This window comes from Tribolium castaneum, chromosome 6 (genome assembly GCF_031307605.1).
Source record: "Tribolium castaneum strain GA2 chromosome 6, icTriCast1.1, whole genome shotgun sequence".
Classification (NCBI taxonomy): domain Eukaryota; kingdom Metazoa; phylum Arthropoda; class Insecta; order Coleoptera; family Tenebrionidae; genus Tribolium; species Tribolium castaneum.
In genome coordinates, this window is record NC_087399.1 from 3,523,648 (window position 1) to 3,595,736 (window position 72,089).

The window sequence follows — 72,089 nt, forward strand, 5'->3', positions numbered from 1 at the left end:
TTCTTTCTAAGCGGTTATCTCGCTTGTTTTTCATCATAGAAAATTAAAAAAAAACTGCTGGTATAGAACGAGCGATATTTTCAGTTTACGTTAAAAAATAAAACATAATTAAGCTTAATTTATGTATTAAGTCAAATAAGAATAAATCATTATTAGTTCTGTGTACAAAATAACATATTACGAGGTATTAGAACCACTCTTATTATTTTAAAATATTTTTGCTTATGACTATTTTTTATAAAACTTCCTACGAAAATTATTACTAAAGACTGAATTTTCTCACAGTTATTGTTATTACTAAAATCAGATGCAAAAACTGAGACAATAAGCAAACTCACCATTTTCTTTTTGCAAAGCTAAATAAAATAACTATTTTATTCGGAAACTATGATTTGTAAAGCTCATGACTTTCAATTTTTTAACAAACAATGAAGCCACTTAAAAAAATGGTCGCTCAGAAGACTGTTACAACTTTCCAAAATATAGTTTTTCGGAAATATTTCAAAACTGACAGTTAAAAATTTTATTTTTTTTATGAAAAAAGCTTAAGAACTTTTAAATAATATAGTATCGTTAAATAATAGAGCATGATTGTTGTTTCCTTACCTTTAATAAGTGAGGCATGTAGATTGGTTTGCGTGGGCACATTCGTCCTGGCCCTGAAGTAATCCGGCCACGTATAGCTCATGTATGCCGCATCCAGCCATCCCGGATTCAACAAAAAGGGGTTGAATCCAGCGGGCATTCCGGGCAAGCCGTACCCATACTGGTAATCTGTAAAAAATCGTAAATTTTCGGTTAGTAAACATCGCTTTTGCAATCAACACGCGGGGGGTGTTTACACAACGGTTTTATTCTTGGCTTTATTCCTCTACTAAATTTACCCGAATCTGTAGCATATGCCCTATAAAACTGATTTAAATGTTTGAATTCGATTGCGATAAACATAAAAAGTTTTACGTTGTTGACTATACTTAATATGCCGACAAACCAAGAAAGTCGTTACTCGTTTTATTTGTTTACTTGAGCCATATGTTGATGGAAGGTTTTACGCGCTTATGGCTGTTTATTAAACACTGAATGTTTGTCACGGTTTCGTACTTACTTGACTTGGTCCGGGGCTCCCGGGGCCCGTCCACGGTCACCTTGATGGCCTTGTTGTAGGTGGCGATCTGGTAGTAGGGCTCCGAGCTGATGGTGATGGTGAGGGTGAAGCTCTTCCCGCGACCGCTTCGCCCCACGAACCGCAAATCGTTGAACTTGGCCACTTGGTTCTTCATCACCGCCGTGCAGTTCCGCAGCTCGGCGCAGTAGTTCTCGTCGTTGCCCGCCTTCAGGGTGACCGTGGTGCCGTCGCGGACCTCGTCGAGGGCCACCACCTTGAAGGCGATGGGCAGGCTCTTGTTGCTCCTCCAGTGCGAGGGCAGCACGCTGCAGAGCACGGCCGGGCTGCCCGTCTGCACCAGCTCGCCGTGGTACTCCTGGAGGGTCTCTTGCAGGCTGGCGTACATGTCCATGATCGACGGCTGCTGGGCGTTGATGGGCAAATGCATGGGTGCACGACACTCACGAACCACACACTCTATTTTTAAAAACGCTGCTGCACTTTTGGTCGCCGGTGTTGGACTGAATTTGAAACTTTTTCGTTTGTTCGGCCGATATTAGCACCCCCGCTCCTGCTGCTGAAGGAGGGTAGTTTTTATGGAGCATAAATAGGTACGGTGAATGAAAGAGAGCGATGTGATTTGTCGCCTTATAATGGGCGATAGAAAGGGACAGATGTGACCCTTGCTGGGGTCCGACTTTTATAAAACGGGAGACAGAGACGGATTCACGCCGATTTACACCAAAGGCAAAGGACAGACGACGTCTTGTTGACTGGAAGAAAGAGAAAAAATATGGGGGTTGCGTGCACGAAAGTGAGAGGTGCTACAGTTTTGCATTTGACAGAGATCAAAGTATCGCTTACATTTGTTGAAGTGAGACGTACAATTTGATACATTGAGTGAGCATAATGCAGGACCGGGCTCGCGCCCACCGCAACGTCCACACCACGGCAAACACTCCAAGTTTAACAAATTATTAAAGAAAAGACATAAGTTATGTATAAACTATAGAACATCTCCTAATACTAGAAAATATATAAAAAATATATTAAAACAAAAAATACAGCGTGTTTACATACAAAAATCGCAGAACACTGGTTTAAAAAAATACACAATTAAATATTTAATTTTTGGAAACCCTTGCAATAGTTGACAAACTAATCATTATCTCATTATTACTCATAAATTGCTGTTTTTCACAAACAATTTTGATGTGTTCTATCAAGAGACGGAATAAATGTGTGTCTAATCTGTCTAACTCAATAGTTAACTAACCAAAAACGAGGCTATTTTTTAAAGGGGTGAACAAACTCGAGAAGACTATTCAATTTGTCAAAGTTTGTAATCAAGTTAGTGTTGGAATATGCATTGTTGATTGCATTTTACAGGCGCAGGCCTCGTAAAATTACGTAAAACACCCTGTATATACATTTTCGAAAAATGTACATAGTGAGTATATAAAATTAAAAATCGCATATCTACAATGTTCCACTAATTTTTATATTCTAATATGAACGCCGTAAATTTAATCCCCAATTAAATGCGTGATTGGCTGATCACGTGAGCAAATCTAGCCAATCAGATGCTCTCACTCCCGAAATTAGTATTTTTTATTTTATTTTATTTTTCCAAATTATAAATTTGGTTGTAATTTTTTGTGTTATTCCGGGCCTGGGCGGCAAATGAGGTGATGAAGAAAGCTAGTTGGGTTTTGTTGAGGTGTAACCGGGATAGAGTGCGAGAGACGGGCGATGCGCTTCTGTTTGTGCGAGAGGGAGACAGTTTCGGTTAGGTGACGTTGGTAGGAGTGAGACGCTATATAGCCAATCCCAGACGTGGTTTTTGAGGCCTAGCCGTGGTTAGTCCCTCCCCTGACATGCCACACACCAAGCCACCCCCTCATCCCCACTCCACTCATCTACTTTCAGCTGTTTTCAGACGCAAGCGACTAGATTCCAGACGACGTTGTGAGCGTATTGTTTGGCGTTTGCTCGCAGGATAAGACGCCAAATGTGCCGATTTCTCCACTGATGCGAATTTGTTTTTTTGGTAGGGTTTATGGGAGGGGGGTTAATCGATAGGGAGCGGATTTATTTGAATAAAGCGGGGGGTGAGTGTTTTTTATGGGGAAGATTTCGGAGTAAAACACCCTTAATACACGCTTACTAATAAACGACATGCTGCAATCCGAACCGGCGGGGCATAAATCAATGCCTCATCTAAAGCAACGCTTGCACATGACGGGGGTTAATGTTTTACACGCGTGTTATTGCGCTTCATATTGAATTTTTGCGATTCTTCGAGGGAGCTGTTTAAGGAACGGGGAACACTGAGGTGCGAAATGGGCAAAAATAAATTAGGGGAAAGTGAGAAGACAATAAAAGCTATTTTCAGAATGGTTTGTTTTTACCTTGGATTTCACGTTTATGATGTGTAATTAATTCGACTGAAGCATAAAAATTTAAACACTTAATTAAGCGGGAAACGGCCTTTGAAAAATATAAAATAGCTAAATTAAAACGGCCATTAACGAGAAAAGTGTGCAAAACTACTGAACTGAAAATAGAGTTCCACAAAAAAATACTTTATTTACATATTCTTCTTTATTTTTTATAACTAATAAAAATCAATAAAAAATCGTGGTCTGGCGTTATGAAGAGTCGTGAAGTTTTTATGAAAAAATTGAAATTTCATCTGTTGCTAGACTGGCGTGTATTTTTACAATTTTTTTAGTTGGCGTGGTGTTGGGAAGTGTTCAACTGTTCACTTCCGGATTTGCCTCGCCCTCGTTTCGCGTCTCTCCAATTTGGAAAAAGCCTTGTTTTTCATTGTCCCACCGCCCCTTGTTCCGTTAATTACTCGCCATCATCTTACCTCCGACATTAGTAAAATTGCAGCGCTTTTTCCGGTTGCACCGGAAAAAAACCCTGTCACACGCAAAAACTCCGTCGGAATATTTCATGCGTCTCCGGAAGGAGATCTGTTAAGTTGGTGGAGCCTCCGCCTCCGGAGAGATCGCAAGCTCTGTCAGATAATTAATTCATGTTTCTACCCAAGTTGGAGAGGCTTTCGATCATCCAAACTAAACAACTAATTCGCAAGATGAGAAGGGGGTGGTTATAGTAGTTTATCCCCTTTCTGTTCTCCGATCTGTTGCTTCTGGAATATTACGGATTGTCTTGGGCTGGATTAGCCGGGTTTTTTATGGGAATAACGTATCGAATAAACTCTCGGTGTACCAAAATGAATCAATTCCCGCTTGAGGATCGCAATCTCGTGATCAATGGGGGACGACACAGCCGTGATACCTCCGCAGCCGCATTGTTACACTAAACTGGTGCCTTATCTTCGCATTTATCAACGAACATCCTTGAGGATGCTCTCAGACGGAGCAGCGGCACCAAATCGGTCGGCACACAAATAACGGCCTCCTGAATCGAACAACGAAACTGAGATTTTCTCTGACGTTTCATCAATTATTAGTTGATTAATTTATGTCTGAGGGAAATTCCAATCGTTAAAATTTTTCGTAAAAAACAGTTTTATGATGGTTTAAAAGAGTGCTATAAAATGGTTCTTAAAACATTTTTGAATAATATTTTTATCTTAACAACACCTACAGCTAGTTTTTTACTTAAAACCAAAAAAGGGCACCAATTGTCAAGTGTACTCTCTGAGAACTTTATGAAACAGATTAGTTTTATTAAAATAGTTGTAAAATGGTTTTAAAACAAGCTCAGAATCTTATAAAACCTGATAGAGCATCGGGATTAAAAAGGGAGTTATGAGAGGTGTAATAAAGATAAAAATATAGATAATTTAGTTTTAAAATTTGTATCTTTGTTTCAATATTCTGTTATAAGAAATATAAGAAATATAAGAAATATAAGAAATATAAGAAATATAAGAAATATAAGAAATATAAGAAATATAAGAAATATAAAAAATATAAGAAATATAAGAAATATAAGAAATATAAAAAATATAAGAAATATAAAAAATATAAGAAATATAAGAAATATAAGAAATATAAGCAATATAAGCAATATAAGCAATATAAGAAATATAAAAAATATAAAAAATATAAAAATATAAGAAAAATGTTTAAACGATGGCCAGTTTTCTAGGATTTTTTATCACCAAGTTAAACAGCAGTATAAATATGGCTACTTTGACGTATATTTTTTGACATATTGAATGTTTAAAAGTATATCTGCTATTTACAATTATATTTATAAGAATATTAGCTCTCAATAAATGTCAATATATTTTAGGTAAGTATAACTGACTTTTATAAAAACCCTATAAAACAGCAGACTATGACAAAGCACTTTAACTTAATAAAAACTATAAGTATTTAAATAAATAAAAAATAAAAAAGTAGGTGAGTTAGTTTAATTTTTAACTAAAGGTGAGTATTTGCTGAGATAATTAAATACCTTAGAGTAATCGTTTAAATACAACTAGCTCTAATTATTTTTGTAAAAAATATATATTTTCATGCAACAAATACAACTACATAAGAGTACTATAAAACTCGTTACGACTATCGTAAGAATTTATAGTTCTTATACAATGTGTGTTAGAATGATGCTCATCTAGTCGTCTGTGAATTTCTCATGTAAGATCAGAAAATGCCGCTTTATACAACTAATGACAGGCATTTAGACATCAAATATTATCATTCACCATTTATTAAGTCTTCAATTCGGATCTTGGGAAGTAGTAATTATTTGCCCACCACTTGGGTACGCCACTGTGTCGGTCGCTTACATAATCTTCTCTCATGTTTTAAAAAAGTTTTAATTACACATTAAAAAATAGTTAATTATCGTTTATGTGCTTTAATTATTCCATAATTTTCCGCGCCTAATTTATTCATAAACTAAACCGCCTTAATAAGTATGAATTTTAACAACGTATCTCATTAATTAAATAAAACGAGATAGAACTTTTGGTTGCCACTGCTAGGAAACAATCGCGTCTTTATCTATGCCACTTGATCTCGGGGTAATGCTGCATAGTTCTTTATACATACTGAACGGTTCGGATCGATGTGTACCATACTTGCCTGTATTTTCCTTCGAGCTATATGACAAATAGGTATGAGATAATTACTCAAGAAGAACCCCAAGGTCGGCAGAGTAATAAATGACTACACCTGTTGAGGAAAATGTTGGAATGTTAAAATTGACGTCAACAAGGTTAAATAAAGTCACGGATGTTACGGAAGAGTTTATTCAAGTTGCTAGTAGGGCACCACAATAAACAAATTAAACCAGGACAGAGTTCAAACCAGATAGCGATTTACATAATATTGTTTATTTTGTTTGTGTTTTAATTAAGGCGCACGCCACTGTCTTCCCTCCACCACAACACGCATCTTCGTTTAGTTCTTAAAAATCGTCCGAATGGTTCGCATCATGTCACTGCTCAAGCCCTCGATCCTCCTCCTTTGTGTCCTTCCTCTAGTAATAAGCAAAGGACTCCACGAGGAGTTCTCCTGGACTCGGATCAACTACGTCTGGCCTGGACAGGACTCCTCCTCCTCCTCCCCTATCGACATCCCTAAACCCGACCCCATCGCATTCCCTGGAAGCACCAACAACAACCAAAGGCACACCACCAGGAGACCTGGACGCACCACTCGCCGAACAACCCAAAGACCTGACACCAATCCTGACTATGTTTACGGTGAGTTTTCGATAATTTTTTCAAGTTATCAGTCGAGGTCATTGCAGAAAACAATATCCCGATGGGTGCTAATCTTTGGAGAGATAAGTTGTTTGTGACGGTGCCTCGGAGGCGGGTTGGGGTGCCATCAACTGTCAACTTCGTCTGGGCGAACAGTAGCCAAAGGCACAATGTACCATTGATCCCTTATCCCGACTGGACCACCAATACTTTGCGGGATTCGCGGGATTCCCGGGATGATGGTTATCGGTTCGTTTCGGTTTATCGGGTGGCTGTGGATTCGTGCGACCGCTTATGGTTTGTCGATACTGGACTTATTGAAACTCCAGGTGATTGATTTTTTGCGTTGGTAACAATTTGGTAATTAAGCTTGAAGGCAACCCGCAACAAATCCAACCAACTGCCTTGGTCCTCATGGATTTGAAAACCGACAAAATCCTCCAGTACTACCAGTTCCCGGCAAACCTCCTCCGGAACACGTCAAACCTGGCCAGTTTGACCATTGATATCACTAACAATAACTGTCGGGACGCTTTTGCCTACATCCCAGATGTTGGGGGTTACGGTTTAGTTGTTTACAGTTTGAGGCAAAATAAGGCTTGGAGGGTGAACCATAATTATTTCTATCTCGAGAACACTGTTGGGGAATTTTCGATCGGAGGACATGAGTTTCAATGGAATGATGGGATTTTCAGTATTGCCATCACCGATGTTAAATCTGATGGGTTCAGAGATGCTTATTTTCATTCTATGGCTGGGGTTAATTTGTATAAAGTTTCGACCAGGATTTTGAAAAATGAGGATTTGGCCACGAGGTCGTACCACGGCAGCGATTTTAAGGTAGGTGTTGGTACTACAGTGGAGTCCCGTTATAACGAACTCCGAAATGCTCAAAATCGGTTCGTTAAATCCGAAGTTGCTATGAGCGGTATTTTTTATAAAACAAAATAAATACGTTTCTACAAAAATGTCCGTTGTGAAGAGGTGTCCGTTGTTCGGAGGTGTCCATTAACAAAAGTTTTACTGTATCTATTTTAAAAAAACATGATTTTTTTGGAAAACAGTAATATGTATACTGTGTGAATTTTATACAGGGTGTTCAAAAACCGGCGCACCAACTCAATGGTATGTATAGAGAAATGCATACTTATAAAGTTAAAAATAGGAAAAAGATCTATCTGTTAAAAAAATTTTAAATAAATTGAATAAAAAAATAAATTAAATGAATTTTAAATAAATGATATGTGGTTTCTTAGGAAATAATACCCAGTGTTGGCATATTTAAAAATTTAGATTTTTTTATTAATTTTTATTTTTTTTAATTCAAAAAAAAACTGGTAGGGACTAATAGTAAATTTAAAAATAATAATTTATTATTGTTTTAGAAAACGATTTCTTAGTGTGAAACATAAAACCAGTAAAAAATAATAAAAACTGAAGAAGTTAAGAAAGTAAGTTTATAGCTCCTGATTTTTTTAAATATGATTTTCGGAATTTTTTTCAAGATTTTTTCTGTAATCTACACTTGCTTATCTTTTGAGCACTCTGTAGTTGTGCAAATATTGTAAAAGGTAATAATAGAGCTTAAAACTCATTATCTGAGTATTCACAGTTTCTGAGATATAGAATTTTCGTCGGCGAATAAATTTGGGACCAAGAAAAGTTTTTTTAGTTCTTTAAAATCTATAACATTGAGTTAAAATTAACAAAAACAGCCACAGAAAAACAAGTCCTCCGATCAAAAAAAAATTACCGACATTTTTTTGGCAAAGGTTGAATTTCATTTGCTCAAATGTCACCGCTTTTAGTAAACTTTGAAAAAAGTTATCAAAAGACGCAAACCTAGTTGATATTGCGGTTTTTGACAAATTTTTGGACACTTCATATTTCAAAACCCAGTAAGACTAGTAAAAGATCAGGTAAAGCAAAGTTGATTTATTTTAACTTTCCCTAAGTTCTACTACAGTAAAACCTCTTAGCAACGAACACCGATAAGAAATCTTTAATTGTCCGGTGTAGAGAGGTGTCCACTAATGGGAGTTTGAAAATTTTAATACAGGTTGTGGTTGTGGTGTCCGTTATTCAGAGCTGTCCGTTAAGGAAAGTTTTCCTGTATTACAAAATTTTTGCACAACTATCAAATTCACTTTAATTATGTTCAAAAATTCACGTATTTGTGTGTTTAAATGTTTATGGAAAAATTTTCGGTGCTTGAAAAATAGTACGTTATTGTCGGTTTGTTATAACCGGAGTTCACTGTATTTTGGCAGACGAGTTAATTGTTTTTTCAGATTGTTGGAAACAAAGGTGAGCTTTCTCAAACTTCCTCGTCTGATTTGCACCAAGGCAAAGGAGTGTTGTTTCTGGGTTTGGTGAATCAGAACGCCTTGGGTTGCTGGAACATCCACAAGCCCCTGAGTGATATTTCCGTGGTGCAGAGAAGTGACGAGAAGATGATCTACCCAAGTGATGTGAAAATAGTGGACGATAAGATCGTCGTATTGACCAACACCATGCCGGTGTTTCTCTACGGAAGGCTTGATTACGACAGGACGAACTTCCGAGTGTGGGTGGAGACGGTGGAGACGGCCATCCGAGGCACAAAATGCGAGTCTTCAAGAGGCGGATCGCACTATTAATGCATGCTGTTTTTTACTGTAGTTCCAGTCTATTGTATCATTGTCTTTGTGATAATAAAGCTTCTTTTGTCCCATAAATCGCGAATTCATTGGTGTAGTTTAGTGAACGATATCCGATCACCATAAAACTGTCTCTATCTTATTCGATTCCGGTAAAACCTCAGTAAAACAGTGCACCGTCTGCGAAATCTGCTCGTATATCGCGCGCCAATCTTGATCCTGGCTTTTGGCTTACCAGAAATCGCGCCCGGAATGGATTCCGGATCTTTCAATCCGGTCAAAATACCTTGACCGGAGGCGACATCACGTGCTTCAAACAATGAAACACGACCGGACCGAGTGCAAATATTGACAGGTCCGGTAATGAACGGATCCGGTGGCCGGCTCTTAGTGCCTGGCTGTCAAACGTCGTAATCAAACATCGTGATTTTGTGTTATGCAAACGAGCACAGCGAAGGGAAAAAACGGGAAAAGGGAGGAAGGATAATAATAAATGAACGAGTCCTCGACAGACATCACTCTCTCAGACCATTACCTAAACGGAAGTGCGCCTTTATGTGTGGGTGTTCGTGCTAACCTGCGCTTCCGGCTGCGCCCATGTGCGCTCACTATCATTAACATCGTATCACTCATGCCCACGATTTTTACCTAATTTATTTAAGCGCAATTATTAGCTCGTTACGGCGGGGCGAGCGCGCAGATAAACGACTACAATGCGAGCCGGTCTACAGCGAAAAAGTGGCTGATTGACGGGCCAAGGGGGCAACTGGGACCCTGATTGACCCACAACTTAAACACGCTAAAATCGAAAAATGTGGGAACAAAATTGTCAAACATATTTTTTGAATAACTTAAAATTACTATGGCCTATATTTTAGGCAATTTTATTATTATTATTATTATTATTATTATTATTATTATTATTATTATTATTATTATTATTATTATTATTATTATTATTATTATTATTATTATTATTATTATTATTATTATTATTATTATTATTATTATTATTATTATTATTATTATTATTTTAAATAATCAGTAGTTTTCACGTTTTCAGTGTGTCACTTCATTTTAAGAAGTTCTTAAGATTTTCCAATTTTTGGCTGAAACTATTTTATTAAAACTTTTTTAAAGAAATCCAAACTTATAAACTTTTATTTTTATAAATTTTTTATAAAATAATAAATAAAAATTATTTATTATACCCATAGTATAAGCTCCATTAAGTGATTACCCTACTATATCCAGGTAAATAAACGACAAAAAAATTGCACACACTATCTTAAAGAGTAAACAACTTGGATCTTGATTAAGATTTTAAGAGCCGGTTTATAAAAGTTTCATTAAATTTTAATTCGTTGTTAAAAGTTAACAACGCAAATGAAATTTAATTCGAGATTAATAAATGTCATACTTAATTCAAAGGAGTTTAATTCTGGATTAAATCTTAATTTCGCTTTCTGTAAACCGGCCCTTAAAGTCAGTTTACAGAAGCGCCTTTAACTTAATTCGCATTTAAGTGATTAACTGATCACGTGACCAAACTGAACTAATTTGATTGGTGTTTTTGCGTAATTAACTTTTAACAACATTTAATAAAGCTTTCTATAAACTGGTCCTTAAAGTTTGAGCGTAAGTTGCAAAAACTAACGACCGGTTAGCATTAATTGAATTCGCAATTAAATGTGTGATTAACTGATCAAGTGGCCAAATTAAACAAACGTGATTTAAAAAAGAAGTATAATAAATGTTTTTACTTACCTAAATAATCGCATATTTTATATATTGAGCTGTAATTTTTTGTTTTAAGTTTTATATATTATTTGGGTTTTATCAAAAAGTATAAGTAGATTAAAATTGTGTAAATATTTTTTGTTAAAACTTTTTTGTGGCGAGTCAGTTTTATAAATGTTTCAAAATCTTTTTTATAAGAAAACAGTTAGTCGTTTAAAATTTTTTGTACAGTCAGGAAAGTATCAGTCCTTTTTGTTGTAGATTTCGCCATTGAAAAAATAGAATCTGCCATCAATAGAAGTGTACAGAGAGAGCGATAGACATTTATACTGTAGTACCATAATGTAATATTATATATTATATATTATATATTATATATTATATATTATATATTATATATTATATATTATATATTATATATTATATATTATATATTATATATTATATATACAATTTGTAATAATACCATAATAAAAAAATATAAAGCTATAATTGGTTTCCTTCATATTGTGCTTATTTTGAAGAAATAAAAGAAAGAAAAGAAATTAAAACGTTGCAATTACAGATTTGCTAAGACGTCATAGAAACAGTCACAAAGTAGTTATATTAACGTAAATAAACTTTCTCATTTTGGTAATATAAGTAGTCGTTATTTACGTTGTAATTGAAAGTAACCAAAACCAAAAAAATGCGGTTTTATCTTCTAAAATTAGTAAAAAATACAATACAAGCTCCTTGAGTGAACATTCCTTGTAGCTTATTTTTATGCTCAATATTTTGGTTTGAGTTTTTTTTCTATTTGATCACTTTTTTTCGTTTGTGTGTTAAGAACAAATTTTGCAATTAGGGTTAATAATAATGCTTTTTTTATTTTTATTTCCAATTTAATAAAGACATATTGGAATTGGAGTGTTTTAAGAGAAAAATAACAATAATAATAAAAATATAAAATAAAAATAAACAATATAAAAATATAAAAAAAACAATATAAAACAAAATAAAACAATATAAAAATATAAAATAAAAAAAACAATAAAAATAAAAATAATAATAAAAAAATAATATAACATTATGTTATAAAATAAATAAAGATGTAAGCTTTTGCCCGATGGAAATCCGTGTGGAAAATTAATAAACATGAGGGTCGAAATATCAAACAAATATGAAAAAAAAAATGAAAAAGTGCATTGGAAGGAGATCACATAAGTTTAAAAAAAATAAAACCAAAAACCCTAAGTGGACCCAAACCCTTATAGCGTGTGACAAAATTTGAACTTGAAGAGAAAAAAATCGGGATCTCATTAAGCACCTCCTATTTCTGTGAAAAATTGACTGCCAAGTCAATACGAGAGCCATCTCGTACATTCTTAAAAAAAAGTTAAACAGTCAAAGTGAATAAATATTTCTGTATAATTTTTTGAGCTTTTTTGTGGACGCCTCGTGTAAAAATGGGGCCAGTGGTTGCTTTACAGCCCCAAATAAATGCAAATCTGGGTGCCACTTTCCAACCGCATCTCCAATAAATCGTCGGATTTTTCCTGGGCACCCTTTTGTGGTGGAATTATATTGTTTTATAATGTAATAAAGTTATATTGGTACCGGTCAGTGTTGAAAACGGCTCTGGGTTTATTTTCGGCACAACTCAAACGATCCTAACAATACACAGCCATTCACCGCACTTTCGCCTCTACGTACCCCCAAATACAGGCCCGATTGTTAACAATTGACACAATAGTTACCTACTACCAAAACTAAAGGGCTTGCGGCATTTTCTTTTATGAACATTCCGCTACTGTGGACCGCCGTCTCTCCCCGAGAATGGGCTTCGTTCAATCGCCAGCGCTTTAAAATAGTCACAGTCTCGCCCCGGCAGGGACCAAACCCAAATAAAAATCCGATTCAATAACATAAAGTAAGCAAACATTCCTATTTGAAACTGGAGTAGCGGAAGACTTGTTTCAATATTTACTCTGACTTGATTTATTCTTTAAGTATCAACCGGTTTTGTGTTTCCATTAAAAATGGAAAATGCGCGAGATTGAGCTTCGATCCGGAGGCGCGAAAGGGTGGTGATGACTCTTCAGGACCGTATTAGTTTTATTCGCGTCAAGTGGGCACACGATGTTTACACTTCTGCACATGGCCGACCAATTCAAATCCGAAATATAATAACAGCCCTCGAGTTTTCACGCTTGGCTGTTCGGACATAAGCAAAACGGTTGAGTTTCGATGTTTCCTGCATTCTTTTCAAGTCGAGTGATGTCCTCAGATGTTTAATCTATTGTCGCTTTTTTAACGTAAGCCAAAAGTTGGGATCGCCGATTTCGACCATTGTGTCCGGATTTTGTGATCTTGCTGTTTGTTTAGGGTTATTGGTGCAAGGACGAGAGGCACATTGAATGGATTTATGGTGCCTTTTATCCCAAGGATGCTCCAAAATAATTGGAATAATAGCTGGATAAGACGAGATGTTTGCGTTTTTCGAGACGAAATGAGTCGTGAATCGGGACTGTTTGTTCTGGTACCCGAAGAATAGTGGAGAAGTAGGCTGATATTTACGCGAGGATTTTGCTTTCATGCAGCTGATCAAGCCTAAAATTGACTACGCACGCTTAAATAATAATAATAATAATAACAACCAGTCTTTATTTGAATTCACAATTACAAGACAAATAAATTTACAAAAAAAACTGAAGAAGAATAATAGAAAATAAAGCAAGAAGTAAAAAACAAAAACCAAAGGAATTTTGAAAAAACCTAGAGATCAGAAAAATGTGCTTCACCAAGAGATTTTCTTTAAGCAAATGACAAGATTTGTGTTATTTTATCGTATTGTAAGAGAGAGATTTTTCAAATGTTGCGCAAAGCGCAAATGTTGCGAAATTTTACGCAAAGAAACTTGATGGCAACTGTTTCTTAAAAGTAATAGTTCAAGGAGATAGGGTGTTTATAAATAAACAGTTATACAGGGTGAGTCAATAGTGGGTTATTTCGACACGTCTTCAGATGCAACCAAAAATACTAACTGCACATACCATCTGAACAGTTAGTTTCATTTTTAAAAACATTAATTGAGTGAATATTAGTTTTTTATCTTTTAAATGATAATAGTCCATAATGAAATTTACCAAAACTGTCAGAGAATGCCCAGAATAATGTAATTGTGGATTAATTTTTTTTTTTGTTAACGATTACCGATCTAGTCACCTGGTGTCAGAATTATTGGTTGCATATTAAAATAATTTGGAAGTAACTTACTATTGACTCACCCTGTATATTTGGTCTACAGGCAGCAACCAAGTTTCTTAAGTTATAAATAAAACAAACACACGAATTTTGTATTTTTTGAAATTGATATTTAGAACAATAGTATAAACATTAATAATACAGGGTGAGTCAATAGTGGATTATTTCTGTTTTTTTTTTAATATACAGCTAGTAATACTAAAATAATACTGATTTCAGATGACCAGATCGGTAATCGTAAAAAAATCAAAATTAATCTACGATTACATTGTTCTAAGTATTGTCAAATCTGTCTTGACAGTTTGACTAAAAATTTTATTATGGACTATTATTAAAATGTTTTTTAATCAATGTTTTTAAAAATCAAACGAAGTATCCAATTGGTAAGTGCAAATAGTATTTTTTATTTTGGTTGCGTCTTAGGACATGTCAGAAATAACCCACTATTGACTCACTCTGTAGATAATGAGACCATAGTTAATAAGGTTGAAAAACACGAATAATCCGCAAAGTTATTTTCCAAGTTCAAAATATTGTATAAAAAAATATAACATTGTATGATCTTTTTACAATCACGTTAAAATATTCTCTGAATCGTATAATATAATTCCAAGATTTTTGACGTTATTGGAGGCATCTATTTGTATTTTTAAAATTAATTTTCAATTTTATTTTTGTGTTTCGTGTGGAAATACAAATTGACAAACATTTGCTCAAGCCAATACTTTTAGAAAATAAACAAAAATATTTAAATTTTGATTAATAAAATTGCAAGCACGTCCACATCATTGTGAGATAAATGATAATGTAACTGCCTATCATCTAAAAAGGCAAAAATATTTACGTAATTTACGGATTCCAACACTTTTGCGCTGTAAATTAAAAATAGAAGCGGTCCCAAAATTGAGCCCTGTGGAACACCGGATGTAATATTCCAGTAAGCTCAACAGTAATCATCAAGAATAATTACCAGGGCTGTAATAGTACTATAATTTTTTCAATGCCCTGATTGTTTATTAGAAACTATAAGCTCTTTTTTTACCAAATTATTTTTTTTTAAAGTATAAATTACATTAGCTATTATTTTTTCGAAATGCATAAATAATTTATAATAAGTGATTTTGAGACACCAGAATTAATAACAACTCCTGGGCTATTAAAAAAAATTAAATCGCGTCGACCTGACTTTTTTCATTAATTTATTAGTTTTTTTCGATGGCGTTCTGCGGCCGTGGAGTCGTTTAATTATCCATCTGAATGTTAGTTTGGGTAAAATCGGTGGTTAGCCAGCCGCCAAATGGCTTATTCTCGTCAGTTTAATGGTCCGAATAACGAAACGCCGCGCTTGTAAATAATAATTAGTAATTTTTGGGCTTTCCGTCTCCGGTTGTAGCCCGTTGACCCATTTCCAGGATCCTGGCATTAATTTAAGAGACACGTCCGCCCAATGGACATATGGTAAAGGGTTGTAAACGTCCGAAATCATTTATTACCATTTAATTGGGTTTAATTGGGCTCAACGTTCGCCTTTTTCCCCATCTGTTCCATCCGCTTTAAAAAGCAGTGATCTTTTTCGGAAATTCGCGCACATTTCTAATCGAACTTTCTAAATCTATCAGCCGAAAGACTGCAGAAAGGGCGAATATGTCAGTTCAGGTTTACCAATCGCCATCCATATTCCCCTAGGTGTCAGGGCACACCACTCCGGCCGCTTCTCATTAAAACACTGTCCAAGCTGCAATTAGTTTCACGGACTACAAATTGCGTTATTCGTCTTTGCCATTCCGCAGTTTAAATCGTTTTACGTCGACGGCCGCTGATCGATTCTTTGCAGTCTTATGTGCGATGCGATGGGGTTTTTGAGCCCGTGCCGGTGGGCGTCGCGACGCATTTTGCATCCGGAAGGGCGCTGCGGTGGGTAACTGGCCAGCGTGCCCTCATTAGCGTGCAAAACTCCGGGCTGTACAGCTACGCTCATGCGTTTCCGGACGCATTCTCTATCAAAAGTCCGGGAGCTTTTTGCGAAAAAAATTCTTAAGGTGTGGGAAAGCTCCAATGTCCAGCTGGAAATGAGCATGTCGCGCGTCAATTTTTCCTTTGACACGGTCGTCGTTTTTTGGGGTTGGTGGTCGTTATCGATGTTTTTAGTGGAATTGCATGTCCGGTTAATAATGGATGGCGCGTTTTAAAGCGTTGGATATTTTAGAGAACTTTAGTGTGATTTTGTGTTATTTTGGTTTTATTTACCGAGCTAACTCTGCTTAATATTCATGCGGTTTACTGTAATTTGTGTTGACGGTCTCTTGTCATCCGTGATATTCGTCCGCATGGGCCTGCCTTAACTATCGGCCCGTTCCATTAATTATTAAAACTAATTTACATTTCTGTTATGAGCGCCAGAAATAAATAAATAAATCGGCAATCGATCACGGGAGCAACTTGCCATTAAAATTGCACATTACATGTCTAACAATCATTTTCGTGTTTCTCACTTGGTAGCCCTTCGTTGGTATTGTTCATTCATTGTTGGAATCTTCTGCTTCGGTGGGTCTGTTGTGCACTTGGAGAGACGCACCCTTAGTGAGAACTGAAGGAACAGGGGCCACCGTGGAATATTTACATCTACATTTCATCACATTAACATTCATTACTGAAGATGTCAGTCAAACCGAGATATTATTCTATAACTGTCTCGTTGAATTCGTGCACGCTTGGCGGCACTTTCGCGAGATGAAACACCTTGTGCGACTTGCTCAGTGCTACATAAGAAGAACCAAAAAATCAGTTTTTAATTATAATGTTATTCAGAATAAATAAAATTAGACCACAACTATATTAATTACATTATGGAAAATATTCTGTTTTTTTAGGAGCTGATTAAAAAATAAGTCGTTTTGTTACTATGGTTTTTTGCTAAACGACATTAAAGACATTCGCAAATTAGATTACCTATTTTACGTTTTAATAAAAATTGAAAATATTTGTTTTATCCGGCTCGAGGAACCATATTAAGAGTCAGGAAGCACTAACTTGTCTACGGTTTGGTCAATACTCTGCGTAAGAAGGATTAAACAGTGGATTTTTTTATATTTTTTTATAATTATTGCTTCGAAAGTAAGAAATCGTGACGTCACAACCGCCTTTCATTAGAGAACTCTCTTATAATTCAATATTTTCTCAGTTTCCCAAAAATTAATATAATTACAAAAAAATTAGAATAATAAATTTAAACAAATTTATAAAAAAGAAAATTATGTAAAAAAGACAGAAAATGTATTGACAATAATTACAACTAAATCGCTTTATTTTTTTGTTTTTGCTTTAATTTATAAGAGGCGATTGTTTTTTTGCTTATTTTAAAAAATTACAACAAAAATAATATAATAATTATTAATTTCGCAAAATATAGGGCGTTTCATTTACAAAATATATAAATTTGCACTGCAACAATTTTTGAGTAATTTTGTATAATTATAATTAAATTAAATTTAAGTTTATTCACCATTCTAAAAAATTTTGGTAGCCCCCCCAAAATTAATTTTTGGATCCGCTTTTAAGTACTACTCATGCTCTTAAAAAAATTAGAAAAAATATAAATCTATGCAAATGAATGCAATTCTTAAATTAATATCTAGTAGACTATGTTATTATGCGTAAAATTAAACGATTATTTTTCCGAACAAAATTAGAAATAATTCAGCTAAGCCATACAAACAAACTTTTATTTCGAATAACGTATACAATGTGTTTTTAAATGATTCTCATCTAGTAGTCTATGAATTTCCCATGTCATATCAGAAATGCCGCTTTATAGAATTAATGACAGGCATTTAGACACCGAATTAACTCTTCAATTCCGAAATAAACTTTGACAATAAAAGTGTTTTCTTACACAGTGTAACAATTTAGTTGCATTTTTACGAAATTTTTAAAATTAATTAATTGACAATTTGTAATTTTCACAACTGACAGTTTTGACATTTATTGACAGAGAAATCAGGTAAGCAAAGCGGCACAAATTTTTTTACATGTAAACTAGTTTCAAAGTTAACTAGATGAGAATCATTTTAAAACACATTGTACTATTTTATACGCAAACGTAATTATTCAGATAAATTAATAAAAAACCAAAGTGATTTTCTAAATTTAAATACATTGCTACTGTTTTTGCTACAATTCCAAAGAAATGGAAACCTATGATCTGACCTGACTTGACTTGACCTCTTTGACGCACTTCAAATTTTGGTATAAAAGACACATAATGTCAGATATTTATAATATTTTTTCTTGCAAAGTGTGAGATACGTTGGTAAAAATTGGTAAAAGTAACAGTACTATATATTTTTTATATATATTCTATATGTACTTATATTCTGTGACGACAGCGTAAACATTTATCTGTGACATTCAGTTATAAGTTTATAACAGTTGTCGCTCTTGTGACGTTTGTAGATAAAACTCATTTTTTATTTGTACATTTGTTTACAAAAATTGTAACTAAACATGAGCTACTTTTCAAAGTTTTTCAGTCAAGTTCAAAGAAAAAAAATGACAAAAGGGAGAAATAAATTAATATACAGGGTGACTCACATAATTTACAACGCAATACATGGGTATTCTAATATAGACTATTTTTTTATTAATTATAATTTATTATTATTATTATTATTTATTTTTTATTATTTTAGTAGTAGACATAGAACGCAAAACTTATAAAGCACCGTCGGTGGGAAATTTTGTCCCTTTCAGCCGTTGAATAAATCGCGTTTAAAACTGAAAAAACTGTGCATGATGCGCCATCTGTGCAACGGCAGCGCAACAAGGCACACATGCCATGCATGCTTTCAGGTTCACGTATCGACTGAATTTTTCCGGAGGCGTCTTTTCAGCGGCGCGCTGAAACCTCCACAATGATCGAATTAAATCAATGCTCTCGTACAAAGCACGTGTCGTCATTATTGTCGCATGGACATCTGTCCAAGGGACAAACTAGTTTGCACAGCCTACTTCGCGTTGAATAATATACCGGAACGTGACACATACGTGTTAATTTTTAACACGTGCCTTCTATTTGGACAAGAACGGGCCTATCCGGCCCTGGAACTGTTATCATCGACCATCTGCCGATGCCCGAAATCAAACAAAATAAATAAATTCCGGGTCAAGTATAAATCACGCCCACGCTGACCATTAATCATCGTTTTATGTTGGCCACCCTGCGTTGATTATTTTGTAACGGGAGCATGCCGAGTTCCGTTTACACTTTGCACGGAACTTCCGGTATTTCGATGGGTGGTCGAGGGCGATACTTCTAAGGTGATGCGCTTCCGACTCGGCGTGGAACAGATGGCGGGGTTGTGATAGTTTGGTTTTCGATTTGATGATTAGTGGGGTTGGTACGGCTGGAAAATTAGCCGACTTTTGATAAATTGCGACGAGTCTCATGGGCCATTTATTTTAGTTGTGAAATGTGTCATTTTTAGCTTAAGTTTGCTTTGCCGCCTGTTGAACCCGTGACAAATTGGGTTTTAACGAATTGCTGTGTTTTGCTTTATTGACCCCTTGTGGAGGATCTTCACGCTCGTGTGAGGGTTTCACAAACGTTTAACCATTTTTTAATTTTTTTCAAAATTATTTCATGAAAAAAAATATTTACAATATAAAAAACCTACAGACTTCTTAATTTCATTTTAAGGTGACGATGAGTGGATTTTTTTGAAAAAACTCCATAAACCTTTTTTTTCTTATGTATCAACTGAAAAAACCGTTTACAATTTTTTGAGTTTTTAAAATTAAAAAAATACCTACTTGTATCAAAAATCAAATAAATATCTTGAAACTACTCGTAGAGCCTTTATATTCAACTCACGATTTTACTCTAAAACAATGTACATTAAATATTTTTTTCTTTTTGTTTAAGGCCGATTTCATAAAGAAATTTAACTCTTTATTTATTTAAATTGAATTTCTATTTTATAATCATTTTAATTGTGTATTTAACAATTAATTCTCGATCTAAATTATATAAAAAATTTGCAAATCAACATGAACGAACGAAACTTGACTGAAAGTAGCAGTTCGTGTTTTGAGAGTGAAGATAAAGTGTGATTGTTGCAAAGACGAAAAAAAATGCAAATTGAGATAAAATTATTTCGACAAAATCGAAATGTGGACGTATTGACAAATTGCATAAAATTGGGAACATTATCGGCCATTTCATCGAAGACGGAAACCAGTTTGGTGGGAAGAGCCCGTCGGTTTACCGTCTCATTTGTTCCAGCAATGACTATTTGACCAATAAAAATGTAGGAATTACCTCCAACTTGTTTATCTACCGCACAAAAAATTGCAAGGTGTTTGTCATTGGATATTGATGAACGAACGCACACCCGACTGTAAGACAGTCCAATCACAAGGCGCTTGAAAAGACGGCAAAAAATTGGTGTTTGATTATTTTAAATGTCGGCTGATTTTTGCCAAATTAACTGGAATTTCGCTATTAGTAACCGTCTTGAAAATTCACAATTTTATTAAAAGTCGTAGATTGATCTAGTTATGGAATTAAATCGTGATCATTAAATTTATGAATTAGAAAAGCACTTGACCAGCAATTGGTCGTGTCTTTTTTTAAAGAGTCAATTTTTTTCTGCATGTTGTGATCACTTTATCAGTTTGTTTCACTCCATCTTCTCCCAAAAAAAATTTTTTTTCTCTTTTCGAATACAGTTTCAACGTAAACTTATTTTACTTAATATTTTGCAAAAATTTTCACGGCTACCCAATTGAACCAAAGTAAATAATTTTGGCTTTGTTATAATTTTTTACAACTAAAATTTAATAATTTAAAACAATAAGTATTACACGATTCTTCAACGACGTTTTTTATTTTATTTTATTTTTATTATTTCATTTTAATTTTTTATTGAATCGTCTAGTACACTCGAAGTTCATAGGACTTTTTCGAAATGGTTTGCCAACAATAAGCTCCAAAAATTCTTAAAGAAAAAGGAAAAAATACACGCTAGTTTTATTTTATTTAGGGCTAAGTACTCTTCCTAATAAGTATAAAACGCAAACACTATGTAAAATAATAATCTTTAAGTAGGTAGAAAAATTATAAAGGCTATGTGATAACTGGTAACAATAAGCACCAAGTACTAAAGATAATTTATACTGAAGAAAAAATAATGCATCAATGTATCGCTAAAATAAAAATATGGATACAGTTAAATATAATAAAAAATATTCATCAAAACTTATTGAAATTTGGTATATTTTTCGCGGTGTAAGACATGCGCACCTCACTTTAATCGAAACTAAAAAAATCAAAATAATATAATTTTAAAATTGTATAAGGCTAACAGTCTTGGAAATGTTGTCTTTAGTTATTGTTAGCTCTTTGCCGTTTGAACATTGTCTAAAAAATAAATAAAAGTTAACAATAACCGTTAAAATAACATTTATTTTAACTAAAAAAAGCTTATGCTACAAAAGATGTTTTAGCTTTCTGTCTGTTTAGCTTTTATGACCAAACAACATGAGAATTTTTGGCTAATATACTACAAGTGAGAGATCGCTAATAAATGAGTATTTTCGAAGCTCATTTAGTTTGACTTTTCCAGAAATCCAGAATTCAATTTTTCAACTGTTATATCATAATATCACCGAATTTAAAAAAAAAAATACTTTTTTATAAATTATTTTTACATTTCGTGTCATTAAAAAAATCAAGTTAGCCTTGCATGATTATTATTATTATTGTTATTATTATTATCCATACTTTTTACATTTCACTTCTTCCTACTAAATATTACGCCACTGAGTTTTCCCTTTCAGTGTATTAAAAAAAATATATCAAGAGATGGATTTTAATCAAATCTTCGTCAAAAATTGTGTTTTAGCTCATCAAATATTTAACTTAGCAAGTGAGTGTTAAATACCTACGTAGGTATAGTAGGTATAGTATTACAGTGAAACCTCCTTTAATGGACAGCTCCTAACAACGGACATCTCTTCACAACGGACACTTTTGTAGGAACGTAACAAAACCTATATTAAAATTTCTACCATCGGTGTCCGTTGCGAAGAGGTTTTACTGTATTATGTTTTTTCAGCAAATCTTATTGGAAAATGTATTACCACTTAGCATTCAGATTATTTTACTTACCATTTACAATATTTTGCTTAGATATACTATTGATTAAACACTTTTTTCTTTATGCTATACCAACGTTTTAAAATAAACATTTACGCCAAAAATGTCGTTTTATTTTGATTTATACCCTCGATCAAATATTTGCCCAGTTCCCCAAGAAGCCCAAACTTTGGCAAAGTTATGGACAATAAAGTGTCAAGCCAACAAAGACGCTAAACGACCTAATCTCGTGACATTTCCCCGTTGACATCCACCCCCGCCGTGCACAATTTCCCACCTATTTATTCGTCTGTCTTTGTAAATTTCCGCGTCACGCGTCTCGCGAAATAAAAATTCTTAATCGTCGGCCAACATCTGCGATTTCGGAAACGCTCCGCATTATCCGTTCTTTAGTCGGAGCCCGGTCAGGCCAAATCCGATCTTAAATCAAGTCTGAATAAGACTTTAAAGCTGCATTTTTGTGCAGCGTGTCCACCCTAGCGGTTGTTAGTTTAATTACTAGGGTAAAACGGGAGATGCTCTCGCCGCAATTTCAAACGAGCGGACAAGACCCAACTCGGCGATTAAATTTTCGGAAGAAATCGCTGATTTATGCGAATTAAACAGTTCGTTTGTGTGCTTAAACGACACGACTCGCCAAAATTAAATATTTATCGAGGGGCATCTCGCGGAACCCATTCTGGACGGGTTAATTTACCTAACAGCAAATTATAAAATCTCTGCCTAAATTATGTTTGTAATAAAATCCCGGCGGTGTTTTCGCAACGTCGCAATGAGGGTTCGGACGTAAAGTAAAGGGTGGATTTAACCGGCCACTGTCCAAGGGGTGAATATATGAAGCAAGGGTTGAAAAGTACACTGTTAGCGAAAACGGAGCTTGTTAGAGGAATGTCTGTGAGGAACACTGTTGGAAATTTCGCAGGAATTGCCCACCAGACCGCCCCCAGGACCAATTTTTGCGCTTAGAAGTTGCGATTTCTCGTCCGAAATCGTGACAGGACTGAGTGGAGATGGCCAGTCGGAGATAATACTTTGCATTGTAACGAAGGGGTTGGAGAAAGCGAGGGTTGGTTGGGGTCAGCACGATCGGGGTCTTAGAATTAATATACGACGTGGGCCGCGGAATGTCGTACATCTACAGTAATTGCACATACGTCATTCGTGTTATTTGCATAGGGGTCGTCCGGAACTTCGGAAACACTTTAATATTGCAAGGGTTATGTGGATTTTGCAGATTTGATTTGTTGCCAAGGGGCGGTTAACACGAACTTTTACAAATAATCTACGTTTCGGGATAATTAAACTTGGCTTGATTTGACACTCAATTTTCACTGTCAGAATTAAGAGCAAGTTTACTGGAGCGACCTGCGAGGAGAACTAACTTTGATACGAGATTAATTCGTGCAAATATCGGGTTGGAGAACTAACCCAATTTTGGGTTTCTTTTCACATCTTAAACGGTGTAATAATGCAAACGTTGGAAATATCTGGCATAAATTATGATGATTAGTCGACACTTTTTTATGAAGCGGGAGGTAAACCCTACTTTAATTGACTTTAAACTTCACAATAACGCCAAAATGAGTTTGTCCAATATTATGCTGTAGCAATTATTGTACTAAAAGCAGACACTTTTCTCACAATTTACATCGAGTTTTACATTAATTGTTGTTGTTAAAAAAGATAGGGAAAAATGAAACAATAATAAAAAAATATAATTTTTTATTAAAAAAAATTTCGAAAGGTTGAACAAAGTTTAACATTTAAATAAAAAATTGGAAAACAAAATAATTGAAAAATATTTTTTCAATAAATTCAGCGTCAAAATTTGTTTTTTTTTTTCATGGACCTTGGATAAAATACGTTGCACTAAAGATAATCCGTATCACATGAGTAGACTGTTCCTCTTGTTTATTCGAAAAACACCCACTTTTCTGTTACTGAAGTTTTGAAAATCACATTTTATTTTTTTTTAATTTTTTTTTACCAATAACCTGAATAAAATTTTTTTTATATTTATTAATTTTATCGCAGTTTCTGGCTAGAAAGTCAAAATACTGACTGATATTCAGGCGCTCAAAAAGTAGCGCATCAACTCACTGGTTGGTTAAATAAAAAAATTAAATAAATGTTTTCAAAAATTTGAAAGTACAAACTTATTTTGTTAAGTTTTTATTCCATATTATTATTTCAGTGTTTTCATGTTTTACACTTTTATTATTATTATTACTTTTCTTGTTTTTGCTTAAATTTACTATAAGCACACTTATCAGACTCTACCAATTTTTTTGACATAAAAAAATAAAATTTATAGTTGTGATAAGAGGATGTATTATTTCCTAGAAGACCGTAACAAAGTATCAGAGATGAAAATAAATGAAGAGATGAAATAAATTAGAACATTTTTTTTTGCTGGTGAAACGTATGTTCTCTAAGCAATTGTAATTAAATACCTGAGAAATTGCACCTTGATAAAAACTTTTCTTCGTTTATACATTTAGAATTTCTATTTATTGTTCGTTGTTGTCTTCATTTTTTCAAAATATAAAAGTAGAAATTTTAGCATTATTTTAGCAGAGAGCAAATTGTTTTATTGAACAACCGTCTTCACCTTTAGAAATTAATCTTTTTTTTTGAGTTTTGCTTATTTCATTTAAATAAATTAATTTAAAACTTCATATCAAAGTCCGTTTTACTCAACTAAATTTTATCGAGAATCTGCTACAAGACTTGTTTTTTTTTGTTCGCAACTGTAGATTTTTTTATCTACTAATGTTATCATTGAATTTGTCTTCTACAGACCATAAATTTTCGTGATCATATGGTAGGTATTATGTGACATTTAGCATTCTTAATTCGTAGGTATAATGGCGAGCAAAAAATTTCGAACACTTTTGTCATTTCATTGTCTAAAAGAATAGAGAATTACACACGTTTATATGGAAAGAAGTCAAAAGTACTCGAAATTTTTTGCTCGCCACAGAACTTAAAATTTCTTTGTCAAAAACATTTTTTTAATCTTATTAAATTAGTCCGTTTAGCCTTTATATCATAAAAAAATATTTTTATAAAAAACACTGAAGTTAAACCAAATGCAATATTTAATTAAAAAATTGAAAATTTTTAACGCTACTGTGTAAGAAAAAAAAATTCTTATTTTTTCAGTAATTTAATAAATCAGCTTCAAAATTGTAATTTGAAAGCTTTTTTGTGACAATCTATCACGCAACCAACACTTTGATAGACTTATGATAACAAATTATACTAAAGGCAATCACTATCATTTATAAGTTTCAACTGTCCCCCAATTTAAATTTTGCCAATATTTTCTTCTTTTCAAATAGTTAAGGTTAAAAGAAGAAGAAACAGACTACACTGTTACTGAAGTTTTAGAAATTAAATTCAGCTGTTGGGCACATTTTATTTTTATAAATTTATTTTTTACCAATAACTTGAATAAAAGATTTTTTTATATTATTTTTATCTCAGTTGGTGCGGAGTTTTCTGACAGGCTGATATACACCAGGCGCTCAACTCTCTACTCACTGGTTGAAAAGCAAAAAAAAAGTTTAAAATCATATTTAAAAAAATCTGGAACTACAAACTTATTTTGTTAAATTTGTCAAATCACATGTTTTAATAAATAAATTATTATTTTTAAATTTAGTGTCATCATTTTAAAAGTTTTTTAAATAACTATAGATGTGTGTTAGTGGGCCGATTTTGAGCGCCATGTGGAAACAATACGCAGTCTTCCACAGAGGATAAACTGCCATCATGTGGTATATATATATACTTAATTTGTTTCTACTCAAATTTTTTGAAAAGTTTTGGTTTTATTTTACAATTTAGCAATACCTCAACAAAAAAATAAAATAAAATGCGTAAACCACCCTTCCGCATTTTCAAAAGATTTCAATATTAAATGAGCGCTTGGTCATATTATGACGTAGATTATATGTATGCATTTTATTTGAAATTATTCATTTATAAATTTAAATTGATTCTGTTATTGTGTTTATTCCCGTTGCATTAAATAAACAATAAATTCCCGAGCAATAATTGCAACCACAGTGTAAAAATGCAGGCGTGGTGGAATGTAAACCATTTCTAGCGCAAAACCGGCCACGTGCCCATTAGCAGCCCTTAATTTTTTCCTCTTCCCTCATCTTTGGCACACCGTCATTATCACCGTTCCACACACAGCCCGTAAACTGTGCGGTCTGTGTGAACCTCTACGCCGTGTTGATCCGGGAGCTCTGCGTGGATGTCGGCGTGCTCCGGTTAGCCGCCACCGAAGACAAAACACATGACAATAACACAGCCCCCGTCAGCATATGTGACGCCTGCGCCGCCTTCTCCAACATGCTGATAAACCGCGTTCTTGTCACTCCTACGCCAATTTATATACTTCGCTCCTTTATTACCGCCAGGCCCGGCCCAATTTGACCGCAAACACGACCCTCTCCCTCCCACGCATTCGAATCCCGCTGCGTTCGTCCCGCTCTAGCACGTACCCCTTTATGTTAGCTTCTGTTTTAATCTGGAATTCGGGCGTCCTTGTCTGGCGCCGGGGGGGCCCATGGCGGCGTCTCTCTCGGCCTCCCCTGATAACCAAAGGGTTATCAAGCGCAAGAGTGCTACTGCTTTTGGACGCAAACCGCGACGTGTCTCCGGTTGGCTGTCCTTGTCCCTCGGCGGGGCTGTCGGAGGCGCCGGCGGCGACGTAGGTCCTCGCATGTGTTTTCGGTAGTTAATCAACAACACACTGTTAAAGCCTTTAGTTTGGTCAAATTCGTGATAGAACGAAACAGATGAAGCGGTTCGGCGTCTCGGAGCCTCCTCTGGAAGAGTTCCTTTTGGCGGCGGTGCCGTAGCGTGTGTGGTGCGTGCGTGTGCAGTTGTCCGACGCCCGCGACGCGTTCCACACGGCGTCCCGACGCCGCGATGTAAAAGTGCGCCCCATTTTTCCACCCCACCAAGTTTCATTCAGAAAAAGTGTTGACATTACGTCATGTGTTGCTTGGCAACCGACGGATGCGTGTCACGCGGCGCCTTTTTTTGACATGGGGGCCCCTCTGGAGACTTGATGTTCGGCGAGTGGAACCCCACGATGCACTTGACGGCCAACTCGCAGACGGCCACGGGGACGGCGGCCTCGCCGGAAGGCTCCAGCGTCATCAACGACACCTACACCAAGATGACGTCGGACATCCTCGCCGAGCGCACCCTCAACGACTTCCTGTCGGAGCACCCGGGGGAGCTCATCCGCACCGGCAGCCCGCTCTTCGTCTGCACGGTGCTGCCGCCGCACTGGCGCTCCAACAAGACGCTGCCGGTGGCCTTCAAGGTGGTGGCCCTCGGCGACGTGGGCGACGGCACCGTCGTCACCGTCAAGGCGGGCAACGACGAGAACTACTGCGCCGAGCTGAGGAACTCCACGGCGGTCATGAAGAACCAGGTGGCCAAGTTCAACGATTTGAGGTTCGTCGGAAGGAGCGGAAGAGGTGAGTCGGGGCCGTCGCTCGTTGGCCGCCCCAATCGATGGAAAAACCGCTACACATTTTTAAACAAGCCACAATTCAATTCTGACCGACATAAAAACCTCGCTGTTTAATCGGGTAATGTTACCGAAGTAACCGATTCAACCATAACACTCCTCCGAATGGCTTTGTTGCGGAATTTGAATTATTTTTGCGCTGGGTAAATGAGCCGAACGCTTTACCTTTCTATTTTTCGTTTTTAAAACAAACGCAAACTTTTAACTCTATATGGAATTTTTAATAGTCTCGCACTTGCACATTTATCTTTTTGAAATTATTGGGTGGTGGCCTCTTGACCGTATCAATCAGTTAGCAAATGTTGGTTTCAAGTTGCAATAAGTACCTGTAATAAATCATAAGCAATTTTCTGTTTGATCAATACTGCATATTGCAACAGCAATCCATAGGGTGCCGCTTAAATGAATTAAATTGTTCGTGTATTTGAGACATAACATTTCATATTTTTACACAGTAATATAAGTTTTAAACATTTATTTATTGCATTAAATGTCTAAAACCCTCATCTGTTTACAACTGGTTTACTTTTTATTTCGTGATTAGAATTTATGTTGTTGTATTTTTTATGTATGAGTGTTTTTTTAAAATTCACTACGTAAAGTCAAATTAATAAATTGGCATAAAAGTAGGCAATGGTGGTGTGTACGGAACTTAAAGCAAAATCTCCCCAGATTCATTCTTCATGTCCCGATATAGTTACTTGGTCATGATCACAATAGAAACATTGTTTACTCAATAATTATAAACTATTTTGTAAATTTGTCCTAGTCTATAGATTTGAGACATTTTTTTTAAACTGGTCAAGCGTTAACATTTAATAAAAAAAACAGAAAATTAGTACTTCCAACGAAAATTTAAGCTTCCAGAGCTTTCCATTATAGCAATTAAAATAAATTTGACTTTACGAAATACTAATGTTTTTATTTTGAATCACAAATATTTAATTAAAATACTTGATGATATTTGGCACCGTGGTTCACATCTAAATATTTTTTATAACAAAATAACTTACTAAAAACCGAATTATAGAAAGCTCTGTTAAAATCTAATTCTCTTGTTAAAATTTAACAACGTGAATAGACCAACCAAATTGCTTCAATTTGGTCACGTGAAGAAAAATGGTTACTAGTATTCCCACCCTCAAAGCTTCGTGGCTTAGTATATACAGTAATTTTAGATCATTTTTTACTTTCAAAATTACGATAATTTAGAGAAAGATGACCAACATTTAAAAAATATACAAAAAAATTATTTTTGACACTACAGAAACGATTTTTTATTTAGAACAAATATTTACTACAGTTCTTATAATAACAAAAAAAAATAGGTTTTAGTCCATCTGTATTATAGTGCCATGTGAGATTACTTAACTAACTGACTATTAACTAACTACTAACTTGTCACATGAGCTCAGAAAGAAACAATCTCTCTTAGAACCTCTTACAGTTAAGATACTTAATCTAATCGTTTCTTTTTGTTGTTTGACTATATTTTTCTCTACAGCTCACAACAGTCGACTTTTACCATCAAGTTCTACTGTCACTCGTAGTAAAATCTTGAGTCTCAAAATTAAAGATTTTTCTGACTATGAATTATTTTTTTTTTATAAACTATCTTACTTCTGTTTTATCATTTCATCTGTTTTACACTATTCACTTTTTATTTTTGTTTTTAAAATCTCATGATTTTTCTTTTTTAAATAAGGTGTAATAATAGGAGCAAATAGTGGGCCATATAACCTATATAAAAATACGTCATTAATCCTATTATTTTGGGAAAGATGGCTCGTTGATTTTTTCGTTTAAAAAATAAACGTAAAATAATTTTTATAACTTAAATATACTCCTCAAAGTATGATCAAGTTATAAATCACTGAAAAGAATTCACTTTAATTTTTTTATTAAAAATAAAGCTTTGTCTAGCAAGACTTTCTAGATTCTTGCATCAAGACTGGTCTTTTAAAACGTGTTTATTGATATATTAGCTGTTTCAAAACTATAAAAACACCAAAGATTATAAATTATTCACGCACTTTAAGGAAATAATAGCCAATATAATTTATAGTTTCAATGAGAGATCTAATTATTAATAATTATTTTACAATTTTATTATTATTTTTTTTTTAAATAATCCGGTAGAATGCGACGTTGGCGATTTTATAGTTTTGAAACAGCTAGTAGCTATTATTAATCTTACGGCCGACTTTTACAATGTATTGGGATTAACTCCAGATAAGTTATTCATAGCTAAACTACAAATAAATAAACACAACAGAAAAAACACTCATATTTGTTAGATTTCTGAACTTAAAACGCTTATAGTTTAAGAACATGTTGATGGCAACGTAATAGTGGATATTTTGCATCAATCATTCAGGTCCAATTGCATTTTGTACAAAAAAGCGCGTTTAGTGTGAAACCCAGCAACAGGTCTTCGAAAGCGCTGTTTTTCGCCTCCCATTTTAAATTTTCGATGAATCAATTTGAATTTAACAATTGTGATCGAGGTCGGACGACCGTCTTCCCTCCCGTCAGACATTAACAAGCAGCATCGTGATGTTTTGCAGATAATTGGGTCGATCATACCTTCGGGTTAACCCTATTGCGTTTAGGTCAACTCTCCCCGTTTGTGTCAACATAACGTAAAAACGTCCGTTTTGTGTCCTCTAATCCCAGCTCAAACTTTATTTTTAAACGGAATCGTATCAGTCGCGTTGTCGGTTTAATTTCGTGACGAGAAAATGAAAAGGGTGCCGTCAGACAAACAGCTCATTTTACGCCGGATTAACTTTTATAATCTGTTGACACTTTTCCGCGACAAGTCGGTTTTCCGCGAGGCGGGTTTCCCATTTTTCGGCATGCGCGCCGCGGAGAGCGCGTCTAAGAGAGTTTTCTTTGCTCCAGCGTTCAAATCTCCAGATTATAACGACATAAGACAGTGCATAAATTCCTCATCAGTAGAATTATTTTCATAGTTACAATTAAATAAATAATGTAAATATAAAAAATGAAGATATCTGTGCGCAAAACTGGAATTACCACGCTAGTTATTACTATTTTGATCCGGCTCGGAGGACCAAAATATGTTTTTGATTTTGAAGTTGTTTTTGTTTAATTTTGTTAAGTTGCGGGTGTGTAGGTGAAGGGTGTCGTGCGGATAGTCATTATGGTGTTGTCTGGGCCGGTCTGCGGGGTGTCCGAGTCCGTTCTCCGCCCCTGTGTTCAGTGGCAGGCACGCATCCGAGCCGCACCGCGAAACTCATTAAACCAGCCGACGAATAAATCCAAAAGTGTACATAATCGATTGCGTTTTACATGGTGAAATGAACTACGCTCGCTTGTTGGTCGACCGGATTACTGGCCGGCTTTGTGTGTGTTTCTCTCCAATATTTATTTTGATCGTTGTCGGCCAGAAGCTCCTTTTTCAGGAGCTTTTTGTTTAATCTGGTTTTACTAATGCACTTTGTGTTGTTATCAATTTTAATGCTCTCGCCGATGATTAGATCGGCTTAATTCCGCAAAACGAATCGATATCGTTACAAGAGAGAGAGCCCATCACACGGGACGACGTTCTCTTAACACCGTTACATTAATCATTGACTAAACCAGAGGGTGGATATCTAGATATTCGTTCGCACAATCTCGAGACGCTGGGAAGTAATTAACGAGAGACATGCCGGATTCAAATAATCAGCTGATAATGCCGGATTAGCGATTCTCACCTGGCACCGTTTGACGGCTCAGACAGATGCCAACAGATTATTATCACAGCTAATCCACAATCATTTATTTCTCGAGCCAAGAATTTTTTATAAATAATCAAAATTGCCGCTACTATTATTATTATTATCTATTACTTCTAGTTTGTTGCTAAAATTCCACTAGATATTAGCTTAGTTTAGTGCCATCACAATAATTAATACCCAAAACACACGAATTGAAATGTCAGGAAAGATGGGATAAGCCATTATGAGAGATTATGTCTGGCAATTACCTAATCCGAGATGGTTGTATCAGAAATACGCGAGTTAATTTACCACGTAATTAAACTCAGCGAGTAAAAATTTTCTATTCATTGAAATCTCTTATATAGAAAACTCAAAGTCGTAAAGCAAAGAGGTTTATGCCATTGAATTTTACGGCATTTTCTACGAGTGAAACTACGATTTTTACTACATTAGCTTATCGGAGAACTTACTTACTATATTTTGAAAAATGGTGGAGGCGCCAAATTATCAATTAAAAAATTCAGTTTGTTTTAGTGAATTATGCGGTCCATTCTACGTATTATACTAGCTTTACGCAAAATTTAAAATTTTGCTTAAAATTAGGGTAGCCATTTTATAGTGAAAAATTTAATTCAACAAAAAATTTCACAACTCAAAAACCAACAGTCGTAGAGCAAAACGGTTCATTCTAGTGAATTTAGCGGCTCATTTTCATACCAACTTTTCACGAGATTTAAAATTGTGATTTTTTTTGCTAAAAAATACTAAGGAATACTTCAAGAAAGTGAAAAAAATATTTTTTTTTTAAATTGTTCTATCATAGTTTTCAGACTTATATATGCCTTTACAACTACCTAGAGTTGTTAAAAGTCCAAAATAAGTCTATTTGTTCGATTTTTTATTGTTTGATTTTTTCAATTTTTGCCACGATTTTGGTCAATTTTTGGTACCCGGAACATTTCTCGAACAATAGCTCCGAAACTATTAGAGATAACCCCATCAAGTGTATTATCGTTGGAAAGCTCTTTCAATTATCTATTTTTCTCAAAAAAGATTATTGTTCTCCGACAAATAGTTTTCGAGCAAATTGCTGCTAAATGCAAAAATTGGTAAAATTTTAAAAAATTCATAACTAAAAAACTATAGGGAATTTGGCAATTTTCTCGATGCCATTCGATTCCCCGGATCATTTTGCATAGGTATGGATCAAAAAAGTTCCACTTTTTAGAATAGTTTAGTAGTAAATGAGAAAATAAAAAAAATTAAAAAAAGTTAACACCCCCCCCTTAAAATCGGTCAATTTTTAAAGTGTCTCAAAATCAAATAAAACCTATTTTATCTTATAGATTTTGATGTGCTCTTTGCGACGGAACAAACCGTTTTCTTCTAGCTCTTTTAGTTTGGCCGTAATCGGCGTTTGAAAATTGAAAATTTTATTGCGAGATATCGCCTTAAGTCTTATGCCATTTTGTAGAGTTTTTTATTCCGGTTATCCTCCATTTTTTCGTTTCTCGATATCTTTAATAGTTTCGCCGTAATTGGCGATTGAAAATTGAAAAAAAGTGAAAATGGAAACCTTTTTTTTGCGTTTTTCTCGGAAACTGTAAGACTTAGAGCAAGAAACAAAAAACCATCTGATAGCGCGTAATTTTATCTATTTTTTCGACCAAACCCGGAGCCTCTCCGGGCAACGGTTCCGGCTACAGAGGCGATCAAAGTTTTTCACTAAAAAAATTCATAAAAAAAAACTAAAAGTCGTAGAGCATTGCGGTTTGTTCGATTGAATTCTACGGCTCATTTTACATATTATATCGATTTTTCACAAGAATTAAAAATTTAAAATTTTTTGCTTAAATTTAGGGTAGCCATTTGTCATAGTGAAAAATTTTATTCATTAAAAAAATTCATAACTCGAAAACTAAAAGTCGTAGAGCAATGCGGTTTATTCCATTGAATTCAGCGGCTCATTTTCTGTATTATACCAACTTTTCATGAAATTTAAAATTTTCAATTTTTTTGCTCAAATTTCCTGAGTAATAAATACACTTACCTACAAAGAGATGAAAAAAAATTTTTTTAAACTCACTTCAGCAAATTTGGATGGATTTCTATATGTCTTAACAACCCACTAAAGTTGTTGAAAGTCCACAAAAAGTCCAAATGTTCGATTTTTTGATGTTTGATTTTTTCAATTTTTGTCGCCGTTTTTGTCGGTATTGGATACCCGGAACATTTCTCGAGCAATAGCTCCGGAACTATTAGAGATAACCTCATGAAGTGTATTATCGTTGGAAAGCTCTTTAAATTATCTATTTTTTTCAAAAAAGATTATTGTTCTGCGACAAATAGTTTTCGAGCAAATTGCTGATCAATGCAAAAATTGGTAAAATTTTAAAAAAATTATAACTAAAAAACTATTGGGAATTTGGCAATTTTCTTGATGCCAATCGATTCCCCGCATTATTTTGCATAGGCAAGGATTAAAATAGTTCTACTTTTTTAAATAGTTTAGCCGTAATTAATAAAATAAAATGGCTTAAAATGTTGCCAACAAAAAATTAAATAAAAATGGTTACAAGTAAAAAATTTATCGCAGAAGCTGAGGATCTTTCAAAGTATATTTTTGAATTTTATTTAACTAATTTCAATAAATTTAAAAACGTAGGTAACTATATTACGGAATGTGTTTACTTTTATTGGATCGGAACAAGTGTATTGATTAATTTATAGTTTTTCCAATAACATTTTCATTGCTAATAATAATTATTATTATTTGTAACAATAAATTAAATAATTAATACTGAAAAACACAACTTTAAAATGTTAAATAAATTAACATTAGAAAATGTTGGCAATTGCATCAAATGTGATGAAATATTTTCTATTTTTAGTTATTTTCGCGTTAAAATGAAGTAAATGTTAGAATATCGACCTGGTGTGAGATAAATTAATCGTATTTGTTGTGTTAAAAGTTCATTCTAAAATTTTAGATTTATTTATTCGTTACTAAAAGTTTCAACAACTTTGCAAATCAAGGGTTGGTTCGTACCTTAAATTTCGTACAAGTGGTCAATAATGGTCCAACTCGCTGGGACAGCCTGTGTAATTTTGTTAACAAAATTCGAGTGGAAAATAGAACGCTTTGTAAATTTATTAAAGTTTGAAATAATTATGTTTGTGAAATTTTGTATTGTTCAAAAATAAATAAATATTGACTAGTTTATTACCAACCGAAATACTTTAATAAATTTAATAAATAAATATTGTATCTCGTGAAATGTTTTCAATCCCGCAACGTTTCACATACAGATCGCTAAATATTAATGAAGCATCTGACAGTTTCAAAGACCGCAGTTCCAATAAATGATTGATAAAACGTTGAAATAAATGAGAATTAGTTCCATTTGGAAAATAATTTTCCAGCTCCGCCGCCACACACCTAAATCCGCAAAGGCTTGCTTTCGGTAAAAATTGGGCGTTTAGCAAATCCGGCTTAAAAATGTTGCGGCGGCGGCCGCCCCCGGTTTGCCGCACGCTGGAATTGCGGCAGGTGTGTAGGTGAGCTTTCGGTGAAAAATGCACACTACTTGATGTGTTTAACCCGGCCATTAGGGTTTGTGTGATACCTCAAACACACCGCCGGGCGGCCGGCTTTAAACGCATCGATTTTTCGCCGCCCCCCGCGGAAAAATGACACGACACGAAATAAAAACTTTCCTGAATAAAAAAGGGGCACATTGGGCTTTGAGCCGCCTCTGGGCTCGCGTGCCGCACCTAACAGTGCGGGTGTACCGCAGGAGTGGAGTCGGTGAGAGCGTCACGCGAACGCCGCCGCCGCCGCCGGCCGCCACCGGCTGGTACGAACCCGGGTCGCGGTCAGGTCCCCGGTTAGCCGCTTTTAAGCCGCCACCTCCGGCATTCCGCCGCATCGTGTAAGTGTTAACTAGCTCGGACCGCCGCCGCCGCCGCCGCCGCCCACGACAGGCTAATTCGATTTCTGATTATTATCTGTCTTGTTGCAGGGAAGAGTTTCACGCTGACCATTATGGTTTCGACGAGTCCGCCCCAAGTCGCTACCTACAATAAGGCGATCAAGGTGACTGTGGATGGGCCCAGGGAGCCGCGATCGAAGACAAGTGAGTAGCGGGGAGACCGGAATTGTTGGGGGTTTACCGGAAATTCAGACTTGATAACAAGGTGTTTGTTGGGTTGCGTGAAGGGGTCGATTGATGTTGCAGAGAAATGATGACGATGCTTTGATATTATGTGAGATGATCGGCTTTAAAATTGGGGCGAAACCTTTGATTATTCCCAAAACAATATGTCAGCGCTCATCAGTGTTGAGCTGGATTTTCGTTCAAAACAATCACAAACAAAAATCTAAGTTCACATTTAGCGACGTTACAAGAACGCTTATAAAAAATAAGAAATAATAATTTTTAAAAAACAAAACTGCAAAGTATAACAATTAAGAAAGTGTAAAGTGTAAAAATCTAACTTATCAACTGACACAAGGGCGGTAGGTCATAAATTTATAGGTACACTAAATAAGAACCAACTTAAAAAACACGCTATAACAAAGTTTTATGGATTCTCTTATGTTTTTTGAACTTTTTTTTTGAAACATCTCGCGTTCTTAAAAGAGCAACAAAATTACTAAAAACATTTATAACTTGGAAACTCAAAGTCGTAAAGCAAAGCGGTTTGTGCCATTGAATTCTACGGCATATTCTACAAGATATACTATTATTTTTACTAAACTAGCTTATCGGAGAACTTACTTAAAAGCTTATTATATTTTGAAAAATGGTGGATGCGCCAAATTATTAATTAAAAAATTCATAACTCAAAAACTAAAAGTCGTCGAGCAATGCGGTTTATTCCATTGGATTCAGCAGTTCATTTTCTGTATGATACCAATTTTTCACGCGATTTAAAATTTTCAATTTTTTTGCTCAAATTTCCTGAGTAATAAATACACTTACGATCAAAGAGGTGAAATAATTTTTTTTTTAAACTAACTCCAGCCAATTTTTATGGACTTCTACATGTCTTAACAACCCACTAAAGTTGTTAAAAGTCCACAAAAAGTCCAAATGTTCGATTTTTTTATGTTTGATTTTTTCAATTTTCGTCGCAGTTTTTGTCGGTTTTGGGTACCCGGAACATTTCTCGAGCAATAGCTCCGGAACTATTAGAGATAACCCCATGAAGTGTATTATCGTTGGAAAGCTCTTTGAATTATCTATTTTTTTCAAAAAAGATTATTGTTCTCCGACTAATAGTTTTTGAGCAAACTGCTGATAAATGCAAAAATTGGTAAAATTTTAAAAAATTCATAACTAAAGAACTATTGGGAATTTAACAATTTTCTCGATGCCAATCGATTCCCCGGATCATTTTGCATAGGTATAGATCAAAATAGTTCCACTTTTTAGAATAGTTTAGCCGTAAATATAAAAATAAAAAAAATTAAAAAAAAGTTAACACCCCCCCCCCTTAAAATCGGTCAATTTTTAAAGTGTCTTAAAATCAAATGAAACCTATTCTATCTTATAGATTTTGATGTGCTCTTTACGATGGAATAAACCGTTTTCTTCTAGCTCTTTTAGTTTGGCCGTAATCGGCGTTTGAAAATTGAAATTTTTTTTGCGAGATATCGTCTTGAGTCCTATGCCATTTTGTAGAGTTTTTTATTCCGGTTATCTTCCATTTTTCCGTTTTTCGATATCTCTAATAGTTTCGCCGTAATTGGCAGTTGAAAATTGAAAAAAAGTGAAAATGGAAACCATTTTTTGCGTTTTTCTCAAAAACTGTAAGACTTAGAGTAACGAACAAAAAACCATCGGATAGCGCTTAATTTTATCTAGTTTTTCGTCTAAACTCGGAGCCGCTCCGGGCAACGGTTCCGGCTACAGAGGTGATCAAAGTTTTTCACTAAAAAAATTCATAAAAAAAAACTAAAAGTCGTAGAGCATTGCGGTTTGTTCCATTGAATTCTACGGCTCATTTTACATATTATATCAATTTTTCACAAAAATTAAAAATTTAAAATTTTTTGTCTAAATTTAGGGTAGCCATTTGCATTGTGAAAAATTTTATTCATTAAAAAAATTCATAACTCGAAAATTAAAAGTCATAGAGCAATGCGGTTTGTTCCATTGGATTCAGCGGTTCATTTTCTGTATTATACCAACTTTTCATGAGATTTAAAATTTTCAATTTTTTTGCTCAGATTTCATGAGTAAGAACACTTAATTAAAAAAAGTGAAAAATAATTTTTTTTTAAACTAACTCCAGCAAATTTTTATGGACTTCTACATGTCTTAACAACCCACTAAAGTTGTTAAAGGTCCACAAAAAGTCCAAATGTTCAATTTTTTGATGTTTGATTTTTTCAATTTTTGTCGCAGTATTTGTCGGTTTTGGGTACCCGGAACATTTCTCGAGCAATAACTTCGGAACTATTAGAGATAACTCCATGAAGTGTATTATTGTTGGAAAGCTCTTTTCATTATCTATCTTTCTCAAAAAAGACTTATGTTCTCCGACTAATAGTTTTCGAGAAATTTGCAGATAAATTCAAAAATTAATTAAACATTAAAAAATTCATAACTAAAAAACTATTGGGAATTTGATAGTTTTCTCGATGCCAATTGATTCCCCGGATCATATTGCATAGGCAAAGTTTGCTATAGTTCTACTTTTTTGAATAGTTAGCCGTAATTAAAGGAATTTAAAAAATTTAAAAAAAGTTACATAAATTTACATCAAAATAGTTCCTTTTTTTCAAATAGTTTTACCGTAATTTAAAATGACTAATTTTGTAAGAGTCTCAAAAACGTTTAACCTTATCTGGTTGTCTATATTATATGATTTAAAGGCAGTTGAATTTTTCACAACCCAAAAAATAAAAGTTCTAGAGCATAAAATTTACATATTTTAAGCATAATTTTTTTTGGCGTGCGGTGGGTCTTGTGCCCGGTTCATTGTCTCATCCCGCATCCACTCGTCGGCCAAAGCAAGCCTCTATAAAGCAATGTTTTTATAGCGCCGCGACGTCGGGTGTGAAACATGCACGCAGTCAATATTTTTACGCCTTTTAAACGCAATTAAGAATCTGTTACAATCCCGTCGGCAGCGCCTTTGAAACCGATCCACAAAAGACCGCTCCGACTGCTCTCTGCTCCTTTACAATGTTTACTTTGGCATCATCCACCATCACACACACGCACACACCGTCCCATAATAATTTTTATCGCGGCCGTCGGGTGGCCCCCATCCCTTTTCATCTAGTTATCGTCGTTCTGTCACTGGCAGAATATTCCGCTTTAATCAGGACCCCCCGTAATAAACAGCATTAAAATTACACAATAGCTGCGACACATAATCAACCATGTAAAATAATTACGGCAGGAAACGTTTCGCAGGAAATAATTACATTTCCTGCGAGTATATATTAATTAACGTCTGCAGCAGTTGGTATCAGCAGGAGGTGACGGAGTGTAGCAGGACAGGGACGAGATCTCCGCGACAGCTGGACACTTTCCTGCTGACACGTATTAGATCGGAACGAACGGGGGTGGGAAAGAGGACACTTGACGCCCCTCTGAAAGGTTTTTCCTGCAACGGCGGCGGAAAAAGTTTAATTATAACGCGGGAAATCTTCGGAATTTTTCTCACCTGTTGCTCTCAAAGACACGCTCTCGAACTCTTATTTACTTCTCCGCATTCCTCGTCGTAAATAACCCCCTTTGTTGCGTCTAACACGTAAGATAAATCGTTGGGAAAAAACCGAACGGCTAGAACAGATCTCGAGTGAATATTCATCAGCGCGAATTTGCCTAAATTCGCAAGAGCTCTAGAACTGAATTAATGAATTGAATTGGTTGATTAATTAATTAGAACCAGCTCATCTGCGCGTGTTCGGACCCTTTTCCAACTATCCTGCTGAGGATACTTCATTTACATCAATTCAAGATCATTACAATAGATCTGGCTGAGTCGATGGCTTTCGGCAAAAAACTACATGGGGTTGCTTTTTGCAAAGAGGCCTAATTGCAGCCAACCCTCCACAATGCACAATTAATCATTACGCATAGTGCAATTTACGCGTGTTTGCGGCTTGTTACACCTTAATATTTTACTTGGATGCATGGATTTATAACGTAGCTAGTAACATCAAATCGATCCGATAATACCTACTGAATGAAATATTCACCGTGGGAAATTAAAGTCGTAACCAGGCGGAATTGATGCACATCGTGGTTCTGCACAGAATGGACCGCACTAACCCCACGCCTAAACTCGACCCAAACGGCTTCTTACTTAGTTCAACTCCAAAATGGTTAATTGAGCAAAAACGCAAAAAACAGTCGTATGGACTTTACATCCACATGAGGTTGGTTCTCATTAAAAATATAATTCCAATTATCGTATTTGCTCATATTCTCACGACTTATTAAACCAATTTATCCATTGCTTCTATAAGTATAAGGCAGTGATATTTGACCTGTGTTCCACAGAATCCCAGTGGTACCGTGAGGCTTTTTAATTATTCACTTATATCATCAAATAAGGAGACTTAAATCCGGTTATAACTAAACTACTTTGTGAAAAATTATGTAGTGAGGCATAAGACAATTACTTTTGCATACAAAGGTACGACAACTCGTAGAAAAGTTCTAAGATGATAAAAAGAATATTTCTAATTTAACGAATATTCTCGTAAAACATGAACTTGCGGATAAATTAAACAATTTTATTCTTGATCAAATTTTTTTCCTTTTGAATAAAATGAATATTTTATTACAATTAATAACAATATCTATTTTGAAAGTTAGTAGAATTGAAGCAATGATTTTCAAGTTTAATTAATGCCTGCCCTTAAGTCCTTTAAGCTTAAACTTTCTTCTAGAACTAGAAAAATCGACCAATAATAATTTAAGTTGAAGACATCAGTCTGAAAAGCTACATCCAAAAATGCAAAAAACATTTTTTTAAAAAACTTTAGTTAAGTATATTAAAATTAAAAAAAATTGCAACAAAAACGCAGCTATAATCTAAAAAAAGAAAAAGTTACTATTTATAAAAATAAAAAGGTTTTTCGGTTTTGCCCTTCAAAAATTGATTGTACAATGTAGACCATTTCTATAGCATTTGCAGGAAACAATTATGGATTGTTTTCCGTCAACTGAATTTTTATAGAATAAAATTCTTTTAAGAATTTAAATTTGGAAGAAGGTGATTACCTTCTGATAACAGAAAAAGAGTTATGTACTTTGTATATGAGAGCCAATTTTTACTGTTTTTGGTAAAACAGCTTATCATTAAGCACAGATACCATTATTGCAGATTTTTGCTTTGGCGTTCCAAGAAAATTTAATTTAAACTGCAGGGTTTAAATCAAAATTAAAAAATGAGGCGAACGTAGTTTTGAGAAAAAATCGACATTTTATTTATCATCCTTTGATATGATTGAGTTTTTATTTTTGAAAATAGTTGGTTGGAACAAATGACAAATAAAACAATTGGTAATGGTATTTCAAATTTGACGCGACGTTTCGACACTTTGAAAAAAGGCCAAAAAATAAATATGTTTTTGCAATTTGTCGTATAACAATCAAACACAGCAGAAGACTGATTGTTATTTTATTTTGTTTATTCGGACATTTCTGGCGAAATAATACGTTTCTGCGTTAGAAACGTGCTGATAAAACGTTTTGACCCAATTGGGCGATTTTTCAGCCTATTCTTGCCGTAGTTTCGCTCAAAAAAACCAAGGTCGAGTGAAACGAATTTCCAGGTTTAAAAACAAACAAAATTGGCTTTTTATCTCAAATGCGTGTTTATAAAAGAAAAAACAATTCAGTTGACAATGCAAATTAAACCAAAATACTTTTAATGCATGTAAGATTAACAGTCTAGTCCTCGAAACCATCTTGAGATCAGCTTGCGATGACCGACCAATACAATCGCTTTAACATTTTTTGTCAATGCATTATCTTTGCCTTTTTATTGGTTGAGCGCATTGAAAGGGCATGACTCAGATAAACGTTCAGGCTGGCTCCACCCAATTAAATTCAAGTCATTTAAACAAAATAAAAGTATTTGGCAATTCTATCTTTATAATTTCATGCAACGAGTTTTGTTTCACTGATTACGATCATTTTTATTATTTAATTTAATGCAATTCATTCTGCAAATAATTAGCTTTCTGTCTCATTAAGTTAGGAAAAAATATCATTTTCGGTCTAATTTTTTTTTCGGATTAACAATAAGGTAAAATAAATTAATATTTTTTTAATTTTTTTCTGCGAATTTAATTATTAATTAATTGATAATAATAGTAATAGACTCATGGATGTTTATATTTTCGAAAAATTTGACTAACCAAATTACTCAAATAAAAGCACCAATAGATACAATTCTTAACGCAAAACCACTCGTTCAAAAACAATATTATTGAATTAAAAGTCATTTTTAGAGCGTCATCTTTTATCAAAAAAAAATCGCTGCACAAACATTTATTTAATAACTCAATAAAGAAATTTTTTAATGATCACATTTTTAAAGCAGTTAATGTAACATGACTTTGTTGTAATATAGTTGCATTCAGGTCGCGTTTAAGTAAAGCTTTCAAAAAATGTGAATGGCAGACTTGTCCAAATTTAGTTTCTCGGGACGAAATAACCTTTTCAGTGAAACAGTGGAATAGGGCATGTCAGTTGTTCCTCTAAAATTACGCTGCGCTTGTTTTCGCATTGTGACGTCTTTAGTAGAACTAAAAATACGTGTATGGAAGCAGGATATAATCCTCGGAGCGTGTTTAGAAGGACCCTCCCGGTACACGCGATCCTCCTCCAAAGTGTATCCTTTTAAGGTTGAAGCGAACTAATATTGCAGCAAGTTTGTAGCAATTCAGAACAAACTGGCACAAAGTTGTGCCAAGTTGCTATCTGGCGTACAAGTCTTGCGGTTTCTTAATGCTCCACACGACGGCTGCTGCCAGGAGCTCTATGATTTATGCTGCATCTCCACGTCTCGAAATTTTTTCGAAAAAAATTCCACTTAGAGCAGGACAGTATTCAGTTTTAATATAGTGCTTTCTCTTTTAGGGCAGCAGCAGCAATTTCATTTCGCTTTCGGGCAACGGCCCTTTCCTTTCGCCGCCTCGGACCCTTTGTCAGGCTTCAGGATGCCGCCGATAGGGAATTGCAACAGTAAGTCGAAGCATTTATTTGTTTCAGGCGAAAAAAATACAAAATCAACCGACTGACGGATCTCCGAGTGCGGCAAAGTGCTAAATGCTTTACATTCAAATCATTTAGTTTGTTTGCATTTCTGTTTACAGCTGTAATGAATGAGTTTTTGTTTTCATTCGGAGAGCTTTTCCCGGTGGAATAATAAAAGGGGTGGCCGGAAATGAGATCGTAAGATTTAGTGGATTCTGTTTGGCGGTGGGCGACAGCCCCCGCACTCTCGGCCCGATTGTAATTAAAAACAATCAGAGAAAAAATAATTAAATTGTGGGCACCAGGCCGAAGCTCACGCAATAAAATTACACAAAACTTTAAAAAATATAATAATAAAGTTTGCAACTTAACACACTTTATTATCACACTTGAGCGGTTTGTACAGTCGGCAATAAAAAGAATGTCTCGTTAAAAATATGTGACACTAACTTTGCGAACTACTGTACACATTTCCCTAGAAGAGTTATAGTATTTTTAAAGAGCAAAATGCGGCGTTTTCGTTGTGAGTTGGCGTCAGAAATAAATTGGTATGTTAATGTATCTGGTGCAGTATTGATGTCTGGTGTACTTTGTTCATGTGGATAATATAGTTGATGAGCATATCGACCGTGCCACCCGCAGCTCTGTCATGCTCCACCAGAGCTATCGTTTTTATAAAACCTATCAGACCTGTGTTTTGTCCACATGTTATTGAATCCATTCGAGGCCACAAAAACGAATTAATTGCTTTTTGCTTTACTTTTCAAACCGTTTGTTTTGTTAACGTTATTGGAATGCTCGCAAATTATTGACAAATATTCAGTTCTGCGTGCTGTTTATGGCCGATGATACTACAATATAAAACGGTTTTGCGTTTCATCAAGTGCGGCTATGAAATTGCACGGTCACGTGATGTCGAATAAATCACTGAAATGCGCTCGCTCTCTCTTGCAAATTTTCAGATATGCCCCAATTTGGGTTGAGCAGCACTAATTCGCACTGGGGGTATGGGGCCGCAGGGGCGTATTCGCCTTACTTCACCCCCAGTACGTTGGGGTCGTGTGCGGCGCCCACGGCGTCCCAGTTTAATACCCCGGCTTTGGGGTTCTCGGGGAGTACCCCGGATCAGACGTCCACGCAAGATGCTTTCGGGTCAACGTCCAACGTCACCTCATGTGAGTATGTGGAGATTTTCGAATTCTTGGGTCTGGTTTTGAATCAAAGAAATTGCGTTTGCGTTTGTAAATAAATATACGAGAATTATGATGAGTTGTAAAAGTTTTGATTCAGTTTTGAACACTTGCCAGACAATTCGGGTAATTGAATAAAATGACGTTTTGGAACATTTATTTATAACGATTTTTGGAGTTGGTCCAATGGAGACACGCAAAAAAGCTTGTCTTTGTTTACATCTGGAAAATTATGTGAGAGACACGAAAAATAATTAAATGATTTTATGTTTTACGGGTTAATACGTTTTTTTCTTCTAATATCGTCATTCTACTCTGATTTTTGAGAAAACCATGTTTTGCAAAATAAAACTTTTAATGGGAAAAGTTTAGTCTTGATCTAGACTTCAATAAGCAATAAGTCAATAAGTTTCAATAAGCATTTTTTTTGTTTTTTATTAAAATTCCGTATTTTTTTTATTAACAAAATACAATATTTATCAAAAAAAAATTTGACCAACAACATTCTGCTTGAGGGCAACTTTAAAAACGAAAATTTTATTTTATTATTTTACTATTTTATTTTATTTTATTATTTTATTTTATCATTGTATTTTATTATTTCATTGTAAGTAACGTTCACTGATGGTCTTACTAGTTTTTAAAGACGAATTTTAAAATTTCTGTTTTTTTTTCTTTTTTGTTAATCTTTAAGGTCTCTTTGCGCTGGTTCAGTTTATAGCTAACGCTTAACAAAGCTAGGCTTACATATATCTGTGGTGTAGTTTAAATAAATCGAATATTCTGAACCGTGACATTGTATTCATTAGTTAATTTAATCTGCCAAATGCCTGTCAGTTACGTGAAAATGTTGGGGATTTTTTTATTTCTGCTGTCAAGAGTAAAATAATTTAACGAAATTAAAATTAGTGAGTACTTGCTTAAATTTTTAACTTTAAGTAATTTTATAAAAAAAAAGTTTGCTGCAGGAATGACTGAAACCAGAAAAAGAACTAGATGTGTAAACTCTCTTGTTTAGACATTATAATGTTCCCAGAAAAAGTCTATATTTAGGGTGTAGACGGTGGTGTTAGCGTAATAAATTCAGACCAAAAATAAAAACACCAGTCCATGATTTCAATAAAAAAAAGTAAAGAATTTTTGATTTCGAAGACGAAACACATTGACAAGAATTTTTATCTTGAGCTATACTGTTATTTGAAAATAATAATAATAATAAGAATAATAATAATAATAACAATAATAATAATAATAATAATAATAATAATAATAATAATAATAATAATAATAATAATAAGAAGAAGAAGAAGAAGAAGAAGAAGAAGAAGAAGAAGAAGAATAAGAATAAAAGCCTTTATTCAAGAAAAGAATGTGAGGAGGCAAATTCTAGCTAATGCTACTCTACTTAGCCTCTTACAAAACAAAAACATAATTTTTTCAAAATAAACCAAAAAACCAAAATTAGAAATAAACGCGAAAAGAAAAACATATATAATATTAATAATAGAAAATAATATAATTTTGAAATAATACTATATATATATATATATCCAAAAAGATCTACAGGGTGTTTCACATATCTTTACGAGACTTGCATCTAATGTACGCACCCAAATATACAAAAGTGACAAAATACTAAATACAAAAAAATCACATTTAATTATTTTATTTTGAAAACCCATGACGGTAGTTGTCAATCATTAATCACACATTAGTAGTCATAATTCAGAAACAGTTATCATGTGTTCTATCAAGAGACTGAACGAATGTGATTGTAATCTATCTACTTTATCACTAACTGTTCAAGACTATTTGATTTTTTTTTTATATTTTTAATCTAGTCATTTTAGAGGCGCAGGACTCGTAAAATTATGTGAAACAGCCTGTATATAGTTGGGTCTAACGTCAGCATTTGTCTTTGTACTCGAGGTATATACGCTATTTTTTTCACTTTAAAAATATTTATTTAAATAAATTAAATATATAATTGAAAGAGGTAAGTTCAGTGGAATTAAAAAATTAGTTCAGTGCCGCTACAGACGTATAATTAATAAGTATTGGTCTAGTATTCAACAATATTATTTAATAAAAAAATTAAAAACTGTTTTTTTTTCGCCTTCATCTTTATTTTTGGCAATATTGCATAAAATTGCTGTTTCAACAATTACTACGAAAGTATTCTCAATCTTTAAGCGACAACAAGAACGAGAAATCTTTTTACTACACCGAAGGTGCATTGAATATTTTTTTTAACTATTTTTTATTAAACAAATTAAGAATAACGCAATTTATGAAATTGTAGATTTAAATCAATTTTTTGATGTTAAGCGCTATTTAAATTTTAGACAATTTTAAGCTGCACTTATTGTAGCAACGTTTTCTTTGTACACCATTAAATTTTTATTATAATTACCCCAAACTACAAGGACCCTTCAAGCTTCACTTAGGCAAGATTATTGTGTGATTTATTGCATCACCTGTGTCTAAACATCTTATTGTGAGGGTTGCTTATCTTAAACACCATTATCTGTTGTAAAACTTTTTGGTGTACAAAGAAAACGTTGCTACAATATTTACGGTGCAGATCAATTGACACACGTAGAGCAGAGCATATATTTTACGCCACACCTTACGACTAGCTTCTAGATAGTGGGGAAGTGGAAAGGTTTGTTAAATTTAAACACAAGTATGATTAAAAAGAGAAATTTATTTAGTAACAATAATAATCATAACATTCATAAAAACACAAAAATTCCTTAAAATTGAAGGAATAATACAATATTTTGAGGTGTTTTTGGTCAGAAACTCTGACGCTTGTCTCTTTATAGTACTCCCTGACACCTCGACGACGGACCTGGACCAGCACCTAGGCCTCGTCTCTTCGCAAAACCACACGAACCACTCCCAGAGCAGCACCCACACCTCGTCCCTTCTAGTCCCTCGCTACTCCACCAACCACTCGGACTTCGGCCTTTCGGGCCCTCGCTCCCTCTCGGACAACTCCAGTGCTGCGGAGAGCCCCGTCCAGGACGACATCCTCTCCACCCAAAGCACCCTCGGCGTGAACCACGTCAACAACACCAACTTCCCGCTGCACCAGAACATGACGTCGTCGTCGTACCCCAGCAGCAACTGCAACAACTCAATCTATCCCGTCCTTCCTGCGAGTCTTCTCTACTCGCAGCTGTATTCAGCGGCCAACCAAAGCCACAACTTCCACTCGCTGCACTCGCACACGACGCAAAGCCACCACAATGACCTGCAGACGGTCATGGACCAGCTGTCCACCAGCAACCAGCGGCAGATGAACGGCTCCACGGACCTGCTTCTGAGCAATAATGGGACGTGTGCGGCGGCGGCGGCGAGACAGGACGATGCCAGGTTGACGAGCAACGGGGCCCAGAGGGGCCCTGGACAGAACAGTGACGCGGTGGTGTGGAGGCCGTATTGAGTGACCGAGGAAACGATGTGATTTTTGTGCAATATTGTTGACTAGTTTTGGGGTTGTTGGGACTTTGAGGGGTGTGTTTCCGCCAAGTTTCAAACTTTTCGCATTTGAACTCAACGGGAAACTATAGGTTTAGGTAATCTACCAGGTTTTTTTTACTTTGTTACGCTCGTTAATCTAATAAAAAGTAACAATGTTGGTTTTAATTGTGTACACTTGTGAGAAAAATAACTAAATCATTAATGACTTAGCAAATTATTGTCATATTCTGGGACTCCGGTTTGCCAAATGGTATTTTACGTCCTCTGAGTGTTTTTTGATTGGTTACTGAAATTCTGAAAATTGTATTATCTGACACTGTAAATATTATGTTACTAGTCCTTTCTTGTTTAGAATAAAAATCAAAAGTAGATTGTACCAAAAAAAGGGACAGAATTATTTACAGTGCAATTTTCCAAAAATTTATTAACACTAGATTATTATTAAGCACCATAAAAAAATACATTTCCTCTGTAATTCCACAAATTAAATACTAATTTCAATTAAATCTACCATAAATTTTTCTCAGATTTAATGAAATTATAAAATTCCAGTTAACAATATTACCAGAAATGATCTGGCAAAGCAAAAAAAAGATTTTATACCTTGAGTCAAAACTCGCAAGCTTTCGAAAAAAGAATTTTTTTTTATAATTTTTTTCTAAAATTTTAAATTTGTCACTTTTCTGTATTGTTTTTTATGTAATTTTTACTTTGAGGCACTTGCAAATGTAATAAAAAGTAACAATGTTGGTTTTAATCGTGTACACTTGTGAGAGAAATAACTAAATCATTAATGACTTAACAAATTATTGTCATATTTTGAAACTCCGGTTTGCCAAATGGTAAAAAAATTGGTATTTTACGTCCTCTGAGTGTTTTTTTTTTATTCGTTACTGAAATTCTGAAAATTGTATTATCTGACACTGTGTAAATAAATATTATGTTACTAGTCCTTTCTTGTTTACAATAAAAATCAAAAGCAGATTGTACCAAAAAAAGGGACAGAATTATTTACAGTGCAATTTTCCAAAAATTTATTAACACTAGATTATTATTAAGCACCATAAAAAAAATACATTTCATCTGTAATTCCACAAATTAAATACTAATTTCAATTAAATCTACCATAAATTTTTCTCAGATTTAATGAAATTATAAAATTCCAGTTAACAATATTACCAGAAATGATCTGGCAAAGCAAAAAAAAGATTTTATACCTTGAGTCAAAACTCGCAAGCTTTCGAAAAAAGAAATTTTTTTTATAATTTTTTTCTAAAATTTTAAATTTGTCACTTTTCTGTATTGTTTTTTATGTAATTTTTACTTTGAGGCACTTGCAAATGTAATAAAAAGTAACAATGTTGGTTTTAATCGTGTACACTTGTGAGAGAAATAACTAAATCATTAATGACTTAACAAATTATTGTCATATTTTGAAACTCCGGTTTGCCAAATGGTAAAAAAATTGGTATTTTACGTCCTCTGAGTGTTTTTTTTTTATTCGTTACTGAAATTCTGAAAATTGTATTATCTGACACTGTGTAAATAAATATTATGTTACTAGTCCTTTCTTGTTTACAATAAAAATCAAAAGCAGATTGTACCAAAAAAAGGGACAGAATTATTTACAGTGCAATTTTCCAAAAATTTATTAACACTAGATTATTATTAAGCACCATAAAAAAAATACATTTCATCTGTAATTCCACAAATTAAATACTAATTTCAATTAAATCTACCATAAATTTTTCTCAGATTTAATGAAATTATAAAATTCCAGTTAACAATATTACCAGAAATGATCTGGCAAAGCAAAAAAAAAAGATTTTATACCTTGAGTCAAAACTCGCAAGCTTTTGAAAAAAGAAAATTTTTTTTTATAATTTTTTTCTAAAATTTTAAATTTGTCACTTTTCTGTATTGTTTTTTATGTAATTTTTACTTTGAGACACTTGCAAATGTGTAAAAGTAGCAATGCTGGTTTTAATCGTGTACACTTGTGAGAAAAATAACTAAATCATTAATGACTTAACAAATTATTGTCATATTTTGGAACTCCGGTTTGCCAAATAGTAAAAAAATTGGTATTTTACGTCCTCTGAGTGTTTTTTTTGATTCGTTACTGAAATTCTGAAAATTGTATTATCTGACACTGTGTAAATAAATATTATGTTACTAGTCCTTTCTTGTTTAGAATAAAAATCAAAAGCAGATTGTACCAAAAAAAGGGACAGAATTATTTACAGTGCAATTTTCCAAAAATTTATTAACACTAGATTATTATTAAGCACCATAAAAAATACATTTCCTATGTAATTCCACAAATTACATACTAATTTCAATTAAATCTACCATAAATTTTTCTCAGATTTAATGAAATTATAAAATTCCAGTTAACAATATTACCAGAAATGATCTGGCAAAGCAAAAAAAAAGATTTTATACCTTGAGTCAAAACTCGCAAGCTTTCGAAAAAAGAAAAATTTTTTTTATAATTTTTTTCTAAAATTTTAAATTTGTCACTTTTCTGTATTGTTTTTTATGTAATTTTTACTTTGAGACACTTGCAAATGTAATAAAAAGTATTAATAGTGGTTTCATTGGTGTACAACTGAGAGAAAAGTAACTAAATCTTTCAATGGCTTAACACATTTCGCGACTTTAGTTTGGTAAAAGTGTTAGATCCAGGTTTGCAAAACCACAAAAAAGTTAAAATTCGCATCATTTGGCATTCAGTAATTTTTTTTTTTAATAAAAAATACTGTCCAACTCCAGAACCCTTCTGTGAGTGAAATTTTGTGGAAAAAATCGCTACTGAAATTCTGAATAAATCCTTAACTAGATATTCCTTTCTCGTTCATAATAAATATCAAAGGTATGTTGCCTCTTTGATTTTTTATGCAAAATTCAAGTTTGTTTCTATTAGTTTTACTTTTTTCTGCTTTTCAGTCAAAAAAAGGACTTTCAGCCTAGAAAGCACACTAACGTAAAAATAACGTAAAGTTAAAGGTTGCAAAAACGTTACTTTTATCTTTCAATAAACGCAAAAATGACTGCAATTAACGTTATTTGTAACGTAAAACATTTAGGGCAGATTTATAAAAAGCGTAAACGTAACATTATAGAAAATATAAAACCAACAATCAACGTCAACAGGCAAGTTTTAAAAATATTGTTTTTATTCAAATAATATTCTGTTATAAAATGTACAATATAAAAAAATTAAACCCGCACACATTTGTGTGTGAGTCTAATTTTATTTAATCAATAATCCTACACTCAACATCCAAAATATTATTGTCAAAAAATAGATCCTTAGTTATTAACTATAAATTTTGCGTTTTCTATTCAATTAATAATTTAAGTTATGATGTACTTTAAACACGTTGAAAATTGGTAAAAAAAATACTGATGGTTTTTAAACTATGTAATATAAACGTTAAAAAAACGTAATTATACAACCAAATAACAACGTTGTAAATTTCCACATATAACGTTAAAAAAACGTTAGATCTACGTTTGTGTGCTAACTGGAAATATTTCCACAGCAATTTTCTTAGAATTTCTTTAGTAATATTATGTTATTATTGAGTATTAAAAAAACCGCTTAAATAAAGGCATAAAACTAATTTTTTTGAACAGTGTAGCAAGCGAGTAAGTACGAGTTTGAGTGTAAATAGTTCTTTTAGTGGTCTATTTAAAAATTAATTTTTAGTTAAAAAATTCTCAAAATTTTCAGGGCCGGCTGATTAATTCGAATTAAATTGTTATTTACTTTGCACTAATTTTTTTGCAAAATAGAAAATTCTAGTTAAAAGAGATTGGCTAAGCAAGAAATTAGATTTTAATATCTTGAATCAAAATTTGTAATTTTGGGATTTTTTTATTTATACTTATACTCATACTACTCGAACTTCAAAAAGACATAATTTTATTAAAATAAATATGTACAATAATAAAAATACGACTCGAAAATAATAAGGCTATTATTCTCCTGAACACAACTTTCTCTTATATTGCTTTTTTCAAATTATTTTTGTGTTGGTAGGGGTAGTGTTTTGGCGTTGCGTAATTGAGAGTTTGAGCGGTAACATACGAACCTCGTGTTTCATTAACGATGTGCAATCGATTCGTATAAGTCTAGGTTAAGACCCTGTTGTATATCTAACAATGTATAAGTTAGAACATGTCATGTACAGAGAAAGCCGCATGTTTGCCCGAGTGACGGGCGAGATCGTGGCCATTATAGCTTTAAGCTTGTAAAACTATCGTGTAAAATATGCTTGGATTAGCCCTCCTGTATAAAAGCCATTGAGTAATTCTAACTAAAGAAATTCATTAATTACGATACCTGTTATGTAAGTTTTTCTGTTGGAAAAATGTAAAATAAACAACAACGATAACAAATAAATATTCAAAGAATGCGTTGCGTTTTATTCCACCATCAGCCTTCGAACTTAAAACTATGCATTAAAATTGTTACATAAATACTTCAGATGATTTGCTGGAAATTCGGGGAATTTCTCTTAGCACTGGCGGAGTTTCCGTGATAAAAACAAAGTGAAACAGAAACGAGATCCTTTTAACAAATAATGCTGCTGAACTTTTACTGAAATTGACCGCTTGTGGCGAGAAGTAGAAAAGGGACAATGGAACTCAAAGCAAAAAGCGGAATGAAACGAAAAATAAAGGAATTCTAGGGCGACGGCTCGCTCAACCCCTTCGAACCTGACGCGTTTTGAGTTACTGCAAACCCGCAACAAATTACTTGCATGTAAACAATTCAAACGCAAGAAAAATTCTAAGCGAAAAATAAAAACTCCGTCCGATTGCATTTTCCGCTAATGACAGCCGAGCAGGCGTGTGTGAAAAACAGCCCTCGGAAAAAGTGGAGTTCGTAATTCGGGGCGAGCACGTGCTGGTGTCGAACTAAATGTCTCATTTCCACGCAGCCAGTATATTAGGTTTAATCGACATTTGGATGGCCATTATAGCCTACTAATTAGTGGTGGCAGGTGTACCGTATAGCGACCAACAGGGGCTGTAAAATCTGGATACGCAATTACATTACTATACTCCGACGGGGTGAGTTACAATCGGACGATGGCATTATTAACAATTTGTTTATAGAACTATGGCCAACATGGACCGACACCATGACTATAACTTTCGCGAAATAACGCGTTGGAGCCGAAAACGTGCAAAACGCGATTTTAAAATGGGAAATAATTAATAACTGAGACATTGCACATTTATAATGCCTACATGAAGAATTAGACGACTTGAGTCATGCAATAAAATTTGTGGTGCAAAAATTGCAGACAATTGAGAAAAAATGTACTTACGCTTTGTTTCAAATAAATTTTAAACAAATAATAATGGAAAAACATAACTTAAAAAGTAGGAAATAAATATCAAAAAAATTAAAAAAACGAAAACAAAAAGAAAATCTGAGAAAATAAAACAAGAAGATTAAAACCTACTGAAAACTAAAAAAAAACACAAAAATATTAATAAAACAAAAACTAACTCTTGGTGTATCTACGATTTATACCTAATATTTTTTAGAATTATTAATAAACAAACACAACGTCAGAATTAAGAAATTAGAAAAACCAAAACATAAAGAAAGATAAATATAAAGACAGAGAATATAGAACAAAAACGTTGTAACGTAAAAAAAAAACAAAAAAAAAAGAATAAAAAAAAATTACTTCCATAAACTTAGAGAAGACACAAATATTGGACAAAAAAGTTAACAAAAAAATTTAGAAATTGCTGAAAATAATTAATATGCAGTACAAACCAGAAAAAAAATAGACAAAAAAGTAAAAAGTGGCAAATATAAAAAGAATGACGTAAATGCAAATGACTATAAATAGTTTAATAAAAGTAAAAAAAATATATCCTATTTCAGTAATTATACCATAATTATACCATTAACATAAAGAATTGAGGACTGTTTGTATTAGGCAATAACATTTTTAGTACAAAAATTGAAGAAAATAACAAGATAAAACAATTGAAAAAATTAAGGAACAAAAACAAAAAAATATAAATAAAAACAAAAAATATACAACAAGAAATTTAGAACTAACTAGAAATTTAAAAAAACTCAAGAATAAAAAATACGAAAATAAACAAAACTTTCGTATATCTATGAATAATAATCGTTACAATCCAGTAAAAATTAAAAAATACACAAAAACTAAACTTTTATTTATTATTACTTATGTTAATAAAAGTTAAAAGGATCTTTGGTATTTTATTAAGTAATTAATTAACTCTTATAATAAAAAGGATAAATTTCTATTAAAAAATGTTGACGAAATGATCTGTAAGCTTAGGGAAGACACAAATATTGGACAAAAAGTGAATGAAAAACACTTAAAGATTGCTGAAATTAATTAATATAAATATAATTAATTAATTAATATGTAATATAAAACAAAAACAAAAAAATAAAAAAGTAAAAAGTAGTAAATACGAGTATGAAAAGATTTACATGAATACAAATGACCACAGATAGTTAAAAAGTGAAGAACATAAGTAATTGTATGTGTTTTTGACGTTAATCTTCTATAAAAGTCTTGTAGAAAATGTTTGGTAGCAATTTGTTATTAAATTGCATAAGATATGTTGTAGGTATAACCATTATTTCAAAGCTATTTAAATCTCCCACTGTAATTTAATTCAGAAATTTGTTTGTTTCTATAAAAGGTCTATAAAAACAACATTCCAATATATTATTTATCATTTCTTATTGCCAATTTTTTTAATCATTCAAAAGCAACGATAAATTACTATTTTTATAAAAAAAGAGCTAAGACATTGTGCATTTAAAATGCGAAGATACAAAATTAAGAATTATTTGTATCATGCAATGAAATTTGTGATTCAAAAATTGCAAGAAAAAGCAAATTAAAACAATTATAAAAAATAAAAATAAAAAATATCTAAAGAAAACTAAAAATTTTGAACTATCTGCAGTCTGTTTCTAATAAATTTTAAAGAAATAATAACAAACAAATACACGTATAACATTAGAATTACAAAATTAATATAAAAAACTTGAAAAACAAAAATAAAATAAAAAGAACAAAAAATATAAAACAAGAACCTTAGAACGTACTAAAAAAACTCAAAAATAGAAAAAACGAAAATTAGCAAAAACTTTTGGTGTCCCTACGATTTGTTCCCAATACATTTTGAAGAAATAATAAATTTACAAACAATACGTCAGAATTAGAAAACGTAAAAAACAAAATCATTATAAAAAAGAGAAAAATAAAGACATATAATATAAAACAAAACGTTAAAACCGAGTCAAAATTAATAACAAAAATAACAAAAAAAATAAGAAACATGAAAAAAAAGTAAAAAGCATAGCAAACATGAAACGATTGATGTGAATACAACTAATCATATGTAGTTAATAAATAAGTATATTTTAGCGTAATTTTTTTTAGTTACAGAAAATATTTACTTGCAATTTTTCTTGTGAAATTGCATAGGATACGTCTAGGTGACCTATTATATCAAAGCTTTCGTTCTCACAGTGTAATGTAATTCAGAAATCTTTTCGAGCTTTCTCTTTTGTTTCTCACGTCTTAAAATAAATGTTAAGATCTATAAAAAAGTGCAAATTTATTTATTTTTTGTAGTAATATAAAAATAAAAATAAAAAGCAACGATTGAAAGTTGTTTAACAGTAAACCATCGCTTCAAATTCAATACCTCCACCTCCACCATCGCCCAATCTCCTGGCAACATTATTACGATTTTTGACAGGCGCTCCTTGATAAAATCAGGCACACGTATCAGAAATCCGTCGTCTGCCATTATAACACACTCAACAAAATTTAATTAGCGCCTTATTCTAAAATTAATTTACGCTTCCTTGGAATCTAAAATCAACGCAGCAACATTTCAATAACTCGCGTATTCGAGCATAAACCCTTTTCACTTCTTAGCACAAGGAAGGACAAAGACGGCGTTCGATACATCTTCAAACGGAACCATTCAAAGAAACCGCAAAATTTCTCATCAGAGCTCGGCTTTTTTACCATCGCCCCCTCAGCGCATTCTGGTGCGAGACGAACGAACTCGGCGCATTTTCCTCGACTTTCTTACAGCGGCGTCTTAGAAAAGTCGGCGAAAAGAGCGCAGGAACACGCAAAGCGCGGACGCTTCGGGCGTCTCCGGCACTCACCACTTTAATCACACGCTCACAAGTATTGAAAAATTTGCAACAAAACGTAATAACGTTATTTATTTCACTTTTGTATGAACTGTTTTATTGTTAATGCTTGGAGTGCGAAGCACCCGAAAGTTGGCTCTTGACGTGGCGTTGAAGAGCGACTTCTTAAAGCAGCGTCGCTTTGAAAATCTTTAAGAAACTTCTCCCCTTCTTTCCTAGAGAGCGCTGCAACAACCTAATTATAAAAGAATCGCTCATTTTTTGCATAAATAATTGTTTCCGGTCGATCTTAATTGATTGTTCCGCGGCGCCCATTGGAATTTTTGCCGATTGGTGATCGGGGCTAGCGTCGCATTAAGACGCCTACAGACGCCGGTAAATTGGCGTCTCGACGCACCTCGTCTTGCGGTTGGTTTTGCGGTTAAAAGGGCGTGGTTGCGGTTAGATTTCGTCGCACTGATTGGACGATATCCTTGCGGTTTACGCATGTGGTCGATTATTACATTTTTATTGGGAGTCCTTCCTGCTGCGTTGCGGTTGGGCTTCGACAGGACAAAGAACAGGATAAGATTGGCGAGCAGGGACGCTCCTGAGACTCGCTAATTATTCGGGTTCTACGCCATTGGCCGTCGCAAATTTTTGAATACAAAGTTACAATTTCAACACTTGGGATTTATGCCAATTGCGGGTAGCATGCACATAGAGCCCCGCATAACAACCCCAAGATATGAGTCGTCTCCGTGTGGTGTCGTCAGGTGGGAATTGCGCAACGCGTCGGCATTTGTCGGCGCGTCTTAATATTTAGCGTCCTTAAGAAAGGGAGGAATCAGTGGTCCCCCGGGTGGAGTTACACTAATTAATGGGAAGGGTTGTAGGTCGCTAAATACAAAACGCAACGAAATATTACAAAACCAAATTAGCACGCCATCGACCCTTTCCTTCCTTTGTCAGATTTTTTCGAAGCGATCGGAAATTCCGAAGATAAAAAATGCCTACGTCTCTCTGACGATGTAATATTCAAAAGCAGAGGTTTCCGAGCTGCCTTGATATTTGGAACTCTCGGGGGAAACACAAATATGCAATATTGCCAACATAAATTGATTCCAGATACGAGCAGGCCTACTCATTTAACACGTTTTGGTGAAATACGGGGAGCTAATCAGATCGCTCTGAGGTGCACGAAAGTGATCAAAATTTAAACAAATTTAGTTTTTTAATCACCAAATCGTCAAAAACATTTGCATTCTTACTACATTGCTGTATTTTAAATAATTTATAAATTATCCCGGCGCATCCACCATTTTTGCATTTTTTAAATTTACTAAACGAATTCCTACACATTTAGTTACAAATATTTATACTAACAAATAAGTAATTTGACAAGACAATTAACACACTTTTTAGCAAATTGTCTCATTTTTTCTTTTTTTATGGTGCTAAAAGCTAATTTAGAACTTCTTCGAATCTGAAATTTGGCAGTCTTGTAATATTTTTATTTAAGCTGTTTTATCAAATAAAAAATTAAAAGCAAGTAGTTTTATAAACATTTTATGCAAATTTCTAAATTTAAAACCAATTTGATACATAAATACAATAGCCGCGTTTTAAATTTGAATTTTGTATAAACGGATCAGTGTCAATAGAAAATAGGTGGTTCCACTTACTTTTAAATTTTTTAAGAAAAAAAAGAGCAAATTAAAAAACTCAAAACTGACACGTTTGAAACCTGAAATAATAATTTCTCAAAATACATTCCATAAAGAATAAAAATTAAATTTAAGAGTGGCAATTTTTTGCAGTAAGTGCTCACGTAGATATAACGTTTTTTAACGTTACAACGGTTAGACCTTAAAATTTACAACAATGTTATTTGGTTGGATGATTACGTTTTTTTAACGTTAATGTCACATAGTTTAAAAACCATCAATTTTTAACGTTTAAAATACGTTTTATTTACGTAAAAAACGTAAAATAACTTTTACAATGTTTATAATTGCGTTTACTAAAATCTGTTTTAAACCTATAATTACTGTTTTAAATAACTGTTTTCTTCAGGCACTATATAACGTTAATGTAACCTAAACGTTATATTAATGTAGTAAAACAAAATATAAAAAAACGTAACTAATTAATTGTATAGAAAACGCAGAATATTGTAAATAACTACTATCTCTTGCAACTATTTTTGCCAATATAAAAACAAAAAAATTAAAAAAAAACAGAAAAAGAGCAGTTAAGAACAACTGTTTTAAAAAATATTTATTTTTAGAGAAATTGTAAAAAATGCAGTACAATACTACATTTAAAGTTTTATTAAATAGATAAAGTGTTTTTTAAAATTTAGTAACTGTGAGGAAAGCAAGTTATTTAAAATAGTATTTTGGATGTTGAGAGTAAGATTATTATATTAATTAAATAAAATTGGACTCATACGAAAATGTTCCGTTTCATGATAAAATTTCAGATTTACGATAAGTAAAAAAAAATTTTTTCTTAGACGCACAAGAAAATTACGGAAATAAATTGCATTTATATTGTTAAAATATTGCTCGTTGTTTTTTTGCATTTTCCAGCCTAGAATTTTTGGCAGTGTTTGAATATTTTTATTAGCGCTTTTTTTTTTTAAGAAAAAAGGTTTCATATTTGAATTTTGTATAAACGAATCAATAGGTGGTGCCACCGTTTTACAATTTTTTCCTAAAAAGAAAAAAACTTATTAAAAAAAAGTACAATTTTTTCGTCTTAAATAGAATTTTCTTGACCTGGTAACACGAGTGGGAATTTTACATGTTTTAGGTGAGATATAGAAAGTGTGTCGTCTTTAAAATTGAGAAAACTTTTGTTTCTTTATGATTAGTTTTAATAAACGAATAAGTGTAATAAAAACGGTTTCTTTGTTTGTTTTATTCCTCTGGCCGTAGTCGCGGCCGTGCTTTTTGCTCTTGGGCAATTAGAGCTCACCCCGTCTCGCATCGTCTTTAAAAATAATCCATTCCCCGTGCTCATTTATTATTAGTAAAGGAGAGCAAAAAGCATTTTTACATTAGCCAGAAAGCCAGCTGAATATGTAATCAGATGCCAGTGAGTGAAGCCAAAATCAAAAGAAGTGCTCTTAAATAAACATGAGATGCGCCGTTAAGAATAAATCACTTTTTTCTCCTGAAGGAAATTCGGCCTTCAATCAGCGTCTTTTTCCGCAGACAGAAGAGAGCACGACGATCGATCAGCTATTAAAAACGCACAAACACACACTGGATTAAAAATCATGGGGGAGATCGTGACAGAAGAGACGCAATTACAAATCCTGTATTATCCTTCCCGGATTCTTCCGGGTGCCACTTAAGGAGAATTAAAAACTAAGCGCGCAACGTCAGATCAATGCGCGTTCCATGGCAACCCTCAAAGTCACTTAATGAAACAGGATTTTTCATGACGCTGAGATAAGACCGGATTCATACACCGGAAGCGCTTAATTGCGCCGAATTTACAATTTTTCAAAAGGAAAGTCACTTGTGTCGCGTTATGAAGTCAAATATGCAAGTTATTTTTCAAGCGGCGGATTGCCACCCTCGTCTAGAGTGAATATTTATGTACCGAAAGGGCCATTAGTTAATGGCACAACCCCGAACATGTGTTGCCCTGTAAAAATAATTTATTTCGAGCTCCGCGTCCATATTTTCTTATCTCCAAGGTAATGTTTCTTGTATTGATGCCCCGGTATGTAAATAACAATCCGTTCCCCGGATCGAATCGTAATTTCCTGTTTTTAATACAACACGTACACCATCAAACAAAAGTAAAGCAACTTTAAAAAAATCTCATTATATACATATCTCTGTAGTTTCTTTAATTACCTCACTAGTATTTATTCTTGTTTTATTATCATATATCAGTTATCATTCGGGTTTTAAAATATTTTACTTCGTGAAATTGAGCAAAAAAAGTAAAAAAAACTTATATGAAAATAAATTTTAACTTAACTTAATGATTAATGAGATATCTATTATTTGCGATGGCAAAAATGTTAATGTGCCAACGGCATAGAAGGATTAAAATTTGGAGTGATATTAATTGAAAGATTGCCCAAACCTCATTGATTTTATGAATTAATGATTGTTTGTTAGGAAAGTTTGTGGTGCGAATCCGACGTTTAACCTTTTCTTATAGATTTTCAATTGAATTGAGTTCCGGCAATAGTGCCGACCACTAGATATCATTGTCTGAAACCAATCCTAGACAAGGTGATACGTGTGTTTTGGATCATTACCTTATTGAAACCTAAACTGCTAAAGCATTTTCTACTCAATATAACGTTTTGGAGTAGGTCTCTGTGTACCAAGCTATCCATAGTATAGTCACGATCAAAAAGATTGACACTCTGAAAACCTTTTCGATATGATACGGTTACTATGTATATTTGACTAGTTTATAAATTAACTTAAAAGACTCAAAATGATTTAGTCGGACTTTTGCTATCCGGCCCTGTTAGTAGAGATGTCATTCATTTTGATCGTGACTGAACCATCTAAAGAGTGTAATAAACCTACACAGATCTACGGAAAACAGTCCCTGAGAAATACATATCTTTGCCCATATTTTTTGGATTAAATCTGGTGTTAAGCAGACGTCTTACATATCTCATTCAACCATAATTAACAATTTTATGTCAAGTTTAATTTAAATATTGTCGTGAAAATTCAAGTCTTTAACAAATCTTAGTTGAAGTTAGTTGAAGATATTTTTAATTTTTTTTAATTTTTTGTATTCATCTAGAATGTTGTTTTCCTGTGTTTTTGGATTTGGGTAATTTTTTTACATGTTTTCGTATATTGTAGAGTGAAACTGACACACTGTATTTGGGCTAGACAATTTTTTTGTTTTTTCTACCAACAACAGTTCACCATCATATTTTTTATTTCTAACCATTTTGGTTTGCCTTTTAGGATATTTACTTTTTCTTTATTTTCTTTAAATTTACTTTAATTTTAGACATTTTTTACACTAAATAAAAAAGTTGCTTTACTTTTGTCTCGCTAATGAGACCACTGTTTACATAAGTTTGAAAAATGGTGGAGGCGCCGAATTATTTACCAAAAAAATTCCTAACTCAAAAATTAAAAGACGTAGAGCAATGCGGTTTGTTCCATTGAATTCAGCGGTACATTTTCTGTATTATACCAACTTTTCACGAAATTTAAAGTTTTTAATTTTTTTGCTCAAATTTCCTGAATAATAAATACACTTACCTTCAAAAAGGTGAAAAAAAATTTTTTTAAACTAACTCCAGCAAATTTTTATGGACTTCTACATGTCTTTAACAACCCACTAAAGTTGTTAAAAGTCCACAAAAAGTCCAAATGTTCAATTTTTTGATGTATGATTTTTTCAATTTTCGTCGCAGTTTTTGTCGGTTTTGGGTACCCGGAACATTTCTCGAGCAGTAGCTCCAGAACTATTAGAGATAACCCCATGAAATGTACTATCGTTGGAAAGCCCTTTTAACTATCTATTTTTTTCAAAAAAGATTATTGTTTTCCGACTAATAGTTTTCGAGCAAATTGCTGCTAAATGCAAAAATTGGTAAAATTTTAAAAAATTTATAACTAAAAAACTATTGGGAATTTAGCAATTTTCTCGATGCCAATTGATTCCCCGAATCATTTTGCATAGGTATGGATCACAACAGTTCCACTTTTTACAATAGTTTAGCAGTAAATGAGATAATAAAAAAAATTAAAAAAAAGTTAACACCCCCCCCTTAAAATCGGTCAATTTTTAAAGTGTCTCAAAATCAAATGAAACCTGTTCTATCTTATAGATTTTGATGTGTTCTTTATGATTGAACAAACCGTTTTCTTCTAGCTCTTTTAGTTTGGCCGTTATCAGCGTTTGAAAATTAAAATTTTTTTTGCGAGATATCGCCTTAAGTCTTATGCCATTTTGTAAAGTTTTTTATTCCGGTTATCTTTTATTTTTCCGTTTCTCGATATCTTTAATAGTTTCGCCGTAATTGGCGATTGAAAATTGAAAAAAAGTGAAAATGGAAAACTTTTTTGCGTTTTTCTCGGAAACTGTAAGACTTAGAGCAACGACCCAAAAACCATCTGATAGCGCTTAATTTTATCTATTTTTTAGACTAAACCCGGAGCCGCTCCGGGCACTGGTTCCGGCTACAAAAGGGATCAAAGTTTTTCACTAAAAAAATTCATATAAAAAAACTACAAGTCGTAGAGAATTGCGGTTTGTTCCATTGAATTCTACGGCTCATTTTACATATTATATCAATTTTTCACAAGAATTAAAAATTTAAAATTTTTTGCCTAAATTTAGGGTAGCCATTTGTTATAATGAAAAATTTTATTCATTAAAAAAATTTATAACTCAAAAACTAAAAGTCGTAGTGCAATGCGGTTTGTTCCATTAAATTTAGCGGCTCATTTTCTGTATTATACCAACTTTTAACAAGATCTAACATTTTAAAATTTTTTGCTAAAAATTAAGATAGGCATTTCCTGTAGTGGAAAATTTTGTTCAACAAAAATATTCATTCATAACTCAAAAACTAAAAGTCGTAGAGCAAAACGGTTTGTTCCAGTGAATTCAGCGGCTCATTTTCTGTATTATACAAACTTTTCACGAGATATAAAATTTTGAATTTTTTTGCTAAAATTTCCTGACTAATAAATACACTTACCTTCAAGAAAGTGAAAAATATTTTTTTTTAAAACTCGTTCTATCATAGTTTTTTGAAGTTATATATGCCTTTACATGCCCCTAAAGTTGTTAAAAGTTTAAAATAAATCTATTTATTCGATTTTTTGATGTTTGATTTTTTCAATTTTTGTCACGATTTTGGACAATTTTTGGTACCCGAAACATTTATCAAGCAACTATTTTTATATCTAGGATACCAGAAGCCATATTATATCATTCGAAAAACTAAGACTATCTAAATTCCAAAATTTTTACAACTATTACTGTATATAGTTTTTCAACGTTCTTCGTAAACACTTCAAATGTCTTTCTCCAAAAATTCTACTTAATAAAATAAAGACCTATCTAATAAAAAAACTTTCTATAGTATTGAAAAATATCTGTGCAATAACTTTAGTGATATTTAGAATCTAATTAATTTATGTTTTTAATTTATTTTAATAATAATAATTGTTTTCCGTGATTACCATTGAGCTTTTAGATTCTTAAATATTTAATATCATACTAAAAGTTGCTTTACTTTAGTTCGCCAGTAAAGGTATTTTTGCCCGTGCCGGAAAAACAGCGAAGAAACGTAAGTTCCTCATTATCTCCAAGACGAGTGGATTTATTTAATTAGCACTTCGCTCCCCCAAAATTTAATGCATGATAATGAATATATGATAAGGGTAGGCTGTATATTTACCAGGTTGGTTCGAGTTGCTCTTTTGGGAGTTGAATTCAATTGCAACCCTTTGAAATGCGTCAGGCCTACCGTCTTTGGCATCGAATTACCACCCCCGTCTTTGAAACCCGACACACCGTTCTAATTAGGCGGCCAGCGCGTTGAAAAAACGCAACTTTGGCGATGTCTTCCGACTCGGTTACTCAACAACCCTCGAGCCGACCGTTCGAATTTATAATTTAATAACGCTAATTAAATGCATATTTGCATTTCTTCTCGTTAGAGCTTCTTTATGTGTGCCCAAGTCCTCCTTCTTGCGCCCACACTCTCTCCCACTTGCGACGAAGACGGGCGACTAATCGTAACACAATTAAAACAGTCTGGAATGCGAGGAATTCTTAACGCTCGCATTGTGTCGCCTTAATTAAAAACTACCCCATGTTTCGAGCAGTCGCACGCCCGAGTTTTAAATCCTTAAGCCGGCACGTAGTTGCAGAGAATTTGCTTGGCCGGGCGCTTATTGCAGCGGCTGGTGGTTAGACACTGTGGTAGCTCGGCGATAACGCATGCAAACTACCCGGAAAAAGTGCGAGAAATATCGTCCGCTAAATGAAAACTAGCCGCTTGATTGAAAACTTGGCCATAACTCACGCCCTGTCTTAATTAATACCCCAAACGTTGTAGCGATCGGCCCATGCGTCTTGCAAGTCCAATTGCTAAATTGCTCCCCGACGCATATATCATTCCCAGCCCTCAAGAACGGATGATGCATGGCCGAAGGAGTTGCAATTTATATCTCCGGCTTGACCTCGAATCAGCGAGATCAGGTCAAAGGCGCGATTAGGGCGAGGGTGTTAATTAGCCGCGGACATGCACGCGGAATCTTAAGAGGATTGCGAGGGATTTATTTATTTTCGTTCACTTTTTGCCAATTTCGCGCGTGTGTATGCAAGCCGTTCGGACGGACGAAGGCTTTGATGTTTCAAGACGTCTTCAGCGATTGACCAAATAACTTTGATCTCGCTAATACTTGTGCCACTTTTTAACTGATTGCCTATATTGAAGATGGGGGAGATCGAGACGGATAAATAAGATGGAATTTTTCGAATTTAGCAGCTTCGGTGAACCGTTAGTAATAATTAAAATGCACGAGCTGGCTCAAAGCTGGCGGACAAGCTGAGGATATTGCTTGCATCTGTCGTAAGCAAGGCTATTAATGTTATGTTTCTACAATCTTAGATTAATATCAAAAAGTACTATTTTTAACTTTTTGAATACTTATAGTAACGTTCCTATCTCAAAACAAAATTGTGTCACATAAAATTTATTTTTTTTTTAATTTTCCAATTCTGTTTATTATAATACATATGAATTAAGCAGAAATATAAATATAAATAATTTCTACTATCATTCTAAAACAGAGCATGCTGAATTGCTGTTTCGTAGACAAAATAAGTGACAAAATTGTTACTAGCTTTGAAATTACGTATACATAAAATTTTATTTTTTAGAGCCACTGATTTTTTTTATTTTTTGTCCACAATAAAATTTATGACCACGTTTGTCGCGACTTAATATTAATTGACCAATTTTTCAACTAATATAAAAAAATACAAATATATACTAAAAAACAATTGAATGTAAGAGTAAATAATTAAAATCGTGATGTTTAATCAATCATAAAAAATATTTTGAAGTGCTAAGTGCTAATAAGTTAATACTTGTTTTCTACACATTGAAAATTTTCACCAATTTGAACGACTATACTTAATTTTATTACTATTAAGCATTTTTTATTCAGGAAAAAGATCAAAAGTGAGTGGTTTTATATTTATTTTTGGCAGAATTTAAATCTGCCACCAGTCTCTTTCTATAAATTATAAATTATGGTTGTGTTATTTTTTTTGTACAATTTTAGTGATAGATAAATGATTTACAAATTGTTTTCCAATTTGAATTCTGCATAAACGAATCAGTACAGAAATTGGTAGATTATTCCATCTTGGTAATTAAAGTATTAATGAATTAAAAAAGTTATAATAAAAATTTTTAAATGTTATTAAAAATTTGGGATATGTACAATTTTTTTCGTCTAACCTAGAACTCTAAGGTTGCATTTTTAAGCACATATACAGCGTGCTCAAAAACTGGCGCACCAACTCAATGGTGTGTGGTAGAGAACTGGTTACATATAAAGGTAAAAATAGTAAAAAAATTCTTTGTATTAAAGTTATTGATAAATTACGGATTTTAGATAAATGATATGTGGCAACGTTGTCTAACAGTCATAATCGCAATAGAATTCGGAAGTAAAATTACCGTTGGGGGCGCCACTGAGCTAGGTCGAAAACAGTAACCATAAATGGCGGGAAAATGTTTATTCGGATATTTTGAGCGTTGTATGAATTTTGGGGCTTCACAATTATTACATTGCCTATGCGGAATGATTATTGCATCTTTGATGCAAGAAACTTATGTTGACAAATGAGAGATGACGAGGAAAACACGAATAACGAATGACTGTTTGATTCACTTTCTTTATTGGAAAATTATTACAAAGACATTGAAAAGCCTACCTTTTGGCATAATTTACGTTTAAATGTATCAGCAGTTGTTAATCTTTATTGTAGTTTTGTAGATTTACCGTTGCATTTCATGATTTTTTCAGTGGAAAATTCTAACCTAAAATTCATAACACTTCACTAATTTATTGGTTTCTTGAGCCAAACTTTGTGTTCGCTGTGATCCATTACTTATAATCTTTAATTAGACAACTGTTTGATAACACTTTGTAATCAAAATGTAAATATTTTTCACTTTTTATCCACTTTCAAGTTCCAACAATAAACACTTTATACCACGAAAAACTACAGAACCAAAGTCAACGCTAGTATTTACCACCACGTACTTTTAAAGTAATTCTATCTATTGTAAGTAATTAACACTATACACGCAAAATTGTTGAACAATTCATTAAATGTCAGTTAAATGTGGCATTATATATAAATGTCTTTACTGTTTTCGACATAGTTCAAAAGTCATCACCAGAGGGCGTCTAGTTAATTTTATTTCCGAATTTGAGCAACAATAAAAATAAATTATTTTCGGAACGGTTTCCTAGGCAATAATTCCCAGTGTTGGCACATCTACACATTGTGATTTTTTGGATGAATTTTAATTTTTTTAAATTAAAAAAACTGCTAAAATCTGATAGCAAATTTAAAAATAATTATTCATCGTTTTGTTACGGATCGATTACCTGGTATGGAACATAAAAACATAAAAAAATAATCAAAAACTAAAGACTAAAACTAAATTTTAAAATATGACTTTAAGAATTTTTTCAACATTTTTCCCTTAATCTGCACTTGCTAATTTATTTATAAAATAAAAATAATTTATTAAAGTTTAGAGCGTGTGTCGTTCTCAAATTAAAGAAAAATATTTTTTTATAAGTAGTTTTACTCGTATAATAGAAATCGTTAATTTTTTTAATTTTTCTTAATACTTATAGAAACGAGCCTACCACAAAAAACTAATAATAACACAAATTTTTTATTTTGTACTCTATGCATATGATTTTTTTAAATTTATTTACACAATTCCTTATAATAAATATCAGTTAAGTAGAAATATAAATATTAATTTTTATTGTTGTTTTAAAACAGGGAATGCTTAAATGGCGATTTGAAAAAGTAAATTAAAAAATAAAAATAATAATAAAAAATAAAAAAATTAAAATGTGGTTACTGTTTAAAATTTCAAAGTTGGCGTCGATTTTTTGTAGTTCCAAAAGTTCAGCCATTTTGAAAATAATGTAGTTAAACTCAAAATTGTTGATTTAAATCGGGTACAAAATTTGAAAAGTCTAGCTGTGTTAAAAGTTCAAAATTTCCTAATGTAGGCTTTAAAATAGTCACCCTGTACACTATAAAATATACATGAAATGCACTTGTTTTTCGGGTTAGAAGAGTTCGGATGAGTGGGGTTTAACTGTAGTTGTTTTTTCGTTGACAGAGGGAAAGAGTGCAGTTACTTGTCGCCTCCGTGCAATTTGCGGGCGCCTGAATTGTTTTCGTTAAATATGTATTCGTAATTATAAACCGTGAGCTTCCGGCGCACTTTATGATAAATATTCAACAGTGTTTGCTGTGTACACCGCCTCTAAAATTATCCATCAAGTTGTAAGTTCGCGTTAATCCCCTAACACACATCAGAGTTGGCCATACTCCGTCTTAATCTTGAGCGTTGCCATGAATATATAAACCCTAAAATGCTCGTATAAAGACCATCTCGTCTCATCTATGAGAATGGTCCTTTTGGAAAGGAAAACTCCGGGTCGAAAGTTACCGTCTAATAAGCTTGTTTGCGCTAAAGAGGCGGACGCCTTTTACGGGCTCCTTACTAATTTTAGACCATTTGCTTATTAAAATGGAGCCGTGTCTTTAGTTTTATTTTCGCTTTCTGCTTGCTTACGTCTTAATGCTTTATGGCTCGTTTGACGGGAAAAGAAGCGACTTAAGTGGTCTTCGTCTCGAATTTTGCCCACATTATCCTAATAATACAGCCGTGTCGTCGCGTCGTCAGCGACTTGTGTTTGTAAACAGCGCCGAACTGATTAATCAAATTCCGATGTTGGGCGAATAATGGACAGGCCTTCACTCACTCGCTGAGTTACTCCACTTTTTAATAAATGGTGTTATTAGCAAGTCAACGGAGTGTTAAAAAATGTTTGATACAGCCGACTCTGTCGACAACAGATGCTGTTTTATTGTTTCATTTCCTTACCTAACTGATATCAATCTATCTTCGCCTTCAACAACTATTTTCATCCAATACCATTAATCACCATCGTCAGACCTGATGGGATCACCAACCTTCAGATACCATTAAGGATTATTAAAATCATGAGAGCCAACTAGAAAATTTTGATCCATTTTCAAACTGAGAACAAACACCAAAAAGCGAAAAAACTCCGTTTAACAAAGTTAAGATTTAACTGATGTTTAGTATAAAGCGATTTCATCTTTTCTACAGCGAGTTTTGCCGTTTTTCCAAAATTAAATGTTTTTAACAAAACTGCGCTTTTTAAATTATCGTTTCCGGTTACAGCATAAAAAGATTTCTGTTTTTTTACAGCGAATTTTGATCTTCTTGAATGAAAATGAACAAATTGAGCATTTCTTTAAAACAAAAGCACAACTTTAACGTATTTTTCGAAAGTTTACTCAATTAAAAATAAAAATAATGAGCTAAAGTGTCTTTTTTGCGATTATTTAAAAAACCTTAAGAAATAAATAAAGAAGATATTGATAAAAGTTTTTATAAAAATTAATGTTTTTTGATTGGCATCGAAAAAACAAGATTATTTTATTTGAAAAAACTGTGTTTAATTATTTTTTGATCATTATCTTAAAAAAAATCATAGCAGCCTTGCAATTTGACAGTTGACAATTTTGAAATTTCGAAAAACTTTCTTAACTTTCGGTTATCAAAGCCCAAAAAAATTAGTCATTTACAGTAAAGGATTCAAGAGCTGTGATATTTTAGATAAACTCCTGTAAGTACGAATAAATATGCATAAAAAATTAAAACAAAAAAATGAAAAAAAATATAACGAAATAAAATTATGGGAAATAAGTACTAACAACTTACTCAGTTTCTAAAAATGAATTCAAAAAATTTAAAAAAAGATGATTACATGTTAAAATTTTAAAGCTGGCGTCAATTTCTTATCGTTTCAAAAGTTCAGCCAATTGAAAATAATTGATTTGGATCGTATAGATACGATTAAGGATTATTAAAATCATAAGAGCCAACTAGAAAATTTTGATCCATTTTCAAGCTGAAAACAAACACCAAAAAGCGAAAAAACTGTCATACTTATAACAAAGTTAAGAATTAACTGATGTTTAGTATAAAGCGATTTCATCTTTTCTACAGCGAGTTTTGCCGTTTTTCCAAAATTAAATGTTTTTAACTAAACTGCGCTTCTTAAATTATCGTTTCCGGTTACAGAATAAAAAGATTTCTGTTTTTTTACAGCGAATTTTAATCTTCTTGAATGAAAATTAACAAATTGAGCATTTCTTTAAAACAATTGCCCAACTTTAACGAATTTTTCGAAAGTTTACTCAATTAAAAATAAAAATAATGTGCTAAAGTGTCTTTTTTGCGATTATTTAAAAAACCTTAAGAAATAAATAAAGAAGATATTGATAAAAGTTTTTATAAAAATTAATGTTTTTTTATTGGCATCGAAAAAACAAGACTATTTTATTTGAAAAAACTGTGTTATAATTATTTTTTGATCATTATCTTAAAAAAAATCATAGCAGCCTTGCAATTTGACAGTTGACAATTTTAAAATTTCGAAAAATTTTTCTTAACTTTCGGTTATCAAAGCCCAAAAAAATTAGTCATTTACAGTAAAGGGTTCAAGAGCTGTAATATTTCAGATAAACTCCTGTAAGTACGAATAAATATGCATAAAAAATTAAAACAAAAAAAAATGAAAAAAAATATAACGAAATAAAATTATAGGAAATAAGTACTAACAACTTACTCAGTTTCTAAAAATGAATTCAAAAAATTTTAGTTATTTATTTAATGAGTTTGAGTGTAAATCGGACGCTTTATTTCACGCGTGGATTTTTAAACCACGAGTGAAAACGAGTGGTTTATCATCTACGAGGCAAAATAAATGAACCGATTTATACAAAAACGAGTTGAATACAACATTTTATTCTTCGAAATAGACACAGCAAGGCCTAAAATTGCTTTAAATTTGTTAAAAATAATCTGTCGTTTCGTACTGAAAAATGCCAAACAGTTGTCAAAACTTCCTTACACAGGAGAAAAACCGTAAATTTTGACAGTGTCGAAGAATAAAAAATTTTAAGAAAAGATGAGCGTCAATTTCTTATCGTTTCAAAAGTTCAGCTATATTGAAAATAGTTTAGTTAAACTTAAAATGATCGATGTGAATCGTGTAGAAAATTTAGAAATGGTCTAGCTATCTTATTAGAAGTTAAAAATTTCTAATGTAAGCCCTAAAAAATCAGTGTGTATTTTTTTTAAATGTAGGTATAAAAATTTTAATTTTTTTTATTAAAACAATTGGCAATGTGGTAATCCAAAAAATCGATAACTCAGAAAACTTTTGCAATAATTAGTATCATGATTTTGCATAATCAAAGTTTTACTCACAAGTTAACCAAAAAGTTAGCTTGATGTACGTATTTCAGTTTATGGAAACAATGAATTCGTGACTTAAATCAAAAAAATAATTGTGTCGTGACTAGAAAAATAGCTGGTTAACCCGTGTCAATTTTACGGTCAAGTTGACCCCCAAATTAACCCCGGTTAAGACAAGAAATGTCTGAAATTCGAGGCATGAGCGACTAACATTCGGATCAATTAATTATTTTCGTGATTTTAATTTAGTCGGTGATACGGGTAGCATCCCCTTTGGCATCAGATCTCGTCTTGTTTTGTATATAAACAATAATGAATTAATAAAGGCGTATGATATTAAGTCGGCATAAATTTAGTCTGATAAAGGGTATGGAATCATAGAAGCGTAAACAACGGAGACAGAATTAGGGAAAAGGGGACAAGCAAGAGGATAAGGGATGAAAGGCCGAGAACGTTGGAAGAGCAAGGGGTTGGGGATGTAGCTCAAGCGACAATAAATCAAGACTTGGATTTAATTAAATCTTGCATTGAAGTTACGCGGGTGGCCGCTCGCCGCGCTGCGGTGCCCGATAAAGATGGAGCACCTCCTGACGGAGAAGGATTATTGCCTTTTTACTGCACTTGTACGACAGATTAGCTGATAACTCCATCCATCCCTCACGGCATTTTTCAACCTAATAATAACTGCAGCGGCTAGCACACGCTGTACTGCTGAATAAATGATCAGTTTGTGCACAAAAACGGAAAAATTTGCATCGGAAGTGTCTGAAAGGCGAAGGTGTATCCGGAGCCTCCCTCTCGCATCCGCTAAAGACTCGGCTGGTTTACCTATAAACTACCCTTAATTCCGACATCCCTCTAAATTACAATCCCCATTCTTCCAGCTTACTTTATTTTCCCTTTACCTCTCGCAGGGGTAACTAAATAACCGGCCCATTATGTCCTGATGGAGGGCGAAACGAAAGAGGCCCTTTTTACCAGACGACATTAGACTGTGGGGGCCTCAGACGAGCCCGATGCGCAATATATGATCCTGCAAAACTGCCGGATTTACATATACATGTGTTTTACGGGCCAATTGGTCGTGTTTTCGGCTTCGCTCTTTTGATTTTAATTTCGTTTTATGGCCTTAAATCTTTGTTTCCGACCCAGAACGCAAGACATAGGCACGGCTTCCGGAATTACCATGCCATCGCCTTAAATCGACCGGAAAATTAATAACAAAAAATTATACATGGTGCAGGAAAAAACACAATGTTATTAGACGACTTTGAGCGGCAATTCCGGCAAGAGCAATGCCACTGCAGCGATAATTACTCCACATTAATCAGATATAAAAATAATCCCCATAATCGTATTCATTTATTCGCCACGTATCGCATTAAAATTTAAATTATGACTAATTAACTACAATGACATCAAACTTTCCATTTTAATTGACATTGTTACTAATTCACTTAAACTTTGAATCGCAGTCAACAATCCGAGCCCGTTGTAAAACTTCCATTACTAGTGTAATTACGACATAATTAC

The 72,089-nt window shown here is 33.4% G+C and overlaps 3 protein-coding genes and 1 long non-coding RNA gene across 11 annotated transcripts in view; 3 read left to right on the plus strand and 1 right to left on the minus strand.

Annotated features, from left to right (window-relative positions):
• Positions 1-2,066, minus strand: part of run (runt) — a 4,067-nt gene extending 2,001 nt beyond the window's left edge. The window contains exons 1-2 of the mRNA XM_964184.4: positions 1,106-2,066; positions 607-774 (exon numbers count right to left, since the gene is read on the minus strand). Of these exons, the coding sequence (XP_969277.1) occupies positions 607-774; positions 1,106-1,553 (616 nt within the window). The 5' untranslated portion in view covers positions 1,554-2,066. The remainder of the gene's footprint in view (positions 1-606; positions 775-1,105) is intronic.
• Positions 2,067-6,510: 4,444 nt separating this feature from the next.
• Positions 6,511-9,517, plus strand: Y-f (yellow-f). The gene is given in 4 exon segments (NM_001168308.1): positions 6,511-6,800; positions 6,848-7,129; positions 7,177-7,640; positions 9,092-9,517. Coding segments are annotated over 4 exon segments (1,377 nt in total). The 5' UTR covers positions 6,511-6,517; the 3' UTR covers positions 9,440-9,517.
• Positions 9,518-27,062: 17,545 nt separating this feature from the next.
• Positions 27,063-52,204, plus strand: RunxA (Runt related A). Of its 4 annotated transcripts, none has more exons than XM_008198705.3 (5): positions 27,068-28,087; positions 35,891-36,004; positions 42,971-43,090; positions 44,065-44,277; positions 47,121-52,204. In XM_008198705.3, the coding sequence occupies exons 1-5, from the start codon at positions 27,670-27,672 to the stop codon at positions 47,741-47,743; spliced, it is 1,488 nt and encodes a 495-aa protein (XP_008196927.2). In that variant the 5' UTR covers positions 27,068-27,669; the 3' UTR covers positions 47,744-52,204. The 4 variants fall into 4 exon arrangements, with proteins under 4 accessions (XP_064213532.1, XP_064213533.1, XP_008196927.2 ...); XM_015982818.2 differs by having other exon boundaries at positions 27,069-28,087; positions 42,986-43,090; XM_064357462.1 differs by lacking the exon at positions 44,065-44,277 and having other exon boundaries at positions 27,063-28,087.
• A 16,700-nt stretch (positions 52,205-68,904) lies between these two features.
• The window catches only part of LOC103314008 (uncharacterized), a 3,643-nt gene continuing 458 nt past the window's right edge, over positions 68,905-72,089 (plus strand). For 2 of the 5 annotated variants that reach the window (XR_001575335.2, XR_001575336.1), the window contains exon 1: positions 72,056-72,070. This is a non-coding gene — a long non-coding RNA (uncharacterized LOC103314008). The other 3 variants (XR_010334569.1, XR_001575337.1, XR_010334568.1) reach the window with 3 other exon arrangements.

Coding starts and splice junctions, on each gene's coding strand:
- RunxA (XM_008198705.3), top strand. CDS start 27,670: ATGTTCGGCGAGTGGAACCCCACGATGCACTTGACGGCCAACTCGCAG. Junction 28,088..35,890: donor CGTCGGAAGGAGCGGAAGAG/GTGAGTCGGGGC, acceptor GTCTTGTTGCAG/GGAAGAGTTTCACGCTGACC. Junction 36,005..42,970: donor GGAGCCGCGATCGAAGACAA/GTGAGTAGCGGG, acceptor GTTTTAATATAG/TGCTTTCTCTTTTAGGGCAG.